The 72,089-nt window shown below is 44.9% G+C and overlaps 1 protein-coding gene across 1 annotated transcript; it reads right to left on the bottom strand.

Moving 5' to 3' along the window:
• Window positions 1–13,689: 13,689 nt before the first annotated feature.
• On the bottom strand, window positions 13,690–56,931 carry LOC147733233 (uncharacterized). The gene is made up of 5 exons (XM_086957774.1): window positions 56,804–56,931; window positions 52,981–53,077; window positions 37,605–37,712; window positions 20,392–20,511; window positions 13,690–14,487 (listed from the first exon to the last, which is right to left on the bottom strand). The coding sequence occupies exons 1-5, from the start codon at window positions 56,874–56,876 to the stop codon at window positions 14,382–14,384; spliced, it is 504 nt and encodes a 167-aa protein (XP_086813900.1). The 5' UTR covers window positions 56,877–56,931; the 3' UTR covers window positions 13,690–14,381.
• Between the last annotated feature and the right edge of the window lie 15,158 nt (window positions 56,932–72,089).

Here is a 72,089-nt window from a genome sequence, read left to right as displayed (position 1 = left end):
ATGTTGTGTGTCAAGCAGAAGGTCAACATCTCGATCAGCATGGCAGAATGTTCCAGGAAGTTTATTGATCTTTCTTTCAAAAAAGAATTTACAGCATCTACACCATCCTGATGTCGTATGGATGTGTAGAGTGAAGAAACGTCGATGGTTGCCATGAGAAAACCCGTCTCCCATTTCATGTTTTTCAGTTTATTTACAAAGTCCATGGTATCACGTAGATAGGAGGGCAATTTTGTTACGTAGTTCATCAGAAAGGTGTCTATAAATCTTGAAGTTGATTCCAAGAGAGATCCAATTGAGCTAACAATGGGTCTTCTGGGTGGTCTGTTAATCGACTTATGCACTTTCGGCAGAAAGTAGATTGTTGCCGTGATGGGATTCTCTGTTTTTAGGTACATGAGTTCTTCAAAGTCGATCAGTTCTCTGTCTCTCCTTGCTAGCAGGAGGTTATGATATTCTTCCATCCATTTATCAATAGGATTCTCTTTCATCAGTTGATAATGTTCTCTGACTCCTAGCTGACGGTTTGCTTCCTCCACATAATCCGATGTATTTTGGATTACAACGTTACCACCTTTGTCAGAGGCTTTGATGATTATAGTCGAATCATTTTTTAGTTCTGACATGGCTTTATATTCATTTGGAGTCAGGTTCCAGTTCTTTTTTTGGGGGGTTATGTTCTTGGTTTGAGTTGAATTATTGGCTGGTCTTGATGCCATTCTTGTGATTTCCTCCATCATGATCTCTTGAAACAGGTCAATTTTGTTGCCAGCTGGTAGTTGTGGGCAGTATCTGGACAGTTTTTTAAGTCCACTCTCTCCTCCTTTATTTGTTGGCACCCCAATTGTTTTGCAGAATTCCATGTCTGATACTGTGGAGTCTTGTGTGTCTTCTACATTGGAGGACACATCTGTGTCTAGGGAGGTTAAGGTTTTTAATGCTGGAAGGTCTTTTTGCAAGATTGGTGATAAATCAATTCTTTCTTTTTGTTGGTTCCCAGGTGAGGGTTTCTTCTCCAAGAAGTATTTCTTGAGTTTGACTTTTCTGCAAAATTTGTAGAGGTCAATTTGTGCATTCGCATAGTCCAGTTCTTTGTTGGGGCAATAAGACAATCCCCTATTGAGCAGCTTAATTTGAGAGTCTGTTAAGATTTTATTCGAAATGTTGATAACCAAGTTGTCATTTGGGTTTGCTTTCATCTTCAGGAGAGTTTTTTTTGTTTTCCTTTTCCTCTCTTTGGTTTTGCTTCTTCTCCTGCCCCTTCTGGTGTTTATTGCTGTCCTCTCCCCCATGTGTTGAATCTGCCTCTTCCTCTTTGCTGCGTTGTCATTTGGGCTAGTTGCATCTCCCCCCGAAAATCCAGTGGTGTTGTGGTTAAATCTTCCTCCGCAGAGCTTATTTATGAACTATCCATGTTGTCTGTAATTATTGCAGAGGTGCCAGCACATTTGTCCATCACCACTCTACTCCTTAGTGTGTCATATTTACGGGCAAACGTGTAGATACGCCCATTTGCATAGTCTAACCTGTCTCTTGTGAACTTGTTCGCTTTTCTCCTCTCCACCTCTGTTTCATGTTTATTTATTTTCTTTTCCATGCTGTCTATTAATTCTTTGTTTTCCTCAGACGAGGGAAATTTTGACAATTCTGAATCCAATGCTTGGATTATTGCTGTTATTTTATTCAATTTTCCCTCCGCATGTATGATTAATGTTCTCATTAATTTGAATGAACATTCATTTGTATCCTGTTGCCACTGTTTGAGCCGATCCAGATCTAAGTCATTCAATGTGGGCATGATTAAAATTCAGAGCCCCCTTGGGACCCTTTTGAATTCAATGTATTTTTCCAAAGTTGTCTTTTCCCACCATTTGTTGACTTCCATGATCCTGTTCTGTTGAAGTTCCCTAATGACATTTAGGATGGTTCTTGTTTCCTTTTCCCCTGTTGTGCTTTTCTTGTTTGTTCCTGTGTTGGTGTTAGTTAGGGGAACTGCTTCGTCATTCAACAATTCACTTGCCCTTTGTTGGCGATTTCTTGATTTGTCAGCCATGATTCAAAAAACTCAGATTGGTATTATTTTCAGTTTGCTGGTTTGCACTGGTGTTATCTGTTTGTGTTTGTACTGTTCAAAGGATTTCCTGCCGGCTGTTCCCAAACCTGACAGGTTCCAGATGTAGCTGCTGTTTCTTTTCTTTGCTGTGGGCAAAGATTAAGTTTCACGATATACTTATTGGTGTAATCAGTCGATGTATTCAAGTTATTAGTTCTCCTTTATTACACCAGTATTATTATTGGGCCATTTGTGGGACCCGTGGGCGTTATTTTTAGGTTTAAAGCATTTTATTAAGACAAAAAATAGGAGGCAAGGGAACATGAGGGTAAGGGTTACATACAATCAGGCGAGAAAAGCTGAGCGTAAATTTGCGAGTGCGATGGTGGACAAAGCTACTGTAAAGAGAAAAAAAGCAATGGCAAATGATAAAAGCTAAGTACAGTCGACACCATCAAGCAGACCAGAAAAGGAAAAGCAATAATGCCGAAGACTAACCCCACCACCCCCAGAACCCCCCCCCCCAAACAACCCAACTCACCGCAACACCCCCCCGCCTCCCCCCGTCCAATACTCGGCTGATAACACAACCTGCCCTCCCGCCACGCCCCCCTCCCCCCCGCGAGCCCAGATCTTGTGTCTCCTTAGTCGGTTGAAATCACAGGCGGTGTTAATCTCAGAAGTCTGAGGTATCTCGGGCAAGTGAGTTCCCTAAATTCAGTAGTCAAAAGCGCGTGGAAGGGTTGCCATAGCTCATCAAATTGGTCCACGTCCCCCGCCACCATAAGCGATAGTTTCTCCATACCTAGCACATGCCAAAGCCTGTGCAGCCAGCCTGTGATGGAGGGGACCGTGGTGGTACGCCAGTGGATCAAGATGTTCTGAATCGCTGAACCCAGCGCTATCGCAATTTGCCTGCCCCTACGGGACTTCAGCGGGTACATCAGGCCATTGGGAAGGACAAGCAATACATACGCCGGGAAGCGCGGCAATTCAGTTGCAAAATGAACATCAATCTTGTCGAGAACTTCCTTCCAGTAAGCCTCTAACAAAGGACAATCCCAAAGTATATGTGTAAGGGTCCCCACCCGACCACAACCCCTCCAGCACGCCTTCTCAATATGCCTGTTCATTTCATGAAGCCTCTCCGGGGTGTAATACCAATACGTAGACACCTTGGTGAGTGTTTCCGTGAGGCCTGTATGATATGCAGAGTGTCTCGCACGGTGCGCAATTTGGTCCCATTTCTTATGGCTAAGCGTCCTTCCCAGTTCTCTATTCCAACGTTCCCTGCCCGGATTATAGAAGTGAAACGGAGGGGGCTGTAGGAATTTATATAGATCAGTGATCAGCTTAGCGTCAGAGGCGCGTGTCACCAACCACCGTTCGTATGGCGTTATCTGGCGATCAGCAGTGTCCCACACCTGGGGTTGAAGCGCCCAGTGCCTGACCTGCATATATCGCAGCCTGTCCGACTCAGACAAATGGAACTCCTGTTTCAGTTGCTGAAAGGGGACAACCCCCTCCGGCCCATAGATCTGGAAGAGCGCACGGCAGCCCGTCGTCTTCCAGTGAGAGAAAGCACCCGGCTCCATCCCGGGGGAGAAGTCAGGATTGTCCACTATCGGGGTGAAAGGTGAGGGGAACGTAGTGAGTTCACGAACCTCACTGACTGTGTCCCATACCCTTAAGGGAACTCGCGTAACGAAGGAAGCGTAGAGATTTCGAGGGCGGTGAGCCCGGCGCATGAATGGAACCTCCTGGAGGGTGCGCCCCGCCACTGCCTGGTCCTGAAAAAGCCAATGCTTGTCGGATTCCCACCTGCTCCACTCCACTAGATAGCGCAACTGCGCCGCCTGGAAGTATTTCCGGAGGTCCGGGATGCCAGGGCCCCCTGCCTCCGGAGCCAGCGTGGAGAGAACCTTCTTCATCCTCGGTTTGCGGCCTTGCCAGACGAAGCGCGCGATGTCAGCTTGTGTCTGTCTAATCCAGCCCACAGGAGGCTGGAGCGGTAAGGCTCGGAAGAGATATAGAATCTGGGGCAGAACCGTCATCTTGACCGCAGCAATTCTGCCGAGCCAAGACAATAGGCTCTTACCCCAGCGGCCCAGTTCCTCCCTGATTTTCCTGCTGAGAGAGGCATAGTTAGCCGTTACCATCGCTGGCAACGTTGGCGCTAGCAGAATCCCCAGGTACGGCACCAGAGATGACGACCACTGCATGGGAAAGAGCCGCTGCAGGTCTCGTCTAGTATCTGCGGCGAGGGACACATCTAAAGCCACCGACTTGCCCATGTTCATCTTAAAACCAGCCACTTTCGAAAAAGCGTCTAGTTCATGAATACAAGCCGGGAGGGCCCGTCTAGGATCGTCCAGAGTTAACAGGACATCGTCTGCATAAAGGATGACCGTGTGGATATACTGCCCCATCTTGATCCCGACCGCATCTGGGTTCTGACGAATTCTCTGGGCAAACGGCTCCATGTAAAGAGCAAAGAGGAGTGGGGAGAGCGGGCACCCCTGCCTAGTGCCCCGTTCGATCGCAAAGCTACGGGAGCTGCATCCATTGACTCTTACTGTCGCCGACGGGCACTTGTAGCAGTTGAAGACCATCGAGCAGAATTTGTCTCCAATACCCAGTTTCCGGAGCACCCGCTCGAGATAAGGCCAGTGAACCCGGTCGAATGCCTTCTCAGCATCCACCGCCAGTAGCATCCGCTCGCCCGGGATCCGCGAAGCATTCTCCGGAATGTGAGCCACTCTTTTGGTGTTATCGACCGTCTGTCTGCCAGACACAAAGCCAGCTTGATCAGCCTCAACCAGGCCCGGCAGATTCAGGGCCAGCCTAGACGCTAAAATCCCCGTGTACAATTTAAGGTCGACATTCAGGAGTGAGATAGGCCTGTACGAGCCGCATAGGGCCCGGTCCTTCCCAGGTTTCGGGATCACTGATACCGTTGCCCTTAACAGGTCCGGTGGGATGGCGCCCGGCTCCGAAAAGGAGTTAAACAGGCGGGTGAGAATAGGGGGTATCATTATGTTTTGCCCTTAGCCCCAGGCCTAGCCCCACCCACTTGACACACCTGTAGCCCATTTAATGTGTACCTGCACTTATATTTTCCCATTTAAAGCCCTGTGGGTGATGGTGGTGTGTGTGAACACTGGGGTTCTCATGGCATACATTGTTTTTGTAACACATGTACATAATATTGTTTCCTTTTACAGTTTTGGCATGTTATCTCTGAAAACCTCCGCAATACTTCTAAAAATCCTGCATGAAAACCAACCTCAAAACTTCTGATTGTCTACTCCAATTGTTCCTTCAAATAACCCTCTTCTTCCTTTCCATCCTCTGCAGGCCTTCTCTCTCTGAGCTCTGTCTACTCTAGGTCACATGCATGTTCGCCTTAATCCCTATTATTGTACCTCTGCAAATTGCGCAGATCTTTTTTCTTTTAAAGATCACAGCCTCTCCTTTAAAAGTCATAACCCTGCACCCTAAAATGCCTAATATCCTGTGGCAAATCTTTTAATATTACCAACCAATGCATTAAAATTCAAATGCCCACCTCTCCCACTAAATAGCACACCTAATTTCCGACTAATATAATCTACGACATAGAAACTGGAATAAAGGCATGAACGGCTCTGCTAGAGCACAAGACAAATCTCAATAACCTCAATAACCAACAATACCAACAAAAATATTAACCTTGGGACTTGAAACAGCATTCTGCCCAGTGTAAAGCACAACAATGCCTCGTCAGGGGCAATAAGTGCTAAGTAATGCAATCACAATACAATATACAACCCACTCTCAAACTAATACCATAATACTCAGTGGTCATATAGTCGGTTGCAGTTCATACTGACTGCTTAATAATTCCCTTTACTTCTTGACACACTTACACTCGCATAGGAAACAAGCACTGGCGTCGCCAATAGGTCTCGCAGTAGGAAAGTTGGAGCTATTGGTTTTGTAAATGACATTTTATATTTATATATCGTTATTGGCATTGTCAATAACAATATATAAATATAAAATGTCATTTACAAAACCAATAGCTCCAACTTTCCAAATGCGAAACCTATTGGCAACGCCAGTGCTTGTTTTCTTTGCTTAATGACTTAAAATAGCCATAAAAATAAAGTATAGCTGAAAAAGAGGAAGAAAAATGCACGTTAAAAGTGTATATGCAAGCAAGCAAAAGAAACATAGGCAGAAGTGTTAGTGAACGAGAACCCTGCACAAATTAACACCAATGTAACGTTTAAAAAAGGTCTAAAACTGTATTTGCACCTTCTTGTTTTCATAATGCTTGCTGTCACGAATGTGGGCACATGACCACGTCGCCAGGGTATTTTTGTACATATGTATATCATTTAAGCTAGGGAGTAAGCACATTAAGAAAGTTATTTTAAAAAATAGTTAACGAAAATAAATGCCAGTCTGCTTGCATAGCAGTAGTGTGCGTCAGTATTTTGGTTTGATTGTAAACATCCCAACGATTTTGAGAAATGCTTCCACATAATGTACTATATTGAAATCAATATTTCCATGCAGGCGCACTAATTTCTTCAACAAGCATGGGCATGCTTCACATTTACTGATACTAAGGGCTGATAAAAAGCAGTTGCACTGGGCATTCCAGACCACTTATGTTTTTTTGCGGGTGGGAGGCAGCACGGAGGGTATTTACCATGTAAATGTTTACCGAGTGCAGCAGATGAGCACGAGCATGCGCAGAAGCCGCATAGATTTATGGGATTGTCGCCCCCTATAAACATATTTACCATAGGGACATTTTGCAAAGTGCCACGAAGCCGCATGCCACCGGCAGCTCTGAACAGTAAACCGAGCTGAGCCAACAATGGACTAGGTCTGCCCGGAAAGAAGAGATTTAAACCAACAACTATGCCTGGGATTGCAACGTCGGAAGTGAGCTTCAAACTAAAATACTTGCTCTCACAAGTCACACATTCCACATTGTCAAGCAGCGTGGGGCCGCCGTGTAACTCTCCCCACGCTGCAGAGAGTTGGTAAACATTCGGATTTAATGGGTGAGGGGGGGACACGTTCCAGAAAGTACTTTTCAGATAAATAAACAAATAACGTAACTGTTTAAAATGTAGAACATGGCGAAGCAGTCAGGAGCATTTAATGCATCAAAGAGGCCGAGCTATAAAGTTACAGACCTTGAAAGTATGTCAATATCTGACCTAGAAGCATGGTGTGGACACAATGGACTCAAGCTCGAGAACGTGGCGCTGTGTCAAAGAAAGTACAGTCCTGGTATATTACAGAGCCTCTGGGCAGGTACTTTCCCAAATGGCAGTTTTGTGGTTTTTTTCAATTCATTTACTGCTACCTTTCCCTCGCCTGCAGCCACATGTGAAGAAGAGAGAGGCAGCGCCTGTGTCATCGCTTGCCAGGGTGCTTTACACCCTTCGGGCCCCAGGGAGGCGGCACGCATTGAGAACTAACACAGACCCACCCTGCCGTGCCCCCTTGTCGCACAGAGGAGGTGGTGATAACAATGCCGGGTCTGTTCCGTGCCCAGGTACCCAGTGGAGCCAAGCGAACACCAACGTATCCTGGTCCTTTCAGCGGAGCTGGGCAAATTCTACACGATAGCAAGTTACACAAAGTTTCCCTGGTTTCCTAATACGTGGTGGGTGCAATTTGAGAACAACAAAAACACAGCACTCACTGGCAGTAATGTGGCCTCACGGAGCAGTACCACCCTGAAGTATAACAAAGTGAATGGCACGAGTTTATTTTATTGATCAGTAGGAGAGGGGGGGGCTGAGTCAGGTTCTCATGGAAGAGAACTAGTGGCGTACAGGCAACAGCAATCTGCAGCAAGCACACAAAGCAACTGAGCTACCTAACATAAGTGAAAGCTCCTTGTATACACAGAGTTGGCCATCGGGAAAAGTACTCTGCTCAAAATGTACTAAATGCTGTTAAAAAGTGCAGTTTACAGACATGACAATATGTGCACATATGCTAACCCTTAGAAAGGCTCACGTGAGAAATTATAAATGATGATGAATATCTGGATAGGCAATGTTCAGAATAAGAAACATTTTAATAACAAGCAAGCAAGTTTACAAATTTCTAAAGGCACTGCAAATAAAAAAAAGCAATGTCCTGAGCAAATGGTGTACTGAAAGTACGGCCAGCCACCGGCCAGCCATGGATAATTAGGGGAGGAGAAGCCGCACAGCACACGCTGGGAGAAGCCCTTTGATGTGCTGTGCGGCCGTGAAAAAATGCAATTAGGAGGAAGGGAAGGAGGCTGATGCGCGTGCTGGTTTGGTCACGTGATTCACGTGAACTTAAAGAAAACCGCAGCAAGAAGCCCTTGGTTTGACGAGGATTTTGAGCACTTGAATTCTCGCTCCGCTCAATGCGCTTGCGCGCATTGATAGGTCGCGAGACCTAAAAACTGCTAAGGGTCACTTAGGATCACATCTACAACCGGTAAAGTACTATTCCATAGCATGAACAGGCGTGGAATAACTAAAGAGATCTGCCTCATACCTCTGGCCAACAGAGGACTCTAATTTAGTCCACCAATGCAGGTCCGGACTGGCTACATATTACCACCACTTCCTGGCATGTGACAATGACAATCAGATTTGGGATGATTTTACCTAAGTCCATCCCAGCAGATCTCTACCCCACTTCTCCCTTTAACCTATGCCTGCACAGGATCATAAACTTTAAACAACATTTCTCAGAATGGACAACCCACAGCAGTAACCGCCTAAGTGGACTATGAACAAAAGAAATCCCAAAATGGAATGTGCAGCGTTGCTCGAAAGCTCCAGTTTACTAAAAACCATCAATTGTGCGCCTTTCTCTCACACTTCTTCATCTATCACACTGCTAAGTGCTGTGCCCCATAACACAATAACCACACATTGATGGTCCTCTCCCATAACATGGAAACACTTCTTACCTACATCAAGAAAAATAGGGAATGTCAAAACAAACATTCCGAAACAATGCACAGACACTTACAGATAAACCAGGGCATTTCCCCGGTTCAGTAACATGATCTTATTTTTTAGCAGATCAGCAGGTTGGAAATGTGTATTTTGGGCTCTTTTAATCTTTTAGAGTAGCTTTTTGAAATGCAGAGAATGCCCATAGTCCAAACCATAGCTAGCAATAGTACCTGTTAGAAGATATCTTAGAGGAGGAGAGGGTATACTAGGTTTGGGATGATCACTTCTTTTTTAGTTTTGACAGATGCAAGAAGTCATTAGTACTAAAAGAAAAGTTACCTTGAGTCCTAACAACAACAAATTGTGAAAACAGACAAAAATAATCTGAACTTTCGTGGCTGGGTGTATCTTGCCACGATTTACCCTTGGATGAACATCTGCATTAACAGATTAGGATCTGCCTAAAGGACAAAACATACGCAAGAAACCACTCAATGTGCCTTTGTGTTGTAGTGTAATGCTATCATGATTATGTGCATCATGTAAATTTAGTCAACATGCCAAAGGCATCATCAGCGTGTCACATGGTAAATTCTTTACAATTAAAAGTTTGGCTGTGTGTGCAATGCAAAGTGGGAGGCTTTTAAGCAGTGTTGGGTTGTGTTAATCTTCTTAAACTTGACCCAATGTCTAGAGACTCAGGGCCTGATGTACCAAGGTACTTTACAATTAGAAATGTAAAATCTGGTCCCAAATCATTAATATTTTAGCACCAAATCTAAATTGGGTAACCGTTTCCAAACGGGAAGGGGTCCCCGGGTCCCTAAGGGACCCCTTCCTGTTTGTTAATATCTACAAAAACAATATCTACATGCAGGCAGTGGTTCCTGCTACCACTGCCTGTGCCTAAAACTGTTAATAAAAGTATTCAGTTTTTAGGTCGAGGACTGCGTCGCACTGCGTAGCAGTGTGGGCAGAGCTCCAAGATTTTATGTTTCTTAGTAGGAGCTTGAACCCGCCCCTCTTCTCCATTGACTGGCTTCCTAAACGGAGGCCAGCCATTGGAGGAGAGGGGCGTCACTCCGATAAGCCCCGTCTTTTTCGGATTGAGGGGTGTGTTTTTTTCGTTTCTTTCTATTTACTTTCTCTCCTCTTCCCATTGGCTTGAATTTTACCTTCCAGCCAATGGGAAGAGGAGAGAACGAAAACACGCCCCTCAATCCGAAAAATGACTCTGCTTTCTCCAAGGCATTTCTGCCTCGCTTCGGTCTTGTGGGCTCTGCTCTGGGGGAATACTGCTTTCATCGCACTCCGGATTCTCATGTTTCACTACTGTTCTTATTGTGAAATGCTCTGACACCTTCGGGTAAAGTCCGTGCTATATAAAAACGCGTTACATAAATAAATAAAAAAGTAAACGAAATATGTGCGATTCAGGTTATGGTTGTGCGCTTATTCCCCGGTATGATCGCATCTGAACACCCGGCCGCAGCCCTCTCCAGCCCACCCAATATCAATCTCATGACCGAGGCTCCTATAGGCACTGTCCGTCCTCAGTGAGATTACGGGCCGCTTCCGACCCAGCCCGGTCCAAAGATGCTCGTTCGGCCAGTCAGTCCCCGCCGGTGGACTTTGAGCACTTCGCTTGTTATTGTCCTCGCTCCTCGGACTCGCCCATCCTCAAGTCATGGTCTTGCAGCTGATTTGGTGTACCAGATGCAGTCTCTGCCAATGCCAGCCTCTGTTACCGAGAAGACAGGATAATCCACCCTACAGCCGCCGCCTTACCAACAACATCTGGCGTCTCTGTTGTGGGAACAACTGATCTCCCGAGTCCGGCCACAGTCTGAACTGCGAGCTCCGCAGCCGCTGCCTGCCAATACCGCGCCCAGATATCCGTTCCCTCTCGCAGGTAAAACCCTCAACACCATTGCCACTGGTCGGGAAAACCCCTGGTGCACCCCCACGCCTGCACCCCGAGACTTCTCTGCAGCTCTGGCACAGTGTACGGCAGGAACATTATGGGGCCTTCTGCAACGCGAACACACCTCTTCTTATCTGAGCACCGCCATGTCCGCAGTTCGCCCCGAAATACCCCCCCTGACCTCCATGTATCCTCTGCACCCCAATAGAGCCTTTGCCCCTTATCACATCCGAGTGGCCCTGAGACACCCCCAGTCTCTCGGCTGTGAGAGCCCTGGATGCTGGATAGACACGAGTCGCAGTCGCTCATCCCCTCTCCATGAAAACACGCACTTTCGTTTGAGCACCCCCAATTCAGATCGAACTCTCTGGTATAGCACCTCAATTGAGCCCTATTGCATCCGAACGACCAACATTTCCCCCAGTTCCCTCCCACCTGCTGTTGCTTGATCGCCACTCCTGTTCACTGAGCCACCCCTTAATCTCCCCCGCCCCCGCTGCTCTTACACCCACTCCCCCTCACCCCCCCCACAAGGCTTCCCTCCCCCTGCTTGTGCCCGAGGAGAAGAGGTGCTTCTGCTGTTGAGCTATGATACATCTGCCTGGCTGAGAATGGAAGTGCCCCAGTACAGCATGCCTATTAAAAGAGATGGCACTGTCTATTTAACAGCAGAGTAGCCTGCCTGCTCAGTCCCGATGAAAGAAAGGAAACTCTGCTGAGAGGGCTGCAAATGGTTAATTTAAAGGACATCAGTCGAGGTAAAGTCTGAAAAGTTCAGCTGCCTTCTCGGATGCGCTGGTCCTATCCAACTGAAAGCACAGCGCCATCGAAATACACCCACCCTGTGGAAAAGTGCTTGTACTGTCCAACTGAAAGTACAGCAGTCTTTCTGAAAAGCGCAGGCACCGTACAAATGAAAGCACAGCAGAAACATTCTGGTACTCTCCAACTGAAGGCATAGACCCGCACATGAGAATTGCATGGGTTGTTCAGTTTAAAATACACGAGCCCTGCTGAGAATGTCTATGCTGTAGAACATAAACTTTTCTGAGGCATGCTTGTGCTCTCTATTGAAAACAGGCATTGGCAATGCAACTGTTTGACTTCTAACTAAACGTGCATATTCAGTCTTTGATGAGTTTAGGCACTCATTCACTAACTCATCACACATGTGCCCTGTAGCTCTTTATTCCACACATGCATCCTTCCATTCTCTGACTCCTTATTGCATTCACCCACTCACCCGAATTCATTATTTCACTCATGATTAGTAAAACACACACTCAATGTAAGCAAACATATGCAAGATACATTTATACAAAAGCAGAAAAAAGTTTTTTTAAAATGCTTTGCATTAAAGAATAAGGGAAACATAACTGTGGGTGGCCATCTTGGAATGGTATAGTGTATAGTGTATCATTGTTTTAAGGTTCCAACATGGCGACTCATTTAGAAGCAATATCTCAGCCATGTTAGAATAGTGAACCAGTGATGCACCAAGGACAATAGCATTGCACGAACACTGCAATAGGTCTCGCTTTTGCGAGAGATTAAGCTATTGGCATTGTAAATGACAATGCCATTTATTTATCTGTTTTCAAAACCAACACATAAATAAAAAATGTGTCATTTACAATGCCAATAGCTTGGAACGTAATCAGAATAATCTCATGATGGGCAATGTCAAATGCTACTGATGAATCCAGAAATATCTTGAGCACTGACACCAATGAGATATACGATATATGATATGTGTGGCTGTGTGTGTGTGTGTGTGTGGCTCTGTGTGTGTATGTGGCTCTGTGTGGATAGCTTTTTTTGTAGGTGGCTTTATGTTTAGTGGCTTTGTCTGTGTGAGGGTGGCTCTGTGTAGGTGGCTCTATGTGAATGACTCTGTGTGTGTGGCTCTGTGTGGGTGACTCTGTATGTATGTGTGGGTGACTTTGTGTGTCTGGCTCTGTGTGGGTGTAAATGCAATAGGTCATGCATTTGCGAGCGATTAATCTATTGGCATTGTAAATGACAATGCCATTTATTTAACGAGTAAGCTATTGGCAATGTAAATGACAATGCCATTTATTTATGATTTTTTTTAAAAAATGTCATGAGCAGTGCCAATAGCTCTACCTTTAATAATGCTGAGACCATTGCATTGTCAATGCTTGTTTTTCATGCATTCTCTTTTCCTATTAGGAAAAGCAGATTGCATAAAAAAAGATTGCTTTATTTAAAACCAATCATAGACTTGGTGGTAGGCTAACCCCAGCAGTCACCCATGACTCTAACTAATCTTAAAAGGTTTCAATTTGTGACCTACCTCATGAATATTAATGAAGTAGGTCAAATTGCGACCCATCACAAATCAATATTTTGTGAACCAACCTAATAATACATAGGTTGGTCCACAAAATTTCAATGGATTTAGTAGGAGTTGGTGTGCAAATTGCACCTCAACTGAATCTATTTTAGTAGATTCCTAATAAGAAATTCCAAATGGCAAATCGTTATTACAGGGCATTATTTCCGTCTTCATGAATGCAAGACATCTGTCAAACAAAGCATTTGCCCCATCTCTATTGTGGCTCTATACATTCTAACATCCTCCACTTTGTGGCAATTTATCTTGCATCTACCAAAATCTAATTGAGTCCCAAGGATTCTCAGAATCTGGCCCTTTGCGAGCCGAATTTACTTTGATGAATCTGGCTGTAAGTCTCATATTTAGAAAATGTGAGCAACTCAAAAACGCACACTTTAAAATACAAGTTTTATTGAAAGTACATTGTTTAATAAATATTCCATTAGCTTATCTTAACCTGTATATTAACCTTCAGCAGGCTCTTCTAAACCCACTAGTGTACTTAATTTGATTTGCTTTCTCCTTGACTTAGAGAGACTGACAGCTAGGTTTAATACACAGTCTAGTGATACATTGAAGCTGGATTCTCCACCCACTGAGCAGTAAAATCAAATTAGATTTTCCAGGAGTCCATCATGAATATTTATGAGTTGAATTTTCAAAAAACGAATTTTATTTGGAGATTATAAGCATGTTTGTTGATCATTCTGAATATCCAACTGAATTTTAATATTGAATGTGTTGGTAAGCCCATCACATGACTGTCTATAATAAGCATCAGTGAAAGCTATTGCTAGGCTTTTCTATGTACATGCACAGGTGTGACAAAATCTTTCTCTGTACAAGCACACAAATAAACCCATGATCTCTGATTGTTCGATCTCTGCTTTTCAATTCTTTTAAGGACAATATCAGAGACTTGTCCATTTTTGCAAAGGCAGAGGGGAAAATAGCAAAGAGGGAAGAATGAAATCCTTGTGAAAAGCTAGATGTGAGTCGCTTGAAGATCCAGTGAATGCTGAGTTTTTCCATCTGCCTCTACGCCACTGAGACATCATAGTAGCGTCAATGCATCTTCATTGTGGTGTGCTAGGCAGACAGTTCGTCAGACAGTTCGGCTATCAGTTGAGCAAGCTTTGGGCAGAAGGACTTGTGGCTTATCTGCGCCGCTTCCATGGCATCTCCATTTGAAAGGCTGTAGGGCACAGAGCAGAAGCATATAGCAAGAGAGTCAGTGTAAAAAATTATACTGGATACAGTTCAGTAATCACTAATGTGGTAATAAAGTTACAGAAGAGCATAGAGTATGTTAGAATAATGCAATTGAGCTTAAGGTAGTCATGGAGCAGTAATCAACACCTTAGTAAACACATTGAGGTTAGATAGCAAAATCACACTAAAGGGCAGATTACGATCTCGTAAGGAAAGCCTCCGAATGGGATTCGGTATTGCAGAATCCGATTCGGAACCCTTATTACCAAATGAATCGTACACATTTCCCAACTACTGATTAGGATGCCCAGTAACCGTTTGGGCAGTCCGAATGGGGTCTGAAAGGCATTTGAACAGCCTGAGTCTATCGGAGCCGATACGTGAAGCTCTATTGCCAAAATCAAGTCTTTCTGTGGGGTGCCCCAAGGCTCTTCATTATCCCCCTTGTTATTCAACCTATACATGCGGCCCCTTCTTTTCGCTCTGAGAAAGCACAAAGTCACTGTATATAATTATGCAGATGACTTGCAGCTCGTTTTCGTTCTTAACTCCCCAAATGCGGTGGAGGACTTCCAAGCTACTATGACTCTAATCCAGAGTTGGATGTCCTCAAATCACCTTAAACTAAACCCAGGGAAAACTGAGGGAGATCCTGCCCGGCAAGAGCGAAATCAGTTGGAGCCCCAACTTCTGGCCTACTGATATGGGCCTCCCCCCTAAGAAATCTCTGACTGTAAAAAGTCTGGGGATAACCATCAATGAGGACCTCTCGCTAAGATCCCAAATTGGAACCGTGGTTTCTTCTGGATTTTTCCAATTGAGGAAAATTAGGAAAATCGCCCTTTTCCTCACTCCCTCCGCCTTAATTCAGGTGGTCACGGCCCTAGTCATCTCCCACATCGACTTCTCAAACAGCCTATACCTTGGCCTACCTGTAGGACAACTTAGAAGACTGCAGTACTTACAGAATCAGGCCGCCAGGCTGATCTGCAAAGTACCCAAATGGGAATCGATCAAACCAGGCATGGAGAGCCTGCACTGGCTACCCGTGGCTCAAAGAGCCGAATTCAAAGCCGGATGTATCATCTTTAAGGCTCTGCAAGGCAAGGGACCTCTATTCATCAGACAGCTGATCGGAAGATACGTTCCCTCACGGAACCTTAGATCAGCCCACAAAGACCTTCTTGAAGTACCGCGCTTCAAGAAAAAACGACAAGGTGGCAGCGGCTTCCACTTCCTAGCAGCTACCCTATGGAATTCTCTGCCACTAGCCCTCAGACAGAGTAGAGACCTCCTTGCCTTCAGAAAGGCATTCAAGACTCACCTCTTCACAAAAGCCTACTTGAAATAACGCTCCCGGCAGACTCACCCTCTGTTATGTTTTTTATCTTTCCAGCGCCAAGAAGCCCTTGGGCGTATGTGCGCTTTACAAATTTTTAATAACATAACATAACATTGACACAGTTTCTGGACAAGCGATAAGGCTGACCGATTCGCACAGCGTTCCAATTCGGTCTGCCTGACATGAAACGGCTGTTGGAATCTTTCTTTCGGGGTCTGTTGCGGGCCCCCCTTTCCCCAGAGGCATCCGAATGGGGCCCATGATGTTGCCCAAAGGACCCACTTCCTAACCATGCCCAATGTGGCAAGCACCATGGGGTACCTGCCACAGGGTGTAAGGTTTTCCCCACCCACCCCTTTTTTTTAATGGGAGCCTGTGTTCTCATTCCGAACACAGTCTCCCATTGAAGTTAATGTGAATTCGACCGAATGATGTTGGGAAGGATAATAATCGGTCGGCTGGACTTGCAGAATCTGATTAATTCGGAAACGATTCCGAAACTGATTTGGTCAGAAGAGTTCCCTAACGAGATCGTAATCGGCCCTATGTGTTAAGTAATCAGTGATGGACTATTCCTCATCCCTGGAATAGGATGCAATAAATTAAAAACAATAGTAAGTATAATAGTTAATCTTTTCCACAGTTGCCATGTTTGATAGCTACTCTTTTGGATTATGTAAGCAACTTCGAGAAAGATACTCTGTTACAAAGGTACAGTGTGTGCAAACAGGCCCGTAGGCAGAAGCATATGTTTAGGGGGTATGGCCCCCAGTAATTACCCAATATTGAAGAAGAGCTTAGGGGTGCAGTCTCTTCCTGATATTTGTAGGGAAAATGGTATACTATAGAAGTCTTGAAAGCACCATATACTTTTTTTTTTTAAGGAATTGATAACAGTTGGTAGACCAGAGAGTTCCTCTGTAACGGCAGACCTAAAAATCATAGGAAGTTCATCGGTGCTGTGTGAAGACATCTTGAGAGGTCAATTATAATGCCTTTGCTTTCCACATTAGAGGCCCTAGTGATGGCTCCCACAATGTTTAGTCCAAGGAGATCAATGTGTTGAGCCTCAAATATTATCTTGATCTTAAAACATGTTTTAATGATAGATAGCCCCTTATAGCACCTCAAAGTTATATGGAATGCTAGTTGGGTTAATTCAGATTCATACTGCTGATATGTAGAGTATGTGCTCACGTCTTCAGCAGGCACATTAATTTAACAAACCATTTTAACATGATTGGAATCCAACTCTGTACAAAAAGTACATGCTGTGACCTTGCATACCATTTTCTCCATGGGAACATCACATCAAGATGGCATACAATTCTATGAGTAATTCTTCTAACTTGAAGCAAGGAATGGGATTAATGTGCGAGAATGTCTTGCAATGTTCTGTACACAAAGTACATCCATGGGGTATGTACATGAACCCACCAGGCTATATTTCATAATGGAGCAACTTGTTTTAAGCACTCCATTGTGTTTGTGACTATAAATTCACTTACATCTGGAAATGGCTTGATGTATGTGTGTAAGGTGTTCATCACAAGATGGCATACAATTGTATGGTAATTCTTCTAACTTGAAGCAAGGAATGGGATTAATGTGTGAGAATGTGTTGGAATGTTCTGAACACACAGTTCAGGGTCAGACTGGGAAAGAAATTAGGCCAGGCACCAAAATATACCTAAAATAGTGGTCCATGTTTGCAAATTTGGGAAGTTTTGAACTTGACATGCTGCATAAGTGTTTTGCAAGGTTGTTGCTCTGGTTCAGTGAAGAGGTGGGTTTTGGGAAACCACCATCAGCAAAACGGGAGGCCGATATAGGACCAACTTTGGAAGAAGTAGCATCTTTGGCAAACTCTTCACAGCGCTTGACTGAGTCATCAATTGAATTTTGTGAGAAAGAGGATGTTTGTTATTTGATGATGTTGAACAGGTCTCTAAGAATGTTTCTGGAGTGGTCAAGAATGTTTCTGGAATGGCAGATTTTTCTCTGTATATATGTTTTTTGTATTAAAGACGTTGAGCTTGAAGTAGAGTGAGAAGGGTCAAGGAGGGTTGTAGTCTCCAGGTTCTTTCAGCCAACCTAAGATTATGTCTCTTTAAATTCAGATATCTATTGAACCAGGACCTGGAAGGGATGATTCTTGATTTCTTGAGTTTAAAAGGAGCAATATTGTCAAGAAGTTCTATCATTTTTGTGTTAAATAGGGGTGGTGAGGTTGTCTGCTGAAGTGAGGTCGGGTGGGGGCAAATTTGAGAGATGCTTAGGGATTTTAGCTCTAAGTTAGGGATTTGGTGTGTGTTCCCAATGTTTAGGACTATTATTTTGGGTATGGTGATTGGGTTTGAAGAAATTGAGATCAAGTAGGATTAGGTGGCGGTCCGTCCAGTCAGTGGGTAGGCTGGAGTGAAGGGAAATGGTAATGGGGTTCGAGAGGACAGCATTGAGGGTGGAGCCTTACTGTGAGTCTGTTGCTTGCAATGTTGAATAGATCTTTTGTTTAAAGGAGGGTGGATAGGGCTTATAGTGTTGCATCATCTGTATCGTTCAGGTGCAGGTTTAGGTCTCTTAGTGTACTGTTTGTGGAGTCCTTCAGGGAGTTTTGTGTTATGTTATTATGTCTGTTAAATCCTCAAGGAGTTGAGTTTTATCACCTGGAGGGTAATAGATGGTGTCAAATTTGATTGGGTTGTAGCTTTTGAAGGACAACTCTTGGATATTCGAAGAATGAGTGGTCCGCTGTGCGGAAGGGTTTTAGGCCTATATTGTTTTTGTGTATGATAGCGAATCCACCACCGATACGATTCTTTTGGTAGCAGTGAATGATCGAGAAGCCCGGTGGGATGGGAAGATTAATAATGGGGGCTGAGAGGTTGTTCAGCCATTTTTAGTAAGGAAACAAATGTCAATATCATGTGGTTGGATGGTTACTGCTATTTCCGTGGCACGTTTGGGTGCAGACCGATATTTTGAAAGCATGCAGTTTAAGGGAGGTGATGTTTGCAGTTCAGATTGATTAGGCTGGATGGTGCCAGTTGGGAAGGAGGTCTGGGAAGTTGATTAGTAGAGGGGATCCTCCTAATACCGAGGATGACCAGAATCATGTGTTGGCAGGGTTGGGAGAGAGCATTGTCATATGAGTTGCTCAAAGTTCCCGCTTCTAACTGTTACATTCCGGTAGTGGTGCATTTAGGTCTAAGGTGGTAGTGGGTATAAGGGATGGTTGCCCGGGGGAAAACACAGGGGATTGGACTGCATGTATGTGGTAGGAGCTGTGTTCGCCAAAGTTATGAGATTGAAAGGTGCTTTGGAGCAAAATTGTATGTCCTTTTGTAATGAGGTGATTTCAAACAGTTGAATGTTGATTTTGTGCTCAAGATAGTAGATTTAGGGGAGCACTTCAGCGGTGAATGGATCATTGGTAAATGGATCAGTGGTAGAGAGTGGGGTAGGTTGGTGATCATCAGTAATTGGAGTGAGGGCTATGGTTGAGTCTTGTCTGATAAGGTTTGAGGATTGCGAAATTACAGGTGTGGTAATTTGGACTAATTGCAAGTGGGAAGTGGGTCATGATGTTGGGGGAGATAGTTCTTGGTGTGTAGTCATGGTTTTGGGGCGTTTCAGGATAGGGGAGGATAAGGGGGTGGTGATGGTTTGAGGGGATTGGGAAGTGGAGGGTTTATTAGAGGGAGGAAAGAGAGTGGAGATAAATTTAATGGGGGTGGGGTGGCATTGAGAACAGATGGCATGGAGGCACGGATAATGGGGAAATGGGGGAATGGGGAAATGAGTGTCAAAAATGCTGAGATTCTGTTCTGATGAACAGCCCGAACTGCCAAGCCTGTGTTCCCTGGACCGGAAACAAGCATCCTGGGACCAGTTTCTGGCTAATTAGCCGTCATCAGCCAGGCTAGCCTGAATCTAGTGGCAAAGTGAGCAATTAGAACAATGGTCTTGAGATGGGAAATCTGTCTTTGCTTGTGAGGTTAGATTGAACGAAACCCTGTGATTGAGATGATTTTGTTTTGCACACTGCACTTTACAATGTTTTAGTTCGCAAAATGAGTTGCATGCTGATGGTTAATCTGCTATTCTTCCAAATGTTTTAACACTTGTGGGATAATGGGCTGCTGACTTCTACTGTGTTTTAGTGAGAAGACATTTTAATTTCTGTACTGTTTTGTATTAATTACATGTGTTGGTTGAATTGATTCAAATAAGTGGTATGTATTGCTGATTTTATTGTATTTGTAACTGTATATGTCAATGAATTGGGTAATGTGTCTTTTAAATAAAGAATTTTGATTGATTGAGAGGTCCCTCTCACTGGAATCATATTGTTAATATTTGCCATTTGCACTCTGGTTTAGCAACATGGCATTTTCATTGAAAATGCATCTAAGGGGTATGGAGGCAGACTGGAAGAAGTAATGAAAAGGAACTTTTCATGTCAGTGCAAATGTCAGGGGAAAGCAGAGAGCAAGTATAAGACTTTCCATTATCAAGCACTGTCCTATCCACTCCCATCCATACCTGTCATTATTGATAAGGCTCCGGTACAGCCACATGAAGCAGAACTCCTGGAACTGGTCCCCATCTTCCTTTTCGGAGATGCCCATGTTGACTAGGCTCGGCAAATTGGTCTTAATGAGACTGGAGAGTGATAGAAATAGAAGCAGTATTAACCAACAGCACATAAGCAAAGCTGGAGTCACCACTGTAGGTGATCTTTACCGGCATAATTCAGGTAGGATTTGGGGATCACTCCAGCCATACACAGTTATTAATTCTTTGAGAGGCATCAGCCTAACTTGCCTTTTTCCTATTCTACTGATGAAATTAAGAAATGTACTATTAGCAGCTCTCAAATATAGATCTCATTTTGACTTTCATGGGCCTGAGCTGATCTGAAATGAGTCTTGTACAGAAAGATGACTTAATTTCAAACAGCATCTTATCATTTGTCTCTTGACTTAACAGTGCATCATTTTTTATGTGTAATGTTCAGGTTTTCATAAATCATAGCATGTTTTGGTATAGTATCAGAATATTATGCATGAAATAATATCTTTTAAAACTAATGGGTCCTATATATAATTGACAAAAATGTTGTCCCATTGGAGCTAAGAATACAATATCAACTCACAAAGGAACAATATTTTTGCAAATGATATTCTGACATAAAATCCATATTTTCTCCACCTTTCGTACCTGATCTCAGGTCCTGGAATTTATGTTTGTCCACTTCTCTGAGATTCAGGCACAGTCAATGAAGGCTTTGAAGCAGCAGAATGATATTCTGTAATAATCGCATTCCAGAGGCTTGTGGCTAAGACACATACAACTTGATGGATTAAACAAAGCACTCTCTGGGCGCTGGCATAGTGGCGGTCCAAGTTCATAAGTAAGCCATTTCACCTCTCTCCACCACCCCAACTGCATACTTGGGATAAAGCTCTCTAGCTCTTTAGGAAAGTATTGGAGTTTCTTCCTACTACCCCCTTTTTCATGAAAGAACTTAGAACAGCTTTTGGCACGAGGGATAGCTCCAATCTGAGATCTCAAGGCTTTATTAAACAAGTATGTGTCTGTTTGCCTCACCAGAAATTATTATTAACACCATGACCTTGCTGAGCAGTTAATATGATTTTTCAACAGTGATTTACAAATTCCTGTGCGTGGATCAGCAAACAAAATGCTTTGTTGTTTATTACAGTTTCAAATACTGAGTCCTATTGAGCAAGAAACATTACATTCAGGCGATCAAAGCTAGAGACTTGCTGAGGATAATGCATGGGTTTGTGTTAGAGGAGTATTGCAGTCTAAGGCTGTGCTGGTCACAAAGTAGCTAGCCTGGCTGATGAGGGGTATTACCCAAAAATCAGTCCCAGAATGCTTGTTTCCAGACCAGGGAAGACCTGGCTTGGTAGTTCGGTCTGGACTGTTCCCATGAGGCACAGGGTCAAGACTGATTTGCATATGGCTGGGTCTGTACTTGGGTGGCGAAGTGAGCTAAAGACTGATGATGGATTCAACCCAGATCTGTGACTGGGGGGAGTGTCTGAAAAGTTTCAGCATTCCGACCATCATCCCCCTGTGTTTGCTCTGGTCCAAAATATATCAGATAATTTTCACGTTGATGCAGTTCAAGGCGATAGTTCATAGGTGCTAGAAGTAGGGGTGTTGAGTGTGCTGCAACATCCTCTAAAATATCCATGCTGGAGTTCAGTAAGTGAATGAGCAATACAGATGCCTTTAACTTTTGTGTATATCTTGTCACATTTGCTTTGCGTTCAATGACAAAAGTCAAATATCAAGCTATGTCTTCTGACAAATTGCTCCTTAGTCAACACTAGTGTTTATTTATATTTTTCTGACAACCCTGCTGGGTTACAGGAGGGGAAATTAACAATTGTAGGACGTCAGTTCAGTTATTTTCTAAAATACAACAGCAGTTAAATACCTGTAAATGAACTATACACATATTTAAAAATATATCAGCAATTAGGAAATGACAAATGAATCACTTTTTTATTTTGAACAGTAATTATTCCAAAGATTTTGATAGGATCAGAACAAATCAAGACACTTTACTTCGTGATGTTCAAATGATAAATATTCACTGATACCCAATATCCACACATTAATGTTTGTTCACTATACAGTTTTATCGCCAGTATATATCTGTGCAAATTTAGTGGATCTTTCAATGGAAGCTTTGCTGTCTATAAATGATAGCCCACTACCATACAAGTCATCTGAAGTGCATCACTAGTTTCACACTACGCTCTTACCACTCTTTCACAGAAAGAGTGCGGCACATTTTTGACAGTTTTTTTTTGTATGACACTTGGAGTTTTCACAATCCCTATGACTTCAGTGATATAAAATTAATAGCAGAACCCACACTCTGAAAATTCATCCGCACCACTGCTATGGCCTTACTGAAGAAGCTAGCCGTTGACATTGAAATGTCTCCTGAATGGAACATGTGTGTGTGTTACCCTGCTCGACTGCATGTATATCTGGTATCATCATGACATGTCCTCTGGGATCTCACAGGCCATCTACACCAAACTCGTAGAGATAACTACTCTCCTGCCTTAACGAATTGCGGGAATTTAAGACTCCAACCAAAGTCCGCTGCTGCTGCTGAGGACTATCTCTGTCAACAACTTACCAGTTTTATTGCCCTTTTAACACCACTGGATAGGAATCAATCCGCTGTTCTCTCAGAGGGCACACCCGTTTTTTAAGCTGCTATCCTCTTTGCTTATTTTCACAGCAAATCTTATAGATCTATGAACACACAATGCAATAAACCATCAACTGAACTCTGCTACTCCTGGGAACAGTTAAAAAACTTCTACCTCTGGAAAAGACAAAGATGACACTGGTTTTAGACTACTTTGGCAATTCACACTTATTTGTTTGATTTTACTTGCAACGCTCCAGTCACTCACCTACCTTCCTAAAATTCAGCCATTTTATTTGTTCTGCATTTTTTTCAAATGGTTTTAATTAACTATATACAATAAAGATCACTTAATGGTATCATGACTTTTATATTGATCTTAATGTTACACCGTACACCATTTCTTGCTACATCCATCAGCCTAAATTGTAATCCACCTATTCTCCCCTACACAGTGTATGATAATAATGAGATACTTCCTCTAGCCCTGAATAAAAACAATAACCTTTTCAGCCTAAAGACTGCATGTGTGTGTTTATTAAAAATGTGATTTGCACATCCTCACATTGTTATGGTAGAGTGCATGACCTAATTATTTGATATCTAGTATAGGTCTGTATTCATGGACATTAGCATATTAGTGTGTTTCCCTGCTTATGTATTTTTAGAAAATTACTGATACAGGGAGACTCAGAGTTGTAAGTATTGCCTCAAATGTTGTTCTATTTATGTGTTTACAGTTGAAAACATTCACTACTCAATACTAAGGGGCCCATTACGATGTCGGGCGGATTGCCTCCGCCAGGCTGGCGGTGGCCACCGCCCGCCTGGCAGAGGCAATCTGCCCGACACCGTATCCCGATTTCCCCCGCCATATTAGTATGGCGGGGGGACCGCGGAGGACGGATAGACCGTCCGCCGCTTTTTCGCCCCAGTCGCCTTGCGACCGTGGCGGAAAGGGCTTAATATGGTGGCGGTGTCCAATGGGCACCGCCAGCCATATTATGATGTGTGGGCATAGGTGCGTTTCCAAAAGTCAGGCGGTCTTTTCTTTGGGGGCCCCCTGCAGGCCCCCTGGTGAAGGCCGAGGTGGTGGGTGCAAAGGGGGGGTACCTGTGTTACCCCCCAGCATTTGCATACACCAAGCAGCAGGCACCGTGCGGTGCCTGACGCTTCATGTATGCAAATGCATGCATTCATTTTTAACATTGTGGCGGGCGGTGCAGTGAGCACCGCCCGACACAATGTTAAATATGAGGGATGTGCCCGTCACTATGGCGGACGCATCCTAATGCACACATCGGGACCCCCGCCCTTTAGGCGGGCGGTCCCGTGTACCGCAAGGGTGGCAGGCGCGCAAACCCCGCCCGCCATCCTAATGACCCCCTTAGTGTTAGGGAAAGTTTTCAGGGATTCTTGTCCTCATGAAAGCCACTGAAACACTAGGATTTTAACGATGGCTGACACATGTCGACCCAAAAGATGATAGAATGCTAACAACTCCCAGATTAACTTTGCTACTTATTAGTGGTACCATAAATAAACTGCTAGGGTACATACTAGATACTTTTATATCCTAGCGGATCCTCACTTAGACTTTCCTCAATAGGTGCTCCCATGTTTGCTGAGTGCACATCTGCTTATTAGAAGACACAAGTGAGGAGTTGTCCCAATGATGAAGCATACCACTACTGGTGGGATGGTGGATCACATCCAAGTCATAATTAGGAATACACCCAGTGATTCTGACCCTTCTAACGTGGTAGGCTGTACTTGGTGTTTTTGTGATATATATTGGGACGACATTTAGCGAACCTCATTTGTTTTCCTCCCACTCCCTCCTTTTGGTCTTGGACCGTAGAAACATAGTAAGTTGTCTTCAAACCACATTTTGCTCTGACTGCTGCATTTGAAGCTTTCTGTAAACTGCCTAAACAATTTTTGGAAGACCAACATAAAAGTGCATTGAAGTAATCAGTTATTTAAGGATAAGACTGGTTTGAGTTTTGTAAGATGGTATAAATAAATCTGTACCAACAACTGAATATGAATTTTAAGGATAATTTGAAAAAAAATACATATTTTTTTACTTTCTCTTTAGCAGCTAGTTTGAGTCTTTTTCAAAAACTAGGACCTCTGTCTTTTCAGAGTTTAACTCAAGACAGTTGTTTTCCCTCCAGCCTACAACTTCACTCATACACATTCTGAAACGATCGGCGACCTCTGATGGATCTTCTGAGATTAAAGGTACGATCTGTATATCATCTGCATGTGATACAGTAGAAAAACCAAACGATCTTATCAATTTGACCAAAGTTGCCACACATATATTAAAAAGGGTTGGGCTCGGGGAAGATCCCTGAGGGACCCCGCATAGCAGCGTGAAAGATGTTAATGTCAAGTTTCAGAAGGCGATTTATCTTTTTCTGAATGCACTCCTTAGGGGTGCATTCGTTTCCCTCTTCTCTGTGTTTCCTGTCTTCTCCCGTCACATTTCTTTTCATAACATTATAAACATTTTATTTTCCACAACTTTGTCCTTTAAGTTACTCTGATGTGGGCTTTCACTTATGTACAGCTTCGCCCTTCAAGCCTCTCACCCATGTGTTTGAATATGTTGCGCTCTCTCTTTTTTATTTGCTTCCACCCTTCCACATTGCTGTGTCCTTTTGCTTCCCTCCCTGTGCACTCCGTGTTGTTCCCCATCCATGCCCTCTGTGTTGCTTCCCTCACGCACACACATTTGTGTTGGTTCCACCCATTCTCAGGGGGTATATTCACAAGAATGTGTGCTAAACATCACCAATAAATGCTAACACACCCTTACACATCGCAGCCGACTATGGGAAAATAACCCTGTGTTAACGTGGAATTCACAACAAGGCGATAGCATGCAATAGTCTGCCTAAACCACGGACAATGTCCGCGATACAACCACCGCGACGGAGTTAAAAACACAAACCACAACACAAAAAAACATGTGAAGAGCCTATTTGTGATGAGGAAAGCAGAGATAAGCACCACCAGGCCTGAGACACACATGGCAGGCGGGAATAAGCACAACAAAAGCCTGAAAAAAAGAGACAATCCAAACAGAAAACAATAGGCTAGCACAATGGAGGCAAAGCGCGCCTGCAGACATCCCCACAAGCCCCATTGGCAACAAAATATTGTACATGGCAGGCCATCATGGACAAGGTGAATGCAGCCTGAGAGTGGAGGTGGACAATGGAAGAAAACCAGAACATCCGGAATGATGCGAATAGCCTGGGCCTGTGGTGGTTGTGGTGGGTGTTGTGGCCATCATGGGTACCCGCGGTGTATGGTCATTGTTTCCATTTCTTCTGTGGGTCTTCAGGTGTGGCTCTTGGCTGTGCTCCGTTTTATGCTGCAGGTAGTCATCCTGCTTTACACCAGCAATAGGCAGGTGTTAATCCCCTGCTGCTACCGCGGCTTATCGCCTGTTTTTGTTTCACATCACAGATCTGGTAGTTCATTGTGAAAGTGGCGTTGTGGTTTTTTCATGTGATTTTGCACAGGAACGCCTACTATGCATCTCATTAGGGTTAGTTGGTGGTGTCCACCGTGGAGATACATTTGGGGGCATTTATGTCTGCAGTTTTCACCAGCTTGTGAATGGGGTGTTAGATCTATCTCCACTTTTGATGCATTAAGGTGGGGATAAATCAGAGTTCAGTCCTTGTGAATATCCCCCTCAGTGTTTCTTCCCCACGCTCCGTGATTCTGCCATCTGTGATTACGCGCTCCATGTTCTTACACCCACCTGCGTTCCTCCCCACCCACCTTCTTTCCCCCCACCCATGCACATTCCTTTTATTTTGTTTACCGATCCAACTCAAAACAGTAAACAAAACAATGCGTGTGTCAATTTTTAGGCCCATACATGCTTAGTGTGATTCACTACAACTAGGCACAGCTGGCCTTGCAGACTTGTTTTTCTCCTGTTTATTAGCCGAGCCGCACAGCATCAGAGATGGTGTGAGGCATGGCTAAAACCATTGGAAAAGCCAATAGGTTTCAAAGGCGAGACCTATTGGCTTTGCCAAAGCTTGTTTTGTTTTACTGTTGCGCAGCAGCAAGCTTTTCTATTATTCTAATGAGAACTCATGTGCGAGACTAACATGGTTGAAAAGAGTTGTCTCCTCTATATTTAAACCCTCACAACGAGATACTTTGTTTATTCCAGGAGAATATGAATGGAAGTGCAGTTTATTGAATGTATTCCCCTAATTGAATTTCTATTCGGAAACATGGGCTCCCAGCTTCAACTATAAACTCAGAGCAGAAGCACGGTTTCCCTGTTAACTTCCTGCCATGTAATTACTGTCTTCACAACACTATAGAGAATACGCTGCTTCGATTATCACTTGACAATGCAGACCAAGCTGCAGCAGCGATCTGTGGCATTTTCCATGGCTTTCTCCAAAATATCTACATTTCATAAACATTAGAAGACTCAATAACAGAGAGTTAGATGTCCTTTCCAAACTGGGATCTGCGACTGATTCCCAATTCGCAACTATGGACGTTTAAAAGCCTCAGTTAATCAATTGGTAATAGGCCGGCATGTCAAGGCTGACTCTATTATGAGAATACCTGAAAGATACAATCTCGGCAAGACCTGGAGCCCATGTGTATGGGTACATGTTCATGTGCAAATGGCTTAAATAAGCCTCTATGGTTGTCAGTCTACTTTCATGCCTATATGTCTAGTTTGACCCCATAACAAATGTTTCTTCTGCTTGACCATAAATTCAATATCCTGGCAGGTATAAGGAAAACGCATAGAAGAGGGATGAGAGCCTCATGCCTCAACTTTTTGCACGGCACGTATGCACACTAGGCAGGGATTATAGGAGCCCCGATGAAGGCTGTTTTCCACTAAGGCATTTAATTAGGCTGAAACATGCTGGTAAGCCATCAAGGATGGATTGATCATTAATTTTCATCAAACTTCCTAACAAAAAAGGTTTTAATCATATCTAGGGTACCTCTCAGATAAAAGGAAAACCTTTGGATATGCAGTAAGATATTTTTTTTAAACAACTGGATCCCTGCTTTTATTCAGTCAAATTATCCGGAGCACCCAGGACTGGTTTAGTCTATTGTGGTGGTATTTACCTATCTTGGTGTGGAAATGTCACCGATGATAATGCATGACATAATAAACTATGATGAGGTGACCTCTTCGAATTTGTCTGGGCATCTGCAATGCTCAAGAGGATACAACATTGGCTCCTTTTTTCACAAGACATAAGCAACTTTTTATGCGTGTATTATTCGTTTATAGGAAGGTTGTGCATAGGTATTTTATTCTCTCTCTCTCTCTCTCTCTCTCTCTCTCTCTCTCTCTTTCTCTCTCTCTCTCTCTCTCTCTCTCTCTCTCTCTCTCAGTGTACTGATCTAAACTGTCAATAAGCAGTAGTGAAACACAAAATTACCTCTAATTTACAAAAGGAAGAGATATTTGTTCACTTATAGTTGATGCTTTGTTCCACTTCCAAGAAGTTACTATGTCATATTTGTTAAAGGAGGCACGTTGAGTCACTAAGCATCCATAAATTGCTATAAATAAGTTGGCCTAGATTTGTTTAAGCATGTCAATGATAATAGAGTACCAATCATCTGAGTTGCAGCATCAGGTCATTCACAGTGCTGTAAAATGGAAAATAAGTAGTAGCAAACACTGCGTAATTATTACTATTGTTATCACTGTGGGAACAGCCGGGACAATCTTTTCCATTATAAATGTTATTCCCAGTCTTGCATTTCAGATAAAGATATATTAGGAGGAAAAAGTTAAAACTATACCATTACCATTTAATGATTCTCCATCCTAAATCGGGATCTTAAGCTTGCATGCACGTGAACATGGGGAGCCACATAAGGACTTCAATGTAACTCCACTCATGGCTTAAATGGGATCAAAGAAAACACGTTCTCCCAAACTAATTACATCCTCAGACTTGTCAACAGAAAGCCCTTAAGCATCAAGCTGCACAGGGGCGGATCAGTGTTGTTTGGGAATGTTAACCCCCTCCAGAAACCTGCAGAACACTGCACACAACCCCACACAGAAAGCTATGAGGCGGAGTCTCGCATGAATACCCACGACAGATCAGACGTTTCCGATCTTCCAGAATAGCGGATCCTGAAAACAAGCTTAAAAATAAAATAAACTTTTCATGGGTTTTCCTTCATTCGCTGAAACAATGTACCACTATGAGCTAGCGTTGGTGTGAGTGTTAATTAATTTACTCACGCTGTAAATTTACTACTCCTAAACTGAGACAAAATCCTAACTTTACGACTTTCAGTATTCACAAAAGGCATTTAGGAGTAGTAAATGTAGCAATCACTTTACTACTCCTAGATGCCTTTTGTGAATACCGAAAGTCGTAAAGATAGGATTTTTCTCAGTTTAGGAGTAGTAAAGTTATTAATCCTAACTTTACTACTCCTAAATGCCTTTTGTCACTACCAAAATTCGTAAAGTGAGGATTTTGTCTCAGATTACTTTTGTGAATCGGGCTCATGTTATTTTATGGGAGAGGCAGGATTTGCAGAAGGATAAAACTAATTTGAATTTGAGTTTTTCACTATGAGGACATGTAAGTCCTAAAAGTACATGTCCAACTTTTTAAATACACCTCAGCTCTCTCGGCTGTTTAGTGCCTAACTAAAGGTGACTTATATGTATTAAAAAGGGAGGTTTTGGCCTAGCAAAAGGTTTTGTTTGCCAGATCGCAATGGCAGTTAAAAAGGGGAAAGGCAGGCTGCAATCATAGACATGAGACGTGTTTGGAGGGCTACAAAAGTGGATGGTGCAATCAGTGCTGCAGTCCCACTAGCACCATTCAATTTACAGGCCCTGTGTACCTGTGGTACCACTTGACTAGGGACCTACAAGTAAATCAAATGTGACAATTAGGTGTAAGCCATTGTTAAAATGTTTAACGGAGAGAGCACAAGACTTTAGGACTAGTTAGCAGTGGTAAAGTGCATAGTGACACTAAGCATGTTTAAGGATGTCTGGAAGTCAGTTCCCATGTTATTAGAGCGTTAAACCTCCGAAACATGCCAACAAGTATTGAATACCCTCTACTGAGTCTAACAAATGTTTGCAGTCCTTCTCCATCTTTCAAAATGCAGAATACTGCTAATCCTGTCCGCATCCATGCCACCCAGTCAACGCTGCAAGAAAACGTTTTAAATGCAGATATAACCTGAATGGGCAGCTCTTGGGTGTTGGGGTATCTTTGTGTTTAAATGCTTTAAGAATCTGCTCCAGGCAATCTCCAGACAGAGTCAATTTTACGGTCATACCTACTCAAATCTTGTGCGACTCTCTCAATGCTTTTTTGTGAATAAGATTGGGGCTATTTAAAATAGCATCCCTCCCTGCCCAACACACAATAATCAATCTCTAAGTGACACAAATAGTTACACACTCTCCTGCTTCTCCAATATAAAGCAAGAGGACCTAGTTAATCTATTGATAGAAGTCAAGTCAGAATCACCCATCGAAATTGTTCTCCTGAAAGTCCTAAGGTTAGTATTTACCTTCTTCGCTGACCTAACAATGTCACTTTCCAATCAATCAATACTTGGTTTGTTCCCAGTTCCCTCAAAAGGGCAATCATTGCACCAATTCTAAAAAAAGCTGGAGCAGATCCCTTAGATATGAAAAACTATTGTCCTGTTTCCCTCCTGCCATATTTAGCAAAATTATTTGCGACCTATGTAGCCTGCCCCCTTTGCTCATTTTTAGAGAAGTCAGACTTCCTGGACCCTTGTCAAGCAAGATTCCAGCCGGCACATTCTACAGAAGCAGTAATCATGTCGGTAGTAGATGATATGCAGAAGGAAGTAGACTTTGGCACTACTCAAGCTTTAGTGCTACTTGGTTTGTCTGTGGCATTTGACATGGTCGACCATATCCTTTTAGCTGACCGGGTCAGGGCCACAGGGCAACTGGATCATTTCTTTTTTTAAAGATACTGCTCAATCTGTTAGGCTACCCCCGTTCAATTTGGCAGAGGTACAACTAAGTTGCGGGGTGCCACATTGCTCCTCTCTGCCTTCCAACCTTTTCAATATTTATATTCGCCCCTTGGTCAGCTCTCTTAAAAAGATTAAAGTCAATATCTTCAACTATGCTGATGACATGCAACTGCTATTTTCGGTTAATGACAGCCCCACGTCTAGGCAGCAGTCTCAAGACATTTTGCTGTTAATCAGCGACTGGTTGAACAGTAACCACCTGAAGCTGAACTCCAATAAAACAGAGATTGTTATCACAAAAAACAAGGTGGAACTCTCGAATCCTTCCATCTGGCCCAGCGAGATGGGCCTGCCCAAAAAGGTGGTAAAAAGCCTCAGTGTCATCATTGATGAGGAGTCATTATTTAAGCAGCAGGTAGACGCAGTGACATCGGCAAGCTTTTGTCAACTCCGACAAATAAAAAAGATAAAGAAATTACTTACCAGGGAGGCCCTGAATCAAGTTAAAATAGCTCTAGTCATGTCAAGAATTGACTACGCCAATTCTCTCTATTTGGGCCTCCCTCCCAGATTCTTTCTGTGTAGGCTCCAGCTAATTCAAAACCAGGCCACCTGGGTAATATTTCATCTGCCCAAATATGGCCACATCTCCCAGGTGACTAAAGACCTCCACAGGGTGCCAGCTCCACAGAGAACCATGTTCAAGGTGTGCTGGACAGTCTTTAAGGATTTACATATGGACCGCCCGCCTTAGTTAAATCCAGAGTTAGTAACTAGTGCCCTACCAGAGAACTAAGATCCGCCACCTGCACTATTTGCATAAACCCGGAAACAAAAAAAAAGGACAGAAGGGTGTAGGTTCTCCGTCATTTCTCCTCGATGGTGGAATTCATTGCCAATGGAACTCAGGATTTCTACTATGCTAGATTTTGATGACAACTGAAAACATGGCTCTTTAAACAGGCCTACCAATAACTGTCAATGAATACCGAACAAGCTAACCATCGCCAAGAGACCATCTAGATAACGTATGCTCTAGAAATATTAATTAACATAATATAACATATTGGTGAGATGGAGTTCCTGAAAGAAGAAAATATTGATGTGATGTCGGTGCAAGTAGGTATGCACTAGCTGAGCCCTGCGCTGATCATTCAATCCGCGTTCCAGGTCAAACGCACCCTACCGCGTGGGAACGCTGGGTGTAGAGCTTATGCCAAGGGTGCTGGAAGCTGAAAAGGGTTTCGAGCAAATATAGTATACTGATATGTACACCCACTTCAACCATCCATTCTAGTTTAACCATCCTCAAACTAGCCCCTCCCAATCCAATCTGGACATGATAAGAAAGAATATAGGAATAAATCTCTGGGGCACCGGGAGGCCATGCGAAGATCCCAGCAAGTCGAAGCTGGATGGCTGAGAATGCAAACAGAGAACAGGGGGTACACAGCTGATGGTTTAATATTGTAGGTGAGGGACAGTTCAAGCCATACTGGCCACGAGTGGCAGTCCATGGCACACAACCCCAGAAGGCGCTGGTCAGGCCCCAAGGCATGCAGAACGAGTCTGGTTCAATCATTTCACTGAAAGCACTGCCTGCCACTACCCCTTGCGTACCAAGGCGGGCCTCCCCAAGAGGCTCAAGCTTGCAGGAGAATTTCAGAGCTGCCTTAGGATCAATGAAAAGGTGAGTTTTGCCATGGAATGAGACACGCAGTTTGGCAGGGTAGATCAATAAATATTGCACCTCAACCTTTTGCAATAGACTCTTGGCTGGTAGCATTTCCTGGTGAGCCATTTGGACAGATAATGTGAAATCCGGTTAGGACAAAAGTTCATTACCTTGGTACTGGATAGTTCAGTGTTCCATGGCCAGCTGCAGGACAGTTTCTCTATCTTTTTAGTTGAGGGGGCGTGCCACAATAGGACGCGCAGGAGTCCCAGGATGTGAGCGAGGATCTAGCAAACAACGGCACACTCAATGGCAAATAATTGGAACAGGGCGTCTCCGAACATGGAGCGGATCAACTTCTCAACATAGGCATTCATTCTATCCATGGAAGTTGAATCTGTGACCCCAAGAATACTGAGAGTACTCTGTTTAGATTTAGCTTCCATGTTGTCTTTTTTTATTAATTCCATGACCTTTTCCATTCTCAAATGATGCTCATTGGTGGCAGTGTGGGCTTCCTCCACCTCCGAGACATGCGTCTCAACCTGGTAAAGGTGTCTGTCGTGCTTGTCCAATCTCTCCTTCATATGGTCCGGGCGCATGGTTAGTGTATTGATTTTGGAGTCCATGGTACTGAGGCTATGCTTGAGTTAAATGAACATGCCCTTGATATCCTGGTCAAGCAGGGAAGAGGTCTCTCGGTGGCCTCTCGCCTTTCAGTCTCCGAGAGTGTCTCTGTCGCAGTTGCCGTCGTGCAGGCCTGGAAGGACAGTTTTGACTGCCCACTGTCCTGCAGTGTGGCTCACTGGTTAGAAGCGGCAGACCCGGAAGCAGAGGACGGCCCGGGACCAGGGCTCAATCCCCGACGCGGCAGGGTCGTGAACCAGGGTCAGCGGACTCGATAATTCTTGCCTCGGTGCCTACTCTAACCAGGGATCACACGCGGCAACTCTGGGCATTAGCTTTCCTCATCTCAACAACGGCCCCCCCCACAAACGCTGGGAATGCCTGGTTTCACCTTGTAGATACCCAGGAGGGAACATCTCACAGGGAAAGCCAGGACGGGTTCCCCAGCGGTCTATAGTGCCAGGACGCCTCCGGGTAGCAGTGCGCTTTACAAGACACACACATTTACATTTACATGCCCATTGTAATGCAGGCTGCAACAGAGCAAGTGAGCACGATTCCAACACATCAGGTCCCACCACACCCCTATGCCTGGGGGGGGGGGGGGTCAGAGCAAAACCCAGGAGTCACCATAGCGCTCAGCAAGTCAGCCCGAGTGGCACTCCAGCTCCTTCAGGGCCAGCAAGTATCAGGGGTGCCACCCTCCATTCAAACTGTATTTGGCGTGGGGGGCACCCAACCTATACCCAAAGAAGGCCACTCCACATTTCTGTGGTACAGTCCTTAGCATGGCCCAGGCAGTGGCGGGCAATAGCAGGCCGACTGCTCCAATGGCCCCTGCACGGCAGGCCAAGCTGCCCGCATCCCCTGCCCCGCATGGGTGGCACACAGGCTGACACACACCCCAGGGGAGATGGCCACGGAGCGCAGCCCAGCTGCATCTGGATTACCATCCCAAACAGCAAGCAAGTGGGCCCACGGCACAGCAGCTGGACCTCACAAAGGCCCCCCCCCCTCTGTCTAGGCCACGCTGCTACATACATCAGTCTCAGATGAGGGCCCAAGATGCCGAGCCTCATTTCAGCTGCCCAGGGGCGCCCTCCACAAGCACAGCCCTCTGAAGGGAGGATTATCATCTCAGCTGGCAGAGCTGCGTTAGGGAGTGGCCATCTTGATGCACGCCTCTCTGATGCCCCCACCTCTTCTTGTTCTTAATGGCATTGTGCCCTCAATGGGACATGCTTATTTCTGAGCTCCTTCCTCAGGACATCTAACCTGGGCTTCTATTGGAATTCTATAATGCATATTAGCAAGCCCATTATCGCTAAAACGGCGATAATTTTAACAAGGTTCTTACTAATATGCCCCACTGTTTTTTCTGTGACGAGGATCTCACGGTCCTAAGCACGACAGAGCACCGAGGTCGAGTGCAGGGATGGCACAGTTGGCGGAAAGATGTACCGCTAATTCTCAGGTGACTCAGGGGCATATTATCAAGACAGGAGATAAAATGATTGCCGCTTTATCGGCAGAAAACTGTCGATAAAGCGGCAATAATGGGCTTGATAATATGTTCTATGGAATTTCAATCGAAGCCCATGTTAGATGTGAAGACATCTAACATGGGCTTCGATTGGAATTCTATAGAGCGTATTATCCAGCCCATTATGTAAATGTAAAAATGTAAATTGACACTTGCATAGCGCACTACTCACCCGCAAGGGTCTCAAGGCGCTTGTACAAATACCGCTGTGGAACCCGTCCTGGCTTTCCCTGTGAGGCGTCGACTCCTGGGAACCCCCAGGGTGAAGGCCAGGCATCCTTAGTGTTGTGGGGGCCGTTGTGGAGATTAAGCAAGCTATTGCCCAGAGTTGCAGAGTGGGACTCCATGATTAGAATAGGCACCGAGGCGAAAATTATCAGGTCCGTGGAATTTTGAGCCCAAGACCCGCCGAGGCGAGGAATTGAACCCTGGTCCCGGGCTAGACCTCTGCATCAGGGTCTGCCGCTCTAACTAGTGAGCCACACTTCTCCACTTCTCCATTATCGCCGCTTCATTGGCAGTTTTCTGACGATAAAGCGGCGATAATTGTATCTCTTGTTTTGATAATATGCCCCTCAGGGTGTAAGAAATGTATACATAGGTGACCTAAAAAATGTGCTTCACATGCTCGTTAACCGTCCACCTTGTTGTAATACGAGGGGCTTGACAGCAGGCATTCGGCAGCCCGAGGGGGCCAGGAGATGAGTCGGCAGCCCGGCATCTACCACAAGATGGATTATTCTATTGACCCCTCAGACTGCCTAGACCGTGCGGAGGGTTAACTAACTTGTGAATGCGTCATGTTTTTTAGGTCATCTACGTATACCTTTCTTACACTCTGAGTGTACTCTACACCCCCTTCCCTGTCTCCATGGATGTATTTAAGGTGGAGGCTGAAGTGTGGCTTCAGTCTTAGGATGGGGGTCCTCCATGGTTCGCCCTGCCGAAACTGACCTGGGGGGTATACGTTGGGAGCATAGCCCTACCTGACATTAAAAAATACTGTTGGGGCCCTCAAGTAGGAATTATAAGTGGCTGGGTGGTTGCGTCACCAGCAGTCCGAATGGATAGCAATGTGTGTGATGGGACCAAGGGGCTATCTCGCATTGTTATAAACAAGTGTTACAACCACACACTGTGACGATGAGGGTAATCTGGGAGAAGGCAGCAGCATTTTTGGGTTGGATAGGCACCCCCACGGACTGACTCTAGTATGGGACAGCAACATACTCAAGGTGGTGGGGCACTTGGAAGGGTTCACTGCTTGGAAAACGACAGGGATTTAACAACTCTGTGACCTGTGACAGAGGGTGACATTATCCACTTTGACACCCCGAGGGAGTTTTATTAGATGGCAAGCAGGGAAGCATTTCGCTACATCCAAGTAAGGCACACCTTGAGAGCCTGCGTGCCGCCGGCCAAAGTCTCATTGAAGCAGCCCCACTTAAGGACAGGCTCCTAGCCGCTGCCTGGCCACGGGCACAACCTCCTTAATAGACGAAAAAATATTGAACAATTTCCTAGACATCTAACACAAACTGGAAATTGACTGAAACAAGAATCTTTTGGACTTATAGTAGGAAGAGTAGGAGGAAACCCTCAATGGGTCCAGAGCGATCGCCATTAGGGTGAGGTTACAGCTCATTCCACTTTGGATACTACACAGAGCCTACTATTCCCAAGCAACTTGCACAACATGGGAAGAGGCGTCTCACAAACATGTGTCAGGGAGTGTGGACACGTGGCCATCTTTTTCCATATAGTTTGGGGATGCTGAGTTTTGGGGAGTGATTGGTAAACTGCATGACACAGGTGACAGGTCTTCCTGTAGTCAAGACAGCAAAATGGTTTGTGTAAAATATATGGTCGGAAAAAAGTACCAAAACATCCTAAATTGTGGATTGCACTCATAGTTGGGAAATAGAACACAGCCTGACATTGGGGTGTGAAAGCAGCACCAGAAGTGACCGAATGGGAGATGGACATTGGCTAATGTATGTTGACGGAGTGGGTGGTATACCTCAAGAAATGGGACAAAATTTGGTCCACCTATTGAACCTATAGAGGATTCTGAAAGGCAAAGGGATAACTGGGGCCTGCCTGGTCCTAGACCCATGACAAGAGTCATTGCACTTATGATTGGTGGCATACTGTTTGGTAGATTTGTTTTTATTTGTGTAAACCCAATAAAAAAGATTTATAAAAAAAAAGATGAGAATGTGATTTGACATATAATTTACTGAATGTAATTACTTGTGCCACAAAGGAGGTGTTTTTCATGCTCTTCGCAACCTCCTAGGGTAAGGTTTACCTGCTCACTACCTTTGTGGGCCCATCTGGTTCACAAATGAAGTCTGCTGGCATTCCAATTGAAGTTTAATATTGCCCACATAGCCGGGACACCAGTGAATAATGACAAGATCGACCAGATGAACTCCCGCTGACTACCCCAGGACACAGAGATCAGGATTCAGGAGAGCAGAGTGAGGCACAGGAAGGATGAAGCACAATTTAAATAACAAATACCATATCGTATATTTTCAGCCTCCCAGTGGAACCAAAGAGGGTCATCTCCCTTCTTCGATACTGTCAAAGGCCCTAGTTTCAATGTCTTACTGTCAGTGTCAACCAGCAGTGAATACATAAAGTACGTCTCCTTTTTAATCTTCTGTATTAGTTACCTGCGCTTCTGGGTCCCCAGTAAGTCGTTGATTATTTTTTTCATTGCAATTTCACTCCTCATTTTGCTAAAGTCATTGGTAAATATTCCTTCGCCATGCCTCAGAGACCTAGGATAAGAAATGATGTAGTTACTGCATACATTCCCCTGCTCATGCCTCAGAGGGTTCATTTAATTAAACAATATTATTTTCATTTCCAAACTGAACAATCCCAGAGGACAACACAAAGTAACTCATGAAATCGATTTACATAGTCCCACACTGTTTTCTGGTTTAAGACACACTGGGACAGATTCACCCAAAAAAGGTATAAAATCACAGGCCGAATTCAACGACTTTGCATGAACGGACTGTTAAACTTTCATGCCATTCACTTGGTGGGTGTAATAGGACACCTGAAAAGGCACAGGTTTCCAGCCATACTGCTACACTGGTCATGTGATTTTTTTAAGGCCGTGTAATCGCCTTGTGATGATTTGTGCATTGTTTCCCCTACAGTTTAAACGTTTTCACCTTGGATATAGCTTTTCATCCACATCCGCAGCAAATATTGTGGTGATCTGTTCGCCTTTCCTCCCGGCATGGGAAAAATGAAGTGCCAATTACCAAGTGCCAGGGTCCACAGCAGCTGGCATAACCCATGTTACTTTAAACTGCAGGTTTAAGTTCAAGTTGTATCATTTTTAGCATATAGTAAATAGAGGTAATGCTTTACTAATTGACGTTGCTTAAAAATACAAGCACAGCACCACCATGTGGTGGTTTTACATACACATGTGCCAGTGTACTGTGCCGGTTTGCACTGGCACAAATTAAGGCACTGCTCCAAGTAGCCTCTTTGGCTGAGGTAACTTTTCAATCAGGTCCACGGATGAATTTCAGTTTGCAAATTCCAACAAACGTAGATATTTTGAGAGTTTAAAAACATACAGAGCAAGCCACTCCTTTTAATTAATACTTTACACCTCTGAAGTGAAATCTACTACTACCAACTTCCCCACTCTTGTGGGGGAGAAATCCTCAATGGTAAAATAAGTAAGTCCGCTTATGCCTGCGAGTAATATTTTGTGGATTCCTGGCAGGTGTAAATTGAGGTTGTTTCGGCCATAAATATAGATGTAATTAGGGTCTTTTGCCTCATCAAAAACACTTACTAAAAGGTATTTTTTAATTTTGTCCCTTTAATCAAGGGTTTATTTTTTAATGTCAAATATGAGTTCGTGGTTCTGGCACAAATAGACCAATGTTTAGAAAACTGAGACATGTGGCCCATGTCTAGAAGCAAACTAAATTGTGCAAACCATTCTCCTTTCCAGAAAAAATCGAAACAAATCTTTTTAACTAACTTAGCCACAGTGTTTCCTGTACTCTGGGGAATAGCACTACTTTTGACATCGATTCTCCAAATTATCTTCGGTAGCAGAGGTCGCACCGTTTTACCCCAAAGGGCATCACATTCTTGACAAAACGTGTGTGCAACTAATCTGTTTGAAACTACAAAGTAAAACAAACATTGGCAAAACCAAAAGCTCTTCCTTTGTGCAGTTTGTAAATGCTTCTTTGTCTACTAGGAGCAAGCACAGACAAAATCATCTGAAAATGGAGGCTGCAGAAAAAAAGTTTTGCTTTCATTTCTGCATCATTAACTTTTTGCATAAGCTTTTCAGAGCTCACTCTCCAGTGCTACGCCAGTGCACCACTCATTGACTGATTAAAAAGAAAGTAGTCCTCTTGGCCTGATAAAATATACTGTTCCAAAATGGCTGCCACGTTTATAATTAGTTGGTAAAAAGCATGGCTGCACATGGGGGCAAGTGCTAACTAAAGCATATGAAAATGTATGATACAGAAACTAAAGAAACCCTTTTTTCTGTATCATCCCTTTTTCATCTGACAGTGCTGCTCCCCGGTGCCATGGGGCCAATCACAGACTGTAAATCTCTCCCTCATGCATTTCAATGGAGGCGGATGGCACCCCTCAACAACAAAATGGTGATACCAACATTCTGTGGATTGATCTAAGATCTGGTTGATAATATTTCACGCCACCAGTGAAAGGTATGAAGGCAAAAGAAGTCACTCGCTGAAGGTAAAGCAAGTATTTAAAACAATATGTTTGCCCTGAATGGTTCAAGCACCACGCCTATCATACCTAAAAAACGATTAGAGCATGTTATAGGTTTCTGCCAAACCTTTCCTTTTGGTTGAGACAATTTCCTATCCTATTTAAGGCCAATGTTATTGTGGTGTGTAGAGGTAGTCTAGGCAAAGATGAAATACTACTAAATGTAACCCTCCCCCCCCACTTGTTAATGAGTTAATATTATGATTTATGGTTGCATTAAATATTAGAAGTGACATGCCATTAAGCAGGCCTTCCTTACCCCGGCCAATTTCTATTGAATCACAATATTTCCTGCTTGTCAAGCTGGTCACTTCTTTAGGATACAGATCATTTCTAAAGATCAATTCTCTGGGCTCCTAGATAGTATCAGAGGATGAGGCATATCAGGTAGGCAACCCTTATCCTGGACACTTACTACCGGTGGGCAGATGATTCTTCCTATCCAAATTCACTCTGTGCATGTAAGCACTCCATCTTTCGGAGCCACAGGAGGAGTTGTGGTGCCAAGGCAGCAGACAAAGTGCACATGTTTGTAGAATGTCCCAATCTTGAAAGTTGTTGAAAAGACATATGGAGTACCATGCTATAGTACTCTAAGCAAAGCATCTCATAAAATGTTATTTTGATAATCTTAAATGTGAACTTCAGGATCTCCGACGATTAACCGTTTCTATGCCACGGCTCCTACACATCGCCGCGTTAATCGCACTGGAGGAACCTGCTCAAGCCTTTGGAGAATGCTGTGAAGAAATATGGATGATGACATTTGAAGAACTACGATAAGGCCTTGTCAAGATTTCTCAGGTGCTAAATGTCCCTTAATTTAGACTCGTTGCTTTCCTCCAGCAGCTATACATAAGTTCTGTTTTTTTTTTAATTCTGACCCCCTTCAATAACACCTGTGCACATGACTCACTCAACATATTTCCATTATCACTTGACTGGCTTATGTTTATGCCATGGAGTCAATTTGCTGAAATTATTTTTATGTTACAGCTGCATTTTCTTTCTAAAAGAGCACAAAATCTAAATTGAAGAGAAAAATTAGGTCTTACTAGTGAGCACTTCAGCCCCGGTTGACATTATTTTTCCTTACCGTGCACGGGTGAAAGGTTTCGCCTATCGTCCTCCATAAAGGTCAGCTTCTGGCAGCTCAGTTGTGATACCCTAATATCTTATGGTCAGACGTTCTAAAGGCAGGTGGCAAACAGTAAGTGAAAATTGGGCACTAACTTTTTGTTGTGACATTTGTCTTATTTTGCAATGTGACCTATGTTGTAACTTGTCGCATCACAACATTCTCATTCACTGGTGGTGCTAGAGTAACCTGCGTGATCAAACAATCAGGATTTGTAAAGCACTGCTTATGACCTATGAGCATATTCAGGCACTGGTGGGGGTTGTGTGGGGGGCCATTACATCGCATGCATTACAACGCATGCGATTACAACACGGTCGTTACAACAACCGCATTGTAAAATCTCCGTACATTGCAATGCAAGTCGTTACATCGGCTTGTGGTAGGGGGCAAGCTAACCTAAGGAATAGTATAATTTACTATTCCAACACCTTCCCTACTGTTGCACACACTGGAGTTGGAATAGTAAATTACACTATTCCTAAGTCCAGCACGCCCCCTACAGCACGTCAATGTAGCGACTGGTGTTGTAATGTACTGCAATGTAACTACACAGTCGTTGTAACGACTGCTATGTAAGATGCTATATTCACTGGTGGGAGTGGATATCTGCTGCTGGGCGTTGTCAGTCAAATAGCCAGGTTTTTAGGCCGTTTCGGAAATCCTGCATAGTGGGAGAGGTCTAGCTGTGGAGGGGGAGGCTGTTCCAGGTCATGGCGGCCAGGTATGAGAAGGAGTGGCCACCACTCCTGCTTCGGGGGTAGCGAGGAGTGTGGGCCAGGGAGAGGCTCAGCATTTTGATTTTGATCTGACAACTTTTGTGTACGGGGAGTCAGTGGAGTGTTCTGAGGTGGGAGGTGATGCTGGCTTGCCTTGTGAGATCGAGGATGAGTCTGCCCGCTACGTTACTGCATGGCCTGTAGTCTGTTCAGTAGTTGAGCGGTGACTCCTATGTAGGGAATGTTGCTGAATCTAGGTGGCTGCTGGTGAGTCTGGGTGATAGTGCAACTGGTGCTGATGGGGATCAACTTGAAGATTTTCCAGAGCGAGCAGAGCTTGACAAAGCAGGCTGAGGCTTCTGCATTAATATGGTTTTTCGTGGTGAGTCTGTTGTCAAGTATTATGCCAAGGTTCCTGGCATGGTCCAAGGGTTTGAGAGCAGGGTCCAGTTCTGCTGACCACCAGGTGTCCTTCCAAGGATTGGCGTTGTTCCCGAAGGATGAGTACCTCAGTTTTGTCAGTGTTGAACCTGAGGAAGTTATTTTGCATAAAGCTGGCGATGCTGGTCATACACCTGTGAAAGTTAGCTTTGGTGTTGGTGGGGTCAGCGGATAGCGAGAGTATGAGCTGGGTGTTGTTAGCATATGATATGATGTTCATACTGTGGGCTCTGACCAGGAGGGCCAGAGGGGGCCATTTCTGCGTTGAACAGGGTGGGACTCAGTGTGGAACCTTGGGGAACATAGCACTGAAAATCCTCTGTGAGTGGCTACGACACAGATACAGTGGCCTTAAAGGGACAGTAGACCTACGTTTGCAAATATAAATGAGAATCATTTTATTAAGGCAGCTAGTGGTCCCTCAAGGAACCGGTATTGCTTTAAAAAACATGTTTACCAGTTGGGAAGACATCAAGGGAGTAGACATTGATCCTCTCAACTACTCCATACTCCCTACTCCCTCCAAGGCCCCAGGGCACAATTGCCACAAGGGAACTGTCACAGGGGTTTCAGAATCCCCTTTACGGAGGAGACGCGCGAGCGCGTCAACCAAGATGGCCGCCGCCACCGGAGTGCCGTGATCCTCGGAGCATTTAACATCATTTAACGACGATTTCCACTCAGAAAATCAGCGAAAATACCGGCGCTTGCCTCCTGATGTATATCCTTACCTGTGGAGTTCTTTTCTGACGAGTTTCTACGCCGGAAGTGTTTTCTACAGCCTCCATGGTTTCTGCTCCCAGCTGCTCCTCCAGGTATTGCCAGAATTGAGAGCCTGGGGCGGAGTATTATTTATGACAGAGGCTGGCTTGGGCCTAGCTCCGCCTACTGTCCTGTTTAGCTGCTGCACCTGGGGTTTTACAGAGTTTTCTGACGTTTTTGCCCTTATTTACTACATTTTGCTCACATTTTGAGGCTACTTTTCCTTATTCTATATATTCTACGTTTTAAGGAATATTTTTCACCTCAAAATGGATTCTAAGAACTCCTCCACTAATAAAAGGAAGCAACAGGTTTCCCCTCCTCCAACCAAATCTAAGGTGGTGGAATCCTCAGAACCTTCTTTGGCCCTAATTTTTGAGGAAATTAAAGCCTTACGTCTGAATACTGACACCATTGCCTCAGAAGTCAAAAATGTTCGTAAAGATATGGCTTCTATTTCGATGAAGGTGTCAGATAATGTCATTAAAATTCAAGATAACAAAAATAAGTTGGACGCTTTTACACCTTTAATGGCCAGAATTATTCCAATGCACAATCAGCTGCTGGACTTGGAAAATCGCAATAGGCAATATAACCTTCGCATTTTTACTTTGCCTGAAGAAGTTGAAGGGACCAATTGTCGGCTCTATCTTGAATCTCTCTTGCCTGGTCTCTTGAATATTAAGTTCACAGAAAAATTTGAGATTGACAAAGCCCATAGAGTCCCGTCACATCGCAATCCTCATCATACCAAGCCAAGGCAGATGATATTTAAGGTGCTGCGTCATCATCATTTGGTTCTTATTCGCAAAGCTGTGAGAGAAATCCCGTCATTGTTGGTGAATGGAACCAAAATCTTCATCCATCAAGATTTTGCTAAAGAAACTGTGGCTATTCATAAAGAATTCTCTTACCTTCGTCCACAGCTGAGGAGCCTTGGTTTCAAATATGGACTATTTGATCCTTCTACAATGCGGGTCTGGAAAGACAATGTTTTTGAATACTGATATTGTCCTTAATGACACTCATAAACCCAAAATGTTCCAAGCAATTCAGGATTATTTTACATTCAATCCGGAAGGCTCTACCTCTATTACTAATCGATGGGCTGCATTTAAAGTCTATGTCAGAGGTACTACAATTTCTATTATGGCTCTTGAAAATAAGAAATTTAATTCTAATGTTAAATCTTTAGAGAAACAAATAGCTCATTTTGAACGTCTATTTATTACGTCTAGTGATCCTCAATATAAACTAAAGCTACAAAAGCTAAGATATGAATTTAATGCTATTCTTAGTACAAGAGCTGGGATTCAGCTTTCTAAATCCAATGCTAAATTCCGCTTTAACACCAATAGGTCTGGTAAGCTTCTTGCTAATTATTTACGTATTAAAAGAGATAAAACACAGATTACCTCCATTCAAGGTGCTCACGGTAAAATTGCACTTTCCCATAATTATATTGTTCAAGAATTTTTAAATTTTTATTCCACATTATATAATAAACCAGATTTTTGTGATGAGTCTATAATTGATGCCTTTTGAAAACATTCTGATTTACCTCACATTTCTCCCTCTGATAAACTTGGGTTAGATTTGCCTATTACTAATGATGAAATCCTATCTGCCATTAAATCGCTTCCAAAGAATAAATCCCCTGGTCCTGATGGCATCCCTGCCGAATTCTATAAAGAGTTTCAACATCATCTTTTACCTTATTTGTACCAGATTTTTTCTCATTTTTCTTCATCAGGTACCATTTCGGGTTCTTTTTCCGAAGCATTAATTGTTGTACTTCCTAAACCTGATAAAGACCCTACCCTTGTTGCTAATTATCGTCCAATTTCTTTGATTAACCAGGATTGTAAATTAGATGCTAAAATTATTGCCTCTAGGTTAGCTCCTGTCCTTCATTCTATCATCCACCCCGACCAATCTGGTTTTATGAAAAATAGATACTCTGCTAACAATACGAGAACATTATTACATATTATTGAACAAAGTTCCACAATTCCTGTCCCCGCTGGCGTTATGGCATTAGATGCAAAAAAGGCTTTTGATAAAATTCATTGGCAATTTTTATTTAAAACTTTATTATTTTTTAATTTTGGACCATCTTTTATTCGTTTGATTTCTGCTTTATACTATGCTCCCACTGCTCGATTATTTATTAATGGCCAGATTTCTAACCAATTTTCCCTTTTTAGAGGAACTCGTCAGGGTTGTCCCCTCTCCCCTCTTTTATTTTTATTGGGAATTGAACCATTTCTTAATTTCATTCGTAAATGTGAAAACATTCATGGTATCACTATCAATGATGTTACTGTTAAAACTTTGGCGTATGCTGATGATGTGTTATTATTTATTAGTAATCCTGCTTCATCTGTTCCATTTTTGCTTGATATTGTTTCTAAGTATTCAACCGTGTCAGGTTATAAATTAAATGTTAGTAAAACTGATTTTTTTCCGTTAAATATGTTATGTACTCCTGATATGTTACCTTCACCGGATATTGTTTGGCAAAAGAGTAAGTTGAAATACCTTGGAATATTATTTTCATCATCCCTCCATGCTACCTTGAAATTAAATTGTGAGTTCATTCTTGAGTATATTAAGCAAAAAACTTCCAAATGGTCTTCCCTTCATCTTTCCTGGTGGGGGAGAATGGAGTCTATTAAAATGACTATTGCCCCTAAAATATTTTATTCTCTTGCTATGATACCAACTCAATTCCCACTCAAATTTTATAAAGATATTGACAAACTATTATCTAAATTTCTTTGGAATAATAAGTGTAGGAAGGTGGATATCTGACTATGGTTACCCCCAAACTTTTTGCCTCGTGTTTAGCTGGTTTTTGACTTAGTTGGCCTGGGATCCTGCTATTCAGGCCCCAGGCTGATTGCTCTCTCCTTAACACCTTCACTGCTAAGACATTATTAGTAGGCTCATATAATTTCCATTGAAATCAATGGAAAGTCCATGACGAGTTACCCTTGTCATTAGCAGCCAAGAGGTTAAAATGGACTCCATGTACCTTAGGTGCATAACACAATTGGAATTGGTTCACCTTGTTGACCCCTGTAACAGTGTACCATAGGTACCCAGGGCATAGGTGCATCCAAGGCCTACCAGGGGCTGCAGCATGTATTGTGCCACCCCTGGCCTGGCCTCCATATTTGACACAACTGGCTGATCACTCAGCTGGGGTAAGTTGGGGTAATCACCTCTTACTTAGGTATAGTATCCCTATACCTGACCTTAAACTGGACACATATGTTCCTATCAGCCACTCCTATGGAAGGCCTCATCAATCCTGGAGGCAGAGTGCTTGGAAATATGTGAGATGGTGCTCTAGCATGAGCTGAGCCTGTCTGCAGCTGTCGGGAACCACTCCCTTAGCTGTTCCGGGATATTGCCATACCATATACTCTTAAGTGCATTATAATCCTCGCGGTTATATGCTATCTTTGGTTTGGCTTTATCAAAACATGTCGAGTAAGGTGTCATACGAATTGGAATACTATCCCCTCGACAGTTCTGTCGACGGGGATAGCATTCCACCCTTCTAGAGGGACACGACATGTGTGTAGTCTTAACCCCGGTTAAAGTTAACCAGAGCCTCAGCATCACAAAATGGATGCTGCCACCACAGACACAAGTCTGACCTCCTGCTGCTGGGAGTCCTTCCAGCAAGGGAGGCTTGGACAAAGGGTTTCCTGCCTTGGGAGGTGCGAGCACCACCCCAGACAGGGTTTTGTGTATTGGGTAGGACAGGGCTTGATAGATTGAGACATGCCCGGGGCACACAAGGTGTCCCCGTGCATAAGCCAGTCCAAATCGGTCCTGGGACTTTCCAGACCCAGGCCTGGCGAGGAGCTGGACAAAGGAAAGGGGGTGTAACCGCCCCCCTTCCTGGTCCCACCCAGAGGAGGGACCTAGTAGGTGATCCACCCCTCAGATTGGGAATAAGAGTGGGAGCAGTGCCATTGCACAGCAGATCATCCTGAATCAACTTTACCCGAAGAAGACGACTGGACTTCGACATTCTGCTGCACAGAAGACTGAAGAGAATCTCCCTTGTGGCCTAGGAGTGGCCACCCTGTGAACACAGGTACCAACCAGCGAATCGACGTCTGCTTTGCTGCCGCCTTCCGCCGGAGCCCGAGTCCAGAGCCTGACAAGACCCAGACTCCCAGACTTCTCACAGCCCGATCCACAGTCCCTGCAAAGAAGGGACCCGTGGAGGCACCGAGAGACGTGGGACCGGACTTCTTGGAAGACACCCGAAGAGCTGACAGCGCAGCACCAGAGGCATCCTCGATGTTGTGCTTTGGGGACTGAGAGCCCCCACCACCGAGCAGCCCTTGCACCGAAGATCAGTCCCCCAGCATCTCCACGGTCTGCGTGGGGCCCTTTTGCATTGTGCCACTCGATGCGCCATCCCGGCCACTAGCCACGTGGTCAGCGGCCATCTTGGCGGCAAAACCGAAGAACTACACTGCGGGTCTGGTTGCTCTAGACTTGCCCTAGCTCCTGTAAAAAGGAGCACCCGCTCTGACCGTGCTGGTCCGAGTGTTAAGCCTTTTTTGACTTCTGCGTGGCTTGCATTAGCCAAAGCCTGTTTGCTCCGATCAAGTTGCCGACACCTCCAACAGCAAGAAGCCTGCGTGGGACAGCTCGTGACCGACTTCTGGATGTCCTCAACCCCCGGTGACCACGTGGCTGCAGAGAGAAGCTACACCTCAACGCCTGGTTGCACCCACATCGCCTGGTTCCAATCTGGTTCCACGGTAGTCACTGGCTAGTGACTTTGAACATTGTCCCCTCTGCTTTCAGATCTTCACATCTTCAGATCCACCCTTGGATCCACCGGAACTCTTCACATCGAGCCGCCTGCAGCATCTTCAGCTCCAAGCACCATCGACCAGCGTGACGAAACCCGACACTACTTTGACCCTATGCACCCGCTTCCTGTGGGTGAGGTAACTCAGCTCCGCCGGTGTTCCTACACTGGTACACATCTCTAGGGCCTGTGTCTCAAGTTTCAGCTTTCTAGGTCACTCGGAAGGTTCCGAACTAACTAACTTTGTACTTTTTACGCACCATAGACTTTGCATTGGTGAGTGCGTGTATTTTAAACACTGCACCCGAGTCCCGCGGGCCTTTCCCGACTTAGTCACTGCTAGTCCCGATCAGCTCCAGCGATTCCCAAGGCCCTAGGCCTGTTTCCTTTCAGATTGGTATCTCTTATACCACTTTCTTAGTATATGGTTTAGGTGGCCCCTAGGGCTCATCCATATTGTGCAACTTTTGTGTATTTTAAACTGTCTTGTGTTTAACGCTTGTGCTTCTGTGCTCATAAAGAGTCCAGGGGATACTTTTAGTTAATAAATCAATATATATTTTCAATATATATCTGTGTGGTGTCCTTTCATTTGGTATTCAAGGGGGTTGTGTATGGTAATACAGCTGGCTTCACATGCCTTTCAGAGTTTAGCCTAAGACTGCTTTGTCCAAGTTACCACTAGGATAACTGGTCTATAAGGTTGACTTACAACCAATCATCATAAGGGTTGCTTGGCATGGTACAAAGTGATCACTAGAATTAGTGAGCATTATATACCAGGCCAACTTCTCACAATAAGCCTCCCCGTATTGCCTATGAAAAAATTAAAGATTCCCAAATGCCAAGTTGGTTTTGCCTTACCTGATTTCTTTTTGTATCATAAGGCATTTATCCTAAAACAAAGCTCGTTATGGTTTAATATTTCACCTATTGTTAATCCTCCTATTTGGTTTCATATTGAGACATCCCTTGTAAAACCTTTTCCTTTACTGTCCTTGTTAACCATGTCTCCTACCTCTAAGATTATACATTCCTCTTCCATAATCAAATCGTCGAGATTAATATTTAATCATTTAGACTCCAATTTTGCGTCCCCTTTACTTTCTACGGTGCATTTGTCCCTATGGCACAGCGCCTTAATCAAATTAAATAGGAATGTCTCTTTTTGGTCTTCATGGATTGCTAGAGTTATTTTTTATCTTAAAGATGTTTTCTTAGATGATGCTTTTATTCCATTTACTCAACTCCAATCAAAATTCAATTTGCCATTATCAGATTTGTTAAAATATCAATTTCTTTGTAATTCTATTTTAGATTCCTTCCCAAATGGTATTCCTTCTACAGTTACAGCTGATTTTTGAATTTATGTCATTACTGTTTCTTTGTCTTCTAAAGCAGTTTCTGTATTTCATAAGAAACTTACCATCTCTTTAGGCTCCAATGTTGATACAATTTCCACTTTTTGGAATAATGAGCTATCTTTGTCTATATCAACTGATTCATGGTCATTAATTTGGACTAATTGTATTTCTGGATGTTTACCAGTGTCAATTTATCAAACCAATGCTTATATTTTATTTAATTCTTTATGGACTCCATTACATTTATTTAAAGCTAAATTGTTACCATCAAACTTATGTTGGCATTGTAATTTACATCCTGGTTCTTTGCGTCACATGTTATTTGATTGTCCTACTATTATGAAATTTTGGTCTGAAGTATGGAATGTGATATTGAAAATTTTACCTCTTTCTGACTTGCCCTCTTATAATTTGATCATATGTAAATCTGTTGCTTTGAGTGTGCCCCTTGAAGATACTGGAGCAAAGTTATTTAATTTTTTGGTTTCGGCTGCGTTAAAATCAATCACTTTTTGTTGGAAGGATGCTACTTCTCTTTCAGTCCATGCTTGGTGGTCTTGGATTATCTTTACAAGAAGAGGTGCTCAATTATCGTTACAAGGTGTTCATCATAATTCTTCACATTTTCAATCCTTTTGGTCTCCTATAGATTCATATGTACAGTTATGATTCTTGTTTTCTTATTGTTAATATGTTATTGGTAACTCTATTTATCTAAGTTATTATGCTATGGATTGTATATTTCCCTTTCCCTTCTTCCCTTCCCCTTCCTTCCCCCCCTCTATTGAGTTATCCTTTGATTGACAATACTATATTGCGATGTATTTTATTGGTGACTACATATTTATGATTGTTATTATTCGCTTCCATGTAATTTAACTTATTTTTTCCCTTTTTTGTATGTATTTCTGTATTTCTCCATTGTCAAAATTCAATAAAATCCTACTGAACTAAAAAAAAAAGAATCCCCTTTACGGGTGCATTTCTGCTTCCTTTAAGGTGTCAGTAACTTTTCAACGATTTGCAACTGCAATTGTGGTTCCAACACTTTGAAGCGTCTCATTGAGAGAGAATGCCTCTTTCATTTCCCCTCCTAATTGGAATTCAAAATGAGTTGGAAAATTCATTTTTCAATTCAAAAAGGATTTCTCGAATCTCAAAAGATGCTTTGATTAGCACTTTGTTCAAATAACTTTTGCAGCCACAAACCCTCTGATTGTGTAAGTTGTAATGTGTGCGGCTGTAAAATTGCTTTGTACATCTGGCCTTTAGTTCTTTAAAATGAAAACACTCATGTGTTATGAGTACACAGGATAAAGTGATTGGGCTACACCAGCCTTGATCTTTTAAAAATATTATTACTATTGCGGCTGTTAGTTTGTGTGTCTACTTGTGCTGTTATTGGTAAAAAACACATCCCACCGGTGTAGGACAGCTAAAGATTGATGCAGTTAGGCATGGGCAAAATGGTGATCAGAAGGAAAGGAAAGCTAGATCAGATGAGAGAGGGTGGAATATGGTTCAGCACTTTTCTGTATAATTGAAATTTCCTTTTTCATAGATGTTCGGAAGTACTTAATTCCCATTCGACCAATCCAACGTAATTTAAGCATTATACATATTTATTGAAAAAGAGGTATTTCCTGATTGTCATAAAGAAAGGCATTTCTGAATGAGTCATGTGCACAAGTAGAGCACTTCAGAGGGTGAGAGTCTCCAACAGTGTTTCCTACTGAGTGTATCATGCCACAGTTTAATAATGGCAAATAAAAAATAGCACCACTGCTGATCTTATGCCACATGAACAAAAATGAAATAAAACAAAATATATCAAATGCTCAAGACGTCTCTACTGTAGTCATGGTCATATTGTTCAGACCAATGGAACTCTTGCCCCTTCTCAAGATGAGACTGCAGGTTTGCCACACTTTCTTGAACTCAGGAAAGAATTGTTTCTGTTCCTAACATCAGACATTGAAAGTACAAGAATAATAACACTTTCCCTGGTTCCCTCTTAAGAGCTGAATGATTTCTGTTTGCAGTCACTCTGATATTTTATTTGCTGTGTGCTCCAGGACACAGGAGTATATTTACAAGGGAAGTGGCGGAGCGCGGCGTCAGCCATCTTGTCTTAATTCCGTGCTCCGCCACTTTGGAAACGCAGGACTGCACCGTATTTACAACAATACAGTGCAGACCTGCGTTTCTCCCTGTGCTGGCGCTAATTAAAGCTGCTTAGCGCCAACGCAGGTACCCTTGCACCACAGTGCAAGGGTGCCTGCGTTGTGGGAATTATTGTTTATGTGCAGAAAGGTGTTCCTTCCTGCACATAAACAATCATGCTTGGTGTTTGGCTGTTTGTATGTGTGCTGCACAATGCAGCACACATAGAAACAGCAAAAGCGAGGCGAAATAAAGCATTTCTCCTCGTTGCGCCTTGTTAAGACCAGTTTTTTTTTTTATTCTTAATTTTGGCGCTGCTCCATATTTCTGCAAAAAAAAAATGATGGACAGAATGCAGAACAATAGTCATACATTCACCCCAGTGAGGAGAACTGGGCCTAAATTCATTGTTTTTTGCTCCCCACGCCATTCCAGTTTGGACCCAGCCATATGCAAATCAGTCTTGACCTTGCGCGCAATGGGAAAAGTCCAGCCCGAACTGCCAGGCCAGGTCCTCCCTGGACTGGGAACAAGCATCCTAGGACCGGTTTCGGGCTTTCAGCCCTCATCAGCCAGGATAGCTCGACTCCAGTGGCATGGAGAGCACAGGACCCACGTCTGGGCATACCCGTCCCACTCGGGTGAGAAATGCAAAAAGAACAAGTGATGGACAGAATGCAGAACAATGTCATACATTCACCCCAGTACAGAGATCTGGGCCTAAATCCCAACACCCATTTCCCTCCCCTTACACGTTAAGTACAGGCGTTAAGCCACGTTAAGTGGCTTAACGCTGCATTGCAAATAAGGCAAAATGGTATCGCCACAGGAACGTCTTTAAAAGTGACGTTCCTGTGGCAATAGGGGCTTGTCAATATGCCTTACATCACCTTAAGATTAAGAGCGAGTGAGAGCCTTAAGAAGGAAGGGTGTTGTATGCTTCTGTCTAAAATTAACTCTTTGGGGCGATTGACAAAAGCCCTTAAAAGCACATGAAGCAGTACTACAGAAGTACTCTTCTTGAAAAACTCCTTACACTGCACAATGTTAAACTCCCTAATACTAAAAGTGCAAGCAGGGCAGAAACCTTTTCTGTTTGTACTAATTGTATAGGAATAGTCCAATTGTATCCCCATTTTAGATATGCAAGTGCCAAGGTAACGTAATTACTGCAAGTGGTTCCTTGTTGATAGCTCATCAGCCCTAAATCCAGGGTAAATTCACATCTCCTTAGGATAATAAAGTTAACACTGTATTAAAATATTGCGCCTGGATTTACACACAACTCTAACTAAATGGCTGGGTCCTGGGTTACATGTCCTGACAGAATTTGGAAAGGGTGGCTTAGCTTTGAGCAGGAGTCTGTCAACTTATCTCACCTTTCGGAGCGGTGGAACATGTACTCGTTCTTCTAAAGCTGTCTTAGTTTGCACATGAACTACTCATTTCTAGAAAACAAACTTCCATAGAGCAACCTCCACCCTTCCTGCAAGTATTTAGAATAGAGAATAGTTTTTGTTATTTTAGCCAAAAATGCAATGACCTGACACATTCCTATGCCCTTCAAATTCTCGGTGCATGTTTCTAGGTAATACGACTATTCCTCAGTATTTATGTATAGATCTGATTTGAAATTCTTTAATATTGGCATTTAATCAATATTTAAATTTAAACTACATCTCGACCATATCTGAGTCTCTAGTTTCTTAGGTACACGAGTGGATTTAATTCTGGCTAAGCACATTTAAATCATCCTGTGAGAGTAGATCATTGGGAGGGAGTCGGCTCCGACGTGGAGGTGTGGGGTGGGTATCTTACCTGTCCAGAGCAGGCAATGATGTTGCAAGCTGGAAAAGAATCATGAGTGTAGTGAAGACCAGCCAAGGTCGGATCTGCAGAAGGGCCATTGTGTCACCTGAGAAGAAGAGAGACACTGTTAGGAGACAGGTTGCGTGGGAATGATATAATCAGCTCCTCCTTTCATGTGACAGCATTCTAAATAAAAAATGATGCACAGAGCCAAAAGAGGAGCTTGTTTTCACATCTGGTATTTATGTACCTGAATCAACCTAATATGATTAATCTCCATGGGTTGGAAATAACTATGAGGTCCTGTTTTTTCCAGGCGACCTTTTTCGTGGAATTATGGCTTATAATCAGTGCTTCAATGTTTAAGAGGATGTCCTCTTGACCTGAGAACATAGTGATCTGACCTTTCACCCAGAGGTCTATCTGGTGTTACCGAGCAGTAACACAAACACAGGCTATATAGCAGGGAAGGATGGAGGGAGGGAACATTGGACCCATGTAAGGAAGTACAGATTCAGTGTGATGAGGATTGCAGGTTGGAAGGCTCCACATTAGTGTTCTTTGGGTGCGTTTGATGGTTTCTCATTGTTAGTGACGTACGCCTTCTATAAATAATGTCAAAACTAATGCTCACTTCTTGGGGGTAGTGAGAGGGAAACATTTCATATTCATGGGTAAATTCTTAGGATTTCTGAACATAAACAACTCGTTGAATATTGAGTTAACCATTTGACTGGAAACAAGCATCCTAGGACTGGTTTCTGGGTTTCACCCCTCATCAGCCAAGATAGCTTGACTCCAGTGGCATGGAGAACACAGGATCCAAGTCTGGGCATACCCATCCCTCTCTGGGGGACAAATGCAAAAAGAACAGTTGATGGACAGAATGCAGAACAATGTCATACATTCACCCCAGTACAGAGATCTGGGCATAAATCCATTGTTGTTTTGCTCACCGTGCCCTTCCAGTTTGGACCCAGCCATATGCAAATCAGTCTTGACCCTGTGCCCAATGGGAACAGTCCAGCCCGAACAGCCAGGCCAGGTCCTCCTTGGACTGGAAACAAGCCCCCAAGGACCGGTTTCGGGGTTTCACCCCATGGTTTGCAGTATGGCATCTCACAGGAGCCCTTTCCCTGAACGAGCCTCGTGATGAAATGTAGAGTCACTTTGAAGAGACCTGGGGTGGCACAGTGGCATGGAGGCCCACATCATCTACTGTTGACACTCACACTACTGAATTGATTACTACAAGATTTAGAACTGATTTTAACTGTGAACTTATAGAATCCTCAAAACTCAGAGGAGCAACAAAGCCCTAGCAAAAGCCCCAGCGCCTGCAAACCTTGAGACACTGACCAATTAATGACCATCCCTACACTGTTTTTGCCTGTGATAGCCTGAACTATCCTGACCATTTTCAGATGCTTAAAACTAAAATAAGGGCATCCCCATTACTGGTAGTCTGAATGCCCCCACAAATATGTTGTATTCATTGCTCAGCATTTCAGCTGAGTTCCTATTTAACCATAGGTGCACCTATGACTTTTTTAGCAGTTACAGTTGAGAGACTTGCCTAATGAAAAGTCTTTGCATAGCCAGGAGACTCAACTGGAGAACCAAATCCGGGAGCAGTACTTGCACAATGTCCTGAGCCCTTTGCAGCATCCATCCACACCGTTGTCCGAGCATAGCTCGCCGAGGGACTGGACACCTTCATAAAAGAAAGAGATCATCCCATCTTATGAAAGAAATTTGGCTGTGCTCAGCCTCACCATAGTAGGTATTGGCTAGATTCTAAGTAAAGTCCACCTAAGAAAACCCTAGTGATTAAGTAAATTCAAAATAAAGTGTATAAGCATGGTTCACTGGACCTATGAAAATTAGATCTGGCCAAGCCATGATGCAGAGACTGCATTACTAGGCACGGCTGAGGCAGAGATGGAGGCCGCAGACATGGGCCATATGACTTGCTTAGTCCTCCTGGCCCTTCCCCAACACTCATCACGATGGACCCCTGCCTATTACCTGTCAGAGGGCGATCCATTGGCGGAATGAAGGCTCCGGGTTTTCCTCCTTCAGTAATATTTCAGTTTTGTATATGATATTTGCCCCTGGGGTCCAGCTCTAACAATGCTTAATTTGTTTTATAGATGCATGTTTAATATCTGTAGCAAGCCCCTGTAGTAACCTCAATATGTCACTTAAGGTTGGTGCCTGTAATTAATTGATTGAACAGCCAACCAGTACCACCGCACATACAGTAAAGAACCTAGGCGCCATTTTAGAAAACATATTTCTCAAGATACATATTAGACGAAATGTGTTCTACTATTCTAGGATTGCAGACACTAAGGCTATTCATTTCACTTTCCTGCCTTGCAACCCTTAGAGTCTACTGTAAACTTCGGCCTGCACTACAGGAACAACTTGAGCATAGCCAAGCACATGCCAACCAGCTTCAGGCTGCACAACATGCAGGCATCTAGGTGAATGTCAGCATTAGGCACACTGGCAGCATGCCAGCTGACGTTCGCTGGCCCTAGAACGAAGCACGCACTAAAATGCCGTGCCCTGCCTTTTACACAAATGTTTGCTTCCCGCCTCTCCCAAACACAGAGCAGATCAAGCCTGTCAATCACTGTCCAACTAGAAATTGTAGACTAGCAGAAGAGGTGTTACTTGTTTATGAGCCTTATCGCTGAGATTGATGGGGAGTGAGTGGTCCTTTATGGCTGTCCATGAGTGATTTAATGCACTTTCACTTATAGTTCATCGGGATCTAACACTGCCAAAGCCCCCCTTCCTGAAGTCTGCTTCTCGCTTCAAGGATGGCTTGCCCTATATGTCCTCTCTAGAAGCATCCCTGCTCCTCACTTCCATTAGCAATATCCGTGCCACTGTGGGGCCCTCACAACAATATATGAACCACCAAATACCATGTCAGATACATGTATCCACACATCACACTGAGAGGCATTTAATCCAAACTACAAACTAGGATCAATCTCAGGCAGCGGGTGCGTTTCTGAGTATGATGGAGGGTCGCCCTGCAGGTAGATGTGATCAGAAACCCATCAGGCGGAGGGGATTCTTGCAAGCGGAATAGTGGGCACAAGGAGGGAAAATATCTCCAAAAATTCCAGTCAGGGAATCCCACTTCTCCGTACACCTGATCCATATCCACCTTAAGAACGAGCCCCTAGTCGCATGAGGCACACTCGAGTATCTCTCTGTGACACTGACAGCGGCACACTGAAACCGACTAATAGCTACGTAGGTCACTGAAAACCCCAAACCGACTAATACTGCCACAGACAAGTCAGGCTCAATGTTTAGGTCCTAAGGGTGACACTGAAACCAACTTCATATCCCCTTAGAATCACTGCCACACTAAAGTGACTAATACCCTCACAGACAAGTCAGGCACAATCTTTAGGTTCTAAGGGTGAAACTCAAACAAGCGAATGCCCCCTGAGACTTACAGGGACACCGAAAATGACAACTACCGCACAGAGAAATCCGTTTCATTCTTTAGGTCCTTACAGTGATAGTGAACCCGACTAATGCCCTTTAGGCTTACTGAGTCACTGAAACTGACAGCCACCCCCATAGACAAATCACGCTCAATCTGTAGGTGCTTACGGAGATATTAACACCTGCACAGGCAAGTGAGATACTTAGGGTGAGACTGAAAGTGACTAATGCCGTCACTGAAAAGCTGTGGCTCAATCTTCAGATGCCATGGGCTACACCCAAGCCAGCGAATGCCCCCCAGACTCAATGAGACCTGAAATGTTCACATCCCCACACAGGCAAGTGAGATACTTACGGTAACACTGAGACGTGCAGTCACAAAGATGTCCCTCAAGCATCCAGGAAGGCACAGGGCCCAGTGTGTGCATCCAACTCTTTTAAAGGCCTCTCCACCAACATCGGAAGTCATTAGTTGAACAATTACTAGAGATACGTGGGGACAGAATACACATTTTTTATTAGCAAATTATTATTATAGTTTCTGATGATTAGTTCTCATTGGTAATATGCAGGACTGTTGCGGATGGATATATGGGCCTTTCCAGTCAATACGATCGGATTTCTGTTTGTACTGTTAACAAACCACTTCCACAGAGCAACCTCCACCCTTCCTGCATGACTTTAACAGGTGCTGATTAATTGGCCGTGGACGCTCAGTGTAATCTCCTCTTGTTGTGGTAATTGTCTGTTTGAGCGGATCCTTGCATGTTGATTTTATTTGATAAGCGCCCTACAATATTGGTTGGCAGACTGTCTACAATCTTGTGGTTCTGTCGTCAGTGAGTTAGGAAGAAATGATCCTTTGCGTCATTTCCTGCACAGCTTGCTTGTCCCTCTAAATAGCTTGTGGCTGCAGTGTTTATTCTGAGTAGAATTCCCTGGAAAGGTGTCTGTTTTTTTTCACCCGTGACGGCAGCATGATTCGGGCTTTTGGAGTAAGATCCTTTTGGAAAAATGTTTTTAAATGTGTTCCTTGGCTGTGCAGCTGAATTCCAACCAAAACGAGAAACAAAGGCCAAATATAGGGGTAAATGTACAAGAACTGCCGCTAACTAGCATTAGCCTTAGTTAGTGGCAGTTTTCTTAACATTGCCTATCACCAAAAATTATTGCCCTGTTAACGATGTATTTACAATACATCGCTACATAGCGATAGTAACAGCTAGCCTTGGTGAAAACTGCCGCTAACACTAGCCTCAAGGTGATAAAAATGTTGACTTAGTGAGTGAGTAGTCACAAAAGGCTCATTAGCGGCAAAAAAACTCATGTTAATCAGTCCATCGTGACTTTTTTTACTACTAGAGGCAAAAATAGCCTATAAGTCCACCTCCTATGAACAATAGGAAATAAAACCAATGGGATACAGAATGGAGCACCCAGGGCCAAGTGCAACACAGATCAACAACCCCCCAAGTCACCCCACAGCCAGGGTGACCAAATAAAGTCCCAGGGGAAGAGGAAATGCAGATTCAGGGTTACATAAATAACCAAAGAGGAAGCCAATACCGAGTTCTACTGTAACCTCAGGTTATTGCAAAAGATTAAAAACCAATGATTTTTTTAGCCCAGTGTTGGATTTAATCCATCATCATTTATTTATTTTCAAAGCTTTCAAAGAACACAAAATACAAAATGTGTTTATAAATATGTGTGACACCTAAAATCCTTAAGAAGACAGACGTGCACAAAAAATTGCCATGAAATACACAAAATTCAAACAACCTCTTCCATACTCGTCACCTGAAACGTAACCTGACTCAACTCACACCCACAATGACAATCAAGCCCTCAAAATTCAAAAGTAACAGACACAAATCATAAAAAAGCAAATGGAACCTATGTCAGGGGTAGAACTAATTTACAACATCGTCCCCTATTCCCAATACTAAATGTACATTTCTACTCAGAACATAAATAAAACATGTTCATTTTGACATAGGGTACCACACAATAGGTCGACGCGTTTCGAACCGGACCCTTTGTCCGATTCTCATCAGGACCACAAAGAAAATCTGAAAGAGGAAAAGAACATTCCCTTACAATCCTATTCAGTATATCAATGATGCCATTGAGACAACCCCACCAAAAGCATTATGAGCCCCCTACCTTAATTTTCAAGACCTTGCTTCAGTCAGATAAATGGAAGCGTGCACGTCTGTAAAAAAGGGGGGTTAGTAACAGATTAGTGTATGCTTATTAGTGCCTGCTGTCAAGCTTGTTCTGGTCATGGGAGTTAAAATTACCTTCAGAGCAGCAGGTCATATCTGTTAAAGGAGAACAATTTCTCGGTCGTGACACTAGGCTGTAAATCTCGTTGGGTGTCTTAAAGTTTGCAGTGTTTTCTACGGCTGTAAAAACAATAATACAACGTGCTGAGTTCAATGATCAGAGGTCGCCGCTTGTGTAAAAAAAGGTGATTACGGCATAGAGGTGGCATGAAATTACCTTAAAAAATCTCCGCTCGACTAAGGTTTTATTTTCGAGTCAAAAGGCACGGAGCTGGCGGTGTCTCATTTCCGACATGGGTAGTGACAAACGTTTATCGGATGTCCTGAAAAGGGAGGCGAGTGGGAAACAATCAGTAAATGACCCCAGTTGTACGGCATATCGGGGCATTCAAATTGGTGTTTTTGCAGATTCCCAACGTACCTTAAGTGGAGAAGCAGTCTCATGTAGTTCGTACCGCAACAGAGTCTGGCATTGCGGCACGCGTCCCCCGGAAGTACTTGTGGAAAGGGGCGACCGAATCGGTCCCCCCGAACTTATGGCCGAGTGCCTCGATCCCCCCGGGAAGCCGTTTTGGGCGGGAGGCGCGTCTCAGCTGGTATGCCCGAAGCGGCGTAGCTGGGGCGCGCTCGTTCCCGCCCTAGAATGGGCTGGCCTAGACACCGACGCAGCCAGCCACGCCCTCAGGGGCAGGCAGGGGCGGGTATACGCCCGCCCTGAAGACGGATAAAAAGGGACGCAAGACCAGATGACATCCTCTTGTTCTTGTGCTCTGAAGCTGCACCTCCTCGCTGCACGTGAGCTCGGGACAGAACGAAGAGCCAATTTTGAGCGTTTTAATCTCTCTCTTTGTCTTTTAGATACTTCGTCGAAAGGATGCCCAAGAAAGGAGCAAAGAGAATGTCGACTGACCAATTGGTTCGGGCACTCATGAAGGACATGTCCGAAATTAAGAAGCGGTTGGCGGAGCGAGACGGCGAGGAGGGATCGGGGCGTCCACCGGCCGGAGGGAAGCCAAAGAGGCCGAGAAGGGGGCCGGTCGGGGGAGACGTCCCGGTTCCCTGTTCTCCGCTCGAGGCGCCAGCCCCGGTACCGGCCCCGGTACCGGATGAGGGGAATCCGATTCCCGTGATAGTCACCCCGACGTCTGCCGGAGATATGCCTCCCGAGTTGGCGGCGCAGTTAGCAGCATGGTTGGGGGACAGTAATGGGGGCGCCATGGCTACCGAAGCGCAAGCACTCATAAAGCAGTTGCGCGAGAAACGTGATACAGCCAAGGTGCCCGCGCCGGATGCGGCGATAGACAAGCCACGAGGGACGGAAGCAGCGTCCGGTGCAGGTAAGCGGCCATTGCCGATTGCAAGGGATGAGTCAACACCCTCTCGTAGAGAAAGATTGGGGCAACATGTTCCTTTGCAAATAAAGGAAAAGATTTGGGCGGGGGAATACGTTAACATTTTCTCCCTGCTCGTTGATCACTATGAGGTCGAAACTGTTAAGGGTCAAAAGGATCTGATGCATCCGAGTGTTTGGCGCGCAAAAATGGCCGCCTTTAAAGTGAATGAAAATATTGGTAACTGGGGTAATGCTTGGGGAATTTTCACGGCAATTTTGGGGGAACGTAGGCCTGATTTGCTCCCTGAATTTCCAGTATATCAGTCACGAATTATGGGGTACTCGACATCACACCAAGGTAACCAATGGTTCTGTTACGACAACCTTTTCAGGAAAGCGATGGAGCATAACAAAAGTTTAACCTGGGACTGTTACGATTCTTTAACATGGAATAAGATGAAAGAGTCGGGAATGTTGAAAGTGCCATTGGTGGGGAGTGCTGTTAGTGAGTCCTCCCGCCAAAATGGGGGGACACCCTTTCGGTCGGGTACGGGTACAGACGATTACCCGAGACCCGCCGGCAGTACAGGGAAGAGGGGGTTCTGTTACAATTTCAACAGAAGCAAATGTACTAGGCCCCCGGGATCTTGTAAGTTCAAACACGAATGTAGTGGTTGTGGGGCACCCCATCCTGAGTCCTCGTGCAGAGCCAAATCGGGTGAGAATGGGGGTAGAGGAGGCGCTAAACAGGTCTAATATAGTCCGAGGGGCGCCTTTACCAACCCCGATTGATACCCTGGCGATGATTCCCTGGCTCAGCGAATACCCAGATCGTACGTCTGCTGGGGTGCTACGAAACGGGTTTTCATATGGTTTCCGCATCCCGGTGGGTAACTTTCAGGGTGTCGGGACGTGCAAAAATCAACTTTCCGTCTTGCAGCATACTACTGTAGTACAGGATAAGATCCGGAAAGAGGTTACCCGAGGTCGGGTTGCTGGCCCGTTTCCTGTCCCCCCGGTACCGAACTTTGTTTGTTCTCCTTTAGGGGTGGTCCCCAAGAAGGACCCGGGTGAGTTTCGATTGATTCACAATTTATCAGCCCCTCATGGCCTTTCCGTAAACGATGCAATTAATCCAGAAATGTGTTCGGTGCGGTACGCATCATTCGATGAGGCCGTAGCCATTTTGAATCGCCTGGGGCCCGGGACGCTGATGGCGAAATCAGATATCGAGTCAGCGTTCCGTTTGCTCCCGGTATACCCGGATGACCAACGTTTGTTGGGATTCATGTTTCAAGGTTTGTATTACATGGACAGGTGTATGCCAATGGGGTGCTCGATATCTTGTGCTTATTTCGAGAAATTTAGTAGTTTTCTGCAATGGGTTTACACGAAGAAAACAGGTTTTCGGAATGTGATGCATTACCTCGATGACTTTCTGTTCCTTGGGGCCGCTGGGGATGATGAATGTGCCCGGGCCTTGACTGAATTTTGTGTTTTAATGAATCAATTTGGCGTGCCGTTGGCACCAGGTAAAACTGTGGGTCCCACGACTTGCCTCGAGTTCCTCGGGATCGAGTTGGACTCTAGTGAGGGTTGTTTTCGTTTACCAGCCTCCAAAGTATCGAAATTCAAGATAGCCCTACAAATGTGTATCACTGCATCTAAAGTTACGCTGCATCAACTGCAGCAATTGGTGGGGAAGTTGAATTTTGCCTTAAGGGTGATCCCGATGGCCCGCCCCTTCTCCCGTTCGATTGCACAGGCGATGGTCGGCCTGAAGGAGGGTCACCATCGCACGAGGTTATCGGCCGAGGTCCGCCAAGACATGCGTATTTGGTTAGCATTTTTGGCGGATTTCAATGGTCGAGTCGTCTGGAACAAACCGGCCTTGTCCTCTGAAGAGCTTGGTCTATGGACGGATTCAGCGGGAAGCATGGGTTTCGGCGCCATCTTCGGCACAAAATGGTCGGCACAAAAGTGGCCAACATGGTGGCACGATGAGGGGCTGACGAGTAATATTGCTTTCCTTGAGCTGTTTCCTATTTTGGTGGCCCTCAGATCCTGGCCCGATGGATTCAGAAATCATTCTGTCATATTTTGGTCTGACAATATGACCGTTGTAGAATGCATTAATAGTCAGGCAGCGCGTTGTAAAATGATTTTGAGGCTGCTTAAAGAAATTGTCTTACTGTGTATGCAACTGAACGTGGTATTCAGAGCTAAACATGTCCCGGGGGTGATGAATCAGGCTGCTGATGCACTGTCTCGTTTTCAAATGCAGGCTTTCTCGGGTTTCCTTCCCTCAGCGGACCCCGAGCCAGCACCCTTTCCCGAAGCTCTCTGGTCTCTCGGTGCCCCGAACTTCGTTACCTCGTGGGAGAGAGTCTAGCACCAAGGACGAGGAAGGCATACGAAGGGGCGTTTCGGGCTTATTTGGCCTTTTTGGGGACTGAGAGAGGGGGACTTTGGGGGCATGAGGATTGGGTAGTACATTTTCTGATGTCCTTGCGTAAGGCTGGGAAGTCGGTGGCTACAGCCCAGAGGCATCGTGCTGCCATCTCCTTTGTTGCCAGGGCTCATAATATCCAGGACCCGACAGCGTCTTTTGCTGTACAGAAAGCGCTGCGTGGGTGGCAACGCCTTGAGGGTCGCAGAGTAGATGAGAGGCGCCCGATAGGTCTGGATAGGTTGTCCCAGTTGCTGGCCACACTCCCCGACATATGCTCGTCTCAGTTCGAGGCCTGTTTGTTCCGAGCCGCTTTTACGCTTGCATTTCACGGGGCTATGAGGATAAGTGAGCTGGTGGCAAGGAGCAAGCGGGATGTGGCGGGGGGTTTGTGCCGGCAACACGTTCAGATCAGGGGTGAGACTATGACGGTATCCTTTGTCAAGTCAAAAACCGATCAAAGTGGGTTGGGAGACTGCATAGTCATTCGCAGGATTCCAGGGTCCCCCATGTGTCCGGTGAGGTGTTTAGAGGATTACCTAGCACAAAGGGTGGCATCATGGGGGGGGACAATGTTGAGACACGCGGACGCCACCCCACTGACAAAGTTTCAGTTTCAGCGGGTGCTCGCGATGTCAATTACCGCAGCAGGCTTGGACCCGGGTGAGTTTGGGACCCACTCCTTTCGGATAGGGGCTGCCACTGAAGCTGCAGCCAGGGGTTTTAATGTGGAACAAGTAAAACGAGTGGGGCGTTGGTCCTCCAGTTGTTATAAGAGGTATGTGCGGTTGCACATGTTGTGAAGCTGTAATAATGTACTCACGCTTCTTGTCTTTTGTTTGGTTTTCAGTTACGCAAGCCTTCGAGGCGGGGCGGACTATGCAGTCGACCCAACACCGGGCCAGCGGTCAGACATCACCGGCTGTGAGAAAGGAGGTGTGGGTCGTGGGCCACTCATACGTGAGGCGTGCCGCAGACGTATTCAAAGCAGGTGACATGATTCACGTAGCTGGGGAATACGGGTACAGGATGTCCTTCTACGGAAGGGGCGGTCTCTGTATTGACCAGTTTCAAGCTTACTTTGAGGGCTTGTTAGGGCGGATGAGGTCACCGCCGTCTATAGTCATAGTACATTTAGGGGGCAATGATTTGGTCACCACCGGTAGACGACTTCTCCTGGAGGCAATGCTTTCCACCGTAAGTTGGTTGGCGAGGAAAGTTCCGGGGTGCATAATTGCGTGGTCTCATATGATCCCACGAAAAGTGTGGCGGGGGGCTATTTCGATCCCTGCGTTGAACCATTCTGTTAGGAAACTTAATAACAAAATGAGTAGGTTGTTCCGTTCCAGGACATTGCATTCTATCTCGCACGGTTGTATTACTGATGACAGTATGTATATGGGGGATGGTGTGCATTTGTCTCGGGTGGGAAATGAGTTACTCATAGGAGACTTCTTAGCATGGTTAAAAACGTTGGAGCATGACCTTTAGCTAGGAGTTTTGGTGGGGGGCCCGGATAGCCGGTCAACTATCCGGGCCTGTGGCGGTAAGGTCATGATCGGTGAGCACTAATTAGTAGATCCCTATGAGTGGGCGTCACCCAACACGGATGGGAGCGCTCGGGAGAGGTGGCCATTGGCCCCTCAATGGGGAGGCGGTCCCTTCTAAGGATGGGTCGCCGGAAGTAAAGGAAAGGCGGTCAAGGCCCCTTCCTTTGTAGGAGGGGTTACAGCCCCCTCCTGGGGAATTTCCCGGGGCCAGTGACATCTGCGACGGCAGATGCGGTAAGTTGTGTGGGGTTGGGATAAGGGCCACGATACCTTATAGATACCTCACACGAGTATTCGAACGACCTTTAACTGGCGTCGAGTTTTAGGTGCCCCCGTCAAGTCAAGGGAAATTGGTAGTAGTTGCACTTGAGGTACGCCTCCGTGCTGTCGCCCATCCCAAGTGGGAGGGGTAAGTCCGGTTAGGGATCTTGACACCGGTTATGACCTTGCCGTTGGCCCTTAAACGTTAGGTTGTACAATTTCAATATGTCAAGAAATGTTTTGTAGGTTGCTAGTTCGGCTAGGAGAACCTCTGTATTAGAGAATCTGTTAAGGTTAGCCAAACATCGCAATATGGTAATGAAATTGTACATAACATGAAACGTTTAATGTTTTAATTTTGTTTTAATAAATACGGCCGGGATGGTCACTCCATCCCACTTCCAAAAACTTCAAGAACTGTTTCCGGTTTCACTCCTTTTGGGGATTGTGTTGAGAGGGGGTGGCGGGTATCTCGGCTATATGGAAAGGGGCGACCGAATCGGTCCCCCCGAACTTATGGCCGAGTGCCTCGATCCCCCCGGGAAGCCGTTTTGGGCGGGAGGCGCGTCTCAGCTGGTATGCCCGAAGCGGCGTAGCTGGGGCGCGCTCGTTCCCGCCCTAGAATGGGCTGGCCTAGACACCGACGCAGCCAGCCACGCCCTCAGGGGCAGGCAGGGGCGGGTATACGCCCGCCCTGAAGACGGATAAAAAGGGACGCAAGACCAGATGACATCCTCTTGTTCTTGTGCTCTGAAGCTGCACCTCCTCGCTGCACGTGAGCTCGGGACAGAACGAAGAGCCAATTTTGACCCACCCACCAGCCCCTGAAGACAGCCAGTTGTGTGTAATAAAGTTGATTAATCTTGTTTCGTTTTTGTTTTCAGGTTGTAGTGCCATGTTGTTTTTGAGTTAATAAAGAATGTTCGTTTTGAGTATGTTTGCCATTAAAGATATCCAGTTAGTGTCGAATTTTGATGTATGCTCTTTCGGTCATAGTGGCCAATGTATTTTTAGGTTAATTTGCACTGTCGTATTTATTTTGGTAGGCGGTAAGGCCATGATCGGTGAGCACTAATTAGTAGATCCCTATGAGTGGGCGTCACCCAACACGGATGGGAGCGCTCGGGAGAGGTGGCCATTGGCCCCTCAATGGGGAGGCGGTCCCTTCTAAGGATGGGTCGCCGGAAGTAAAGGAAAGGCGGTCAAGGCCCCTTCCTTTGTAGGAGGGGTTACAGCCCCCTCCTGGGGAATTTCCCGGGGCCAGTGACATCTGCGACGGCAGATGCGGTAAGTTGTGTGGGGTTGGGATAAGGGCCACGATACCTTATAGATACCTCACACGAGTATTCGAACGACCTTTAACTGGCGTCGAGTTTTAGGTGCCCCCGTCAAGTCAAGGGAAATTGGTAGTAGTTGCACTTGAGGTACGCCTCCGTGCTGTCGCCCATCCCAAGTGGGAGGGGTAAGTCCGGTTAGGGATCTTGACACCGGTTATGACCTTGCCGTTGGCCCTTAAACGTTAGGTTGTACAATTTCAATATGTCAAGAAATGTTTTGTAGGTTGCTAGTTCGGCTAGGAGAACCTCTGTATTAGAGAATCTGTTAAGGTTAGCCAAACATCGCAATATGGTAATGAAATTGTACATAACATGAAACGTTTAATGTTTTAATTTTGTTTTAATAAATACGGCCGGGATGGTCACTCCATCCCACTTCCAAAAACTTCAAGAACTGTTTCCGGTTTCACTCCTTTTGGGGATTGTGTTGAGAGGGGGTGGCGGGTATCTCGGCTATATGTTCCTTCTGCCAGTGTTGAAAAAGAGCAATGTGGTTCGGTTTATGGGCGATTCAGGGTTACAGTCATGAAAAAAGGCACTTTGCTGTGAAAAACAAGTGATGCATCACTTTTTATAGCGCCCTCCTTGCAACACCATGGCAGCCAAACCTTAAAAGAGGGCTCAGTCCCCGGGCCAGCACGCTGGGCCTACCTCTGTGACCCAGAGTGGGAAGCAGAGGTGCTGTGGAGTTGCTGGTCCATGGCGTTAGACATTGAGGCATCAGCAATCGCCCTTACCTGGTGGTGAAGTCTGGCAGGTCACATGGAGACACGTTGCTGACCTGTGAAAGAAGACCGCCTGACGCACCTTTGAGCTGTGAACGGTAGAGGCGCTCCTGCGCACCAACGTAGGGAGGTCTGCATCGCAAACCAGGCGCCACCACTACACCTGGTGCAAGGAGGAGCTTACCAATGGTGAGCTGCGCCTCTCTGCATCACAGGCCGTTGGATGTTGCACTGGCCAGACGCTGTGGAGGGTGAGACCCGTGAGCTGTTCCAAACTTGGGTGGTGGGAGCGCTACAACTTCACGCCTAAGGCTATCCTGTTGCATCACCTGCATCGGGAGGTTCCCCTGTGGACTTGGAGGCAACTGCTGTACCCAGGCTTGCGAAATCCCACCTTTCTGAGACTCCTGCTGGCTGAGTCACAGATTTGGAGAGACTGCAGCGCATTGAGCCCCAGTGTCAATGTCTAGGTGAGGAGAAGGAGGGACGCATAGCAGATGAGGCCCGGGCTAGTCGGGCCCAGACCTACCACCTGTGGGTAATGCACACGTGTCCTGAGCAATCCCTGCACTGCTGCTGACCTACATCAATGAGGGCATCGCACAAGAATCTGGTCAACACTTTTAGATCGGAAGAGGCAACCAGGTGGTGCTGCCTTTCCTTGAACCCTATTAGTCTGCTTTTGGGTGTACGGAGGACTAAACCTTAGTGGACTTCCTCTTCCCACAGCACTGCACCGTATGGTTGCTGCTGTCCCCATCTGCTGCTGTTGGTTCCTCTGACCTGGATGTCAGGTGTTCGAGTCCCTCCTCCACCCGCAGGCTCCTGCCTGCACCTCATCCATGGTGGTCCAATGGTAGAGCGTCACTGCTCTGCAGCTTGACTGTCTTCCTGTTCCTTTTTTCTGCTGTTCCTGTAGATCTTTCCGCTCTTCTCCCTTGCTTTCTACCTCTGTCTTTTTTTAATATTTGCTTTGTTTGGCTTTGTTTTTCCTGTGCTTTTTTGCAGTTTTATTTTCCCAATCCTCTACATCGTTGCCATTGTGAACCCCCATGTCCCCACTCCCTCCAGTGTCCATTCCAGCATTTCCCACCTCCCAGCTTTCCAGCCTCCCTGCAGCACTACTTAATCACGGACGATGTACGGCCATGCGCAGCGGGAGTGCCACTGTTGTGCTGAAGGCAAGCCCGTCTGCGTCCGTCTGCCCCTGTATCGCTCCCAGCACCAGGGACCCTCCCTCTCGGACAGTGCACCACCACAATGCCAGCACCCTCCTACCTTCAACCCTTGACACCATGCCACCTGCCATTTAGCATCACTACAGAATACCCTTGCACCCTGTTCCTGCCAAAACTGCAAACGCACCTCCTTCCACATCAGCACACCACTGCCTCTTACCGCCCAGCCTACCAACAGTATACCCGACCGGCTCAATTGCATCCTCCTCAATGTGCGGTCCCTCTACCAATTCACCACAGAAACCTGGGACCTCCTCGATGTCAAATCTCTTCAGACATCGCCTTCTTCATGGAAACCTGGACCAGCCTCTGCTCCGGCCTGGAAATCACCATTGCCATACCTAATGGCTACAAAATCAACCAGAAGGACCACCATGACCGTCCAGGAGGAGGCATTGCCATTGTCTACAAAAGCACACTCCGACTGACCACACACTCTAAAGAACAAACGGCGACTATGGAACACGTCCACTTCCAGATCTGGACCAACACCACCATCCATGGCACCCACTTCTCCAGGCCCGTGGGCCATAAACCCCCATTCACTGATGCCATTGTAGATCTCATCGCACCCCAGGTTCTCCCGTCCACCGACTACATCCTACTCGGAGACCTCAAGTTCCAACTGGACAACCCCAGTGCCCAGAACACCACCGCCCTCCTGGGGAACCTCACCAACATCAGACTAAAGCAGCTAGTCACCGCACCAACTCACATAGCAGGACACACGTTCTAGCCAGTGTTCTCCGCCAGCGGTATTCTCCAACTACAGCCACACCACAGAACCCTCCTGGACCGACCATCATTGTATACGCCTTTACCACACCCACCGTATACAACTGCCATCATTGCCCCCCATCACAGTGGATCAAGATCACCAAAGAACTTTTCGTCAACTCCCTCAGCACCACCACTCCGCCAACACTTAAAGACTCCAACACCACAGAGCGCAACCTCCACCGATGGATCTCCAACTGCGCCGACACCTTGGCACCCCTCAAGAAAAGACCAGGCAAACAACACTCCAAGAAGGCCTACTGGTTCACTTCCACCCTCCACTAGTCCAGACGCACCTGTAGTCGTCTGGATTGGACATGGATACACAACATCAATCAACTCTGCAACACAGTCACCCTTGCACCATGGCGCAAGGGTGTCTGTGTTGGCGCATGACAGCCATTGTGCTCCATCATTGGGGAAAAAGACAGGGGGGCTTAATCTTGAGCCCCTTCTGGTAGTTTAACGCCACTGGTGTGTCATTTTCAGGATGTACCTGCAACGTGAATCTAGCACCACATGCTCCGCATTTCCAAAGTGACGTATATAGGCATATACGTGACCTTGTGAAGGCCTGTGCCACATTATACCTGCGTCAGGTATGATGCCTGCAGGGTGGGCGTTGCCACACAACAAAGCCTTGTAGGATCGGCGCAGTGAAGTCTCTCAGATTTCACTGCGACTATTCTAGGATGCCACTGCGTCAAAAATATATGCCTGCCTCGCAGCCGGCGTAAGCGTGACTCAGTGTCATCGGGATAGCCTGGTCCCATGCATTGCTGAAGTTGCGTCACACTTGCAACACAACTACAGCAATGTGTGACTTTAGGGCTGCCAGATACGTCAGGATTCCAGACGTACCTGTCATTGATTGCGACATGGAGCGTCGTACATTGAATAAGGCGCATCCATGGTGTTGCACTGAGGGTGCAGTGAAAATTGTTGCAACACTGTTTTATCACAGCGATGCAACACTTTTCATGAATGGGGCCCGGGAATGCTCCCTATCTTATTGATAGGGTGCATCCCTGTCCTTTTGTTTTGGCACGGGCAGCACAGAAATGTTCCTTGCAGCGCTGTCCTACACCCAAACATCTGATATGTGGACCCAAGTAATTGCCCCAATTTAAGACCAGCTAGTTTCTGGTCCTAAAAAACTGCCTCTATCTGGACTTAGCAGCAGTTTTGGTGGGTTATCGGTGTATGGGCATTTCATTGTAAATATTGCAAAGTGGGTTAGCAGCAGTTTTTCCACGTGAACGCCCACCTTCCATCTAATGTTCGTTAAATCCCACTAATAGAAGTGCCAATCCTAAAAAATCATGCTTATGCCAGAAAAGGGCTGCTAACTGCAGTTAGCGGCAAGTTGTAAAAAAGGCGATAAAAAACCAACCGTAACATAAAAAAATTGAAGCTACGGCGGCGTTAAGTTCTTGTACATATTCCCCATAGTTTTCCTTTGCATTTTCAGGGCTCTTTTTATGAGAAACTAACGCAGCACAGTGCTGCAAGTTATTTTGCTGCGCCACGCTTTGTAAGTTTCAAGGCACGGGGATGCCTATTAACATATTTACAGCAACATGTTGCATCTCTGTGCCTTTCCCTGTGCTGGCACACAAACTTCTGCCATGCGCCAGCGCAGGCGCCTGTCCGCCATGGTACAAGGATGCCTGCATCGTGTGAAGATTGGGGTTTATTTATACGCCCCTGGAGCCGCCAGTGCATCACTTTTAATATCGGTAAAAGTGGAGTATGGGTGGTGCAATGGGCTTTTAAATATGACCCACTGTTTTTGTGGAGGGAGGGCACCTTCCTGCACTAAAACAATCACTTGAGGTGATTTCCTCTTCCAATGCATGCTATACAATGCAGCACGCATTGAAAGAGGATGAAACGGGGAAGAATAAAAACATTCTCCTTGTTGTGAATTTGCTGTGTCACCCCTTGGGGTGATGTAGTATACTGACGCATTTCCAGGTTTACAATTGCTTGTAAATCTGGAAATGCATCAGTGAACATGGGTGTTGCGTGGCAACATGCAACGTGCTGTGAGAAAAGGGGCCATATTTACGAGCACAGGTAAAGCCATTCAGGGTGGCTTTACGTGTGCTTGTAAATATAAAGCAGCATGTTGCCGTGCGGGTGTGTCACGCAATGTGACACACCAATGGCGCAAGGGGCTCATAAATAAGTCCCTCATTGGCACAAGGGGCTCATAAACATATTTATGAGCCACTTGGACCGCCGATGCGTCACTTTGTGTGATGCAACCTGCTAAATAATATTTACAAGCACACGTAAAGCCACCCTACGTGGCTTTTAGTGTGCTCACAAATATTGCCCCTTTTCACGCAACACGTTGCATGTTGCCACGCAACACTAATGTTCACTGATGCATTTCCAAATTTACGAGCAATCGTAAACCTGGAAATGCGTCAGAATGCTACGCCACCCACAGGGGTGGCGTAGCAAGGCGCAACAAGGAGAAATGTTTTCACTTCACCTAGTTTTTTTCCTCTTTCAATGCGTGCTGCATTCTACAGCATGCATTGGTAGAGGAAATCAGCTCAGGTGATTGTTTTTGTGCCTTCCTTCACAAACACAATCTTCCCACGACGCAGGTATCCTTGCACCATGGTGTGAGGGTGCCTGCGCGGGTGTATGGTAGCAGTTTGTGCACCAGTGCAAGGAAAAGCATAGAGATGCAACATGTTGCTCTATATATGTTGCATCCCTGTGCTCTGCAAAATAACTTGCGGCACCGCGCTGCATTAGTTTCTCATAAATAGGGCCCAGAATTCTAAAATTCTCCCACAAATATGCTTAGTACAGATTTTCCCACTGGTGCATGGAGAGGGGTATGGTTATCCCACAAATCTCCCCCAGGTGTTGTCTACGTTGACTGATGCATGTGGTGGCGCCTTTCTGTAAGCTGGAATTTGTGTTTCAGACTTTCTGTAAATCAGTTGCTGCCACCTCCATGTCCAGTAACCAGCCATGTTAAGATGACTGGATGGTCTTTACTGTGTTTTACTCTATGATACATTATATTTCTGATTTTCAGAGTGGACCTTGTCCTAGGCCAAGGTGAGACTAAAGGCATTTTCCACTGTAAGCGAAGTGAGCCAACCGTGCCAAAAACGTAGGCTTGTGTTTATCTCAGCCCAGATCATTCCTCTTTCTTACTGCTGTCTTTTCTGCCCAATACCACATTCTTCCAATTAAGGCCAGTGCCACAGATATGGTTGAGTATTGCCACAATGATGGAGAGTCTACTATCCAGGGCCTCAGAGATTAGACTCATATGGCCAGGAAGGGCATCTAATTTCAAACACATTTTTTGGTCAGGAGCATAATAATATTACAACAGCTGTCTAGACTGCAGAACAAATTGCATTTGCAGCAGTCAAGAGAGAGAAGGGATTGGGGTAATGGTTCTAGAATGCTCAACATGAAGAGAAACCAAAGTGTGAAAGATAGGTGAGAGGGCCATAGCAAGGTATTGTTTTGTGAGAGGCACTAAATAGGTGGTTATTTAAAGCAAGGGTGTGAGGATGTGGGATGAAGTACTGCTCAGCAGCTTGTTTGTGCAGAGATGAAGAGACATCTTGGATAGGATAACACTGTAGATAGGTCAATGGAGGAACTGAGGGATCAAGTGACTAAATCATATATGTGGGAGA

This window comes from Lissotriton vulgaris, chromosome 2_1 (genome assembly GCF_964263255.1).
Source record: "Lissotriton vulgaris chromosome 2_1, aLisVul1.2, whole genome shotgun sequence".
Classification (NCBI taxonomy): domain Eukaryota; kingdom Metazoa; phylum Chordata; class Amphibia; order Caudata; family Salamandridae; genus Lissotriton; species Lissotriton vulgaris.
This window is presented reverse-complemented; position numbering and strand designations above follow the sequence as displayed.

Coding starts and splice junctions, on each gene's coding strand:
- LOC147733233 (XM_086957774.1), bottom strand. CDS start 56,876: ATGCACACACTGGGCCCTGTGCCTTCCTGGATGCTTGAGGGACATCTT. Junction 53,078..56,803: donor CTGCACGTCTCAGTGTTACC/GTAAGTATCTCA, acceptor TCTTCTTCTCAG/GTGACACAATGGCCCTTCTG. Junction 14,488..20,391: donor AGCCTTATCAATAATGACAG/GTATGGATGGGA, acceptor TGTGCCCTACAG/CCTTTCAAATGGAGATGCCA.